This window comes from Antechinus flavipes, chromosome 4 (assembly GCF_016432865.1).
Source record: "Antechinus flavipes isolate AdamAnt ecotype Samford, QLD, Australia chromosome 4, AdamAnt_v2, whole genome shotgun sequence".
NCBI classification, from domain to species: domain Eukaryota; kingdom Metazoa; phylum Chordata; class Mammalia; order Dasyuromorphia; family Dasyuridae; genus Antechinus; species Antechinus flavipes.
In genome coordinates this window covers 4976133-5047174 of record NC_067401.1, presented here as the reverse complement: position 1 = coordinate 5047174, position 71042 = coordinate 4976133, and the positions used below count along the sequence as shown (strand labels likewise).

Here is a 71042-nt window from a genome sequence, read left to right as displayed (position 1 = left end):
CCGAGGACCTGGAAATCCGGTGAAGGTCGTGAGGCAGAAGGTCCCGTTTGCTGCTGGACTCTCGAGGCTCCTTTCAGTAAGTGGACAAAAGGTGAGCTGACGTCCTGATGCTGGTACTAATGGCCGAGAACTGTTACTTTAGCCATCTGTCTGTACCATTGGCTAAAGAAAATGAAATAGAAAAGAACAACAGCAACTTGTGACTTGTCCCAGGACTGCTTTTCTTTTAAAATGAGGAAAAAGTGAGTAGAATAAGATAATATCCACACACTTATATCCATACACACATATCTATCCACACACACATATACAAACTTAATCTACGCGTATACACACATGCACACACACACACACCTACACACATGTATACACACACTTATACACACATGTGTATATACACGTATCTGCACACACACATATGTACATATCCACATATATACACGTGTGTATATATACATACTTATCTACACATATATACACATGCCTATATACACACATGTATATACACACGTATCCACATATAATACACACATGTATACACACGTGCATATATACATACTTATCTGCACACATATACACACATGTATATTTACACATATATATGCAATGTATATATACACACTTATCTGCACACACATATAAATATCCCCACACATGTATTCACACATATATGCACGTATATCTACACACACATCCACACACACAACATGTACACATACATCCATCTTTGCCCAACTTTTCTCTTCCTCCCTTTCAGCATCAGAGAAGGAAGAGGGCTTGGTGACTCTGCTCCAGTCCCTCCCTGAGCATAAGGGAGAGATTTTCACTCTTGCCTTTGTACCCCTTGTGCCCAGTGTTTGGCCCATGGGGGCCTTTCAGACCTACTTACTGAAGTGCTTCCCTATGGCCACGTATGTTTAGCTGTGGCTAATGCAGGAAGTTTCCTGGCTTGACCACGTCTGGGTGTAACAGTGTCTGTTTTTCCATATATTGTATCTAGGATATACTGCAACATATTTAACATATATAGGACTGCTTGCCATCTAGGGGAGGGTGTGGAGAGAGAGGGGGGGAAAATCAGAACAGAAGCGAGTGCAAGGGATAATGTTGTAAAAAAAAAAAATTACCCTGGCATGGATTCTGTCAATAAAAAAGTTATTATTAAATAAATATAATAATAATAATAATAATAATAATAAGTGTCTATTTTTCTTAACATTCTCAGTGTGTGGAAGGAGGAGGGCAGAGGAAGCAGAGGGAAAGAAGGAGAAGGAGGGAGGAGGGGGAAGAAGAGAATTGAGAACTTAAAATAAAATTGACTTAAAAGAAATGAAAAAGGTTTAATTCCTGAGACTTTTTTTTAGTCATTTGGGGTTTAGCAAAACATTCTATGTACTTTCTCCCTTTTTCCCAGAGCACGGCTCTAACAAAAGAGTTTGTATCTTCCTGAAGAGAAGAAATTTCACTTTTCAGTGATATTGTGAACACACCCAAGTGCAGATAAAAATCCTATTACAGAAAACCATCCCGGGGAAGGTTGTGGCTAATGAGCCTAATTCTGTGTCCTGGCGGGAGGCAGAGGTCCAGAGCTTGATATACAAGGTGTGAAAATTGCAGCCTCTGTCCTCACAAATGGCCCCGTCCAACGGGGATGTTGCAACCCCATGGAGGGGAGTTTTCTGTCACTAAGAAAACAGATCTTTGTGAGACAGAATGTCACCACCCCCATTCTCCTTTCCTCCGGTTGTAGCCTCGACTCTCCTGCCTGTCCCTCATCACGGCTGGTCCCAGGGGCTATTTCTTTTATTCCTCCTGTTCTGGAAAATGCTCTGCCATGAATCAACCTGGATTTCAGTAACTTCGGGGTCTTGTCTGGACGACTGTCCCTCTCCATCACTAAAGCTCTGATTGACTTGCTAGCAGGGAAGGGAAGGGGCTTTGCTCTTCACAGCATCATTCTTCTCCCGTAGAGCAGAAAGCCAATGGAAGCAAGTGAGTAAGTGTGTCTGAAGTGCCGGGCACTGGGCTAGGCACAGAGACAAAAAAGGAAAACAGTCGGATTGAACCAGAGAGTCACTGAGGTCCCTTCTTTCCTATAATTCTGAGACAGATGAAGAGAAAAATTGGACAGACAAAACAGAGAATTTAACCTTAAAAAGTCTAACAAATTTCTAGAATACAATCTGTGGCTTCTGGGCAAAACATAACGTGCTCGCATTTTTTAAAAATGTCCTCTGCAGAAGGATAGAAACACATCCTGGGGGGCTCCAGGCAGTGATGTTTGTTCTCAGCTGAGACAGCAAATACTTCCTGAATCCATTCCCCGTAACCAAACAGTGGGAAGTATTTCCCCCAGATTTTTATTATGACTTAAATGTACAAAGTGTGACTAGGATATGAAAAATTAGGAAACAATTGCTGTCAGAAATGTAGACCCCATCCTGTTCTCACTCCTACACAGGGACCCCAAGCCCTCCTGAGGTTTCAGTTGCATCCTGTCCGTGTGAGACCAAACAAGGGCCCAGTGACAAACTGCCTATTTCAGACTCTTGAAGGAAGGGGCCTTCTCTCCTGCCCCATGTGGCCCCATGTGTACCATAGAGCCCAGGAGGCTTTGCCAGGAGTACCAAGGAGAGGGGGAGGAGGGAGCCCATGAGGCTGGTACCCCTCCTTCCTTCCCTCCCTCTCACACCTTGATTTCTCTGTCTGCCCCCCTCAGCCTCTAATGGCTCTTTGTGGTGGTAACTGCTCACCGAGGATCTTTTCAGAATTATTCATTCCCGGCAGCTTTCCCCTTGGGTTTGGCAAGAGTCACGCGCAGCCGGACTTCTAATAACAGCGTTCCAGGATGCTGGCCCCGCCGAAGCCAGGGATGGGGGAAGCGAGCGGCCACTGGCTCGCCGCGGGGACCTCGGGCCTTTATAGCAGTGGATGGATGTCAACGGCTGCCAACTTCCGGCCACTTAAGGAGGAAGGAGCTTGGCGAGAAGAAAAATATTTCCACTGTGACTGACCGCTGGGCTTTTTTTCTTTTTTTAATGCTTCCTGCTAATGGCTGATAGTTCACCTCAGGTCATAAGTAGTGTTTTCTCCTTCTTATTAGTCCCACCTCAGGTATTGGGCTGTAAATGGGATATTCCGGAAATTTAATTTCTTTTAATATGAGAAAAATATTCCATCTGGAGGCCTTCCATCTTCTGGTAAATCGATGCCCTCAGGAGAACGGGCAAGCTGAAGGCATTTACTAAAGGAGGTATGGGAGGTCTGGAAGGCTTTGGGGGGCTGAAGGAGGCAGCAGGATTCTAGAAGGGTGAGGAGACCCCAGGCCGGCTATTCTTGAAGCCCCTGTGCAAGTTTGCCTCCCTTAAATCTGATTCACTTGGAAGTCAGCACCCTGGTGAGGTCCGAGATCCTCCTGGAGAATGAAGCAATGTTTGTCACAACCTGGGAATCATTTACCCTCAGGGGATTAGCGCTCACTTTCCATCATTCTATGGTCTCCTCACATGGATTTCCTCTCTGCTCCTCTTATATGACATTTCATCTTCCCCCTCTGAGCTTTTGCCCATGTTGTTCTCAATGTTCAAATTGCCTTCTTCGATCCCTACCTCCTGCTTCTCTTACAAGGAGGCTCAGTTCAAACCCCATGGCTTACCTAAGACTTCCTGTAGGTCTCTTCAGAAAATCTACCTTGCATCTGATTTGCATATAATTATCTGAGTACATTCCCCTCATTCTATGGTCTCCTCATTGGGCTGTAAATGGGATATTTCCTTTCTGCTCCTCTTATATGACGTTTCATCTCCCCCTCTGAGCTTTTGCTGGTGTTGTTCTCAATGCCCAGAATGCCTTCTTCAGTCCCTACCTCCTGCTTCTCTTACAAGGGGGCTCAGCTCAAAGACCACCTTTTTCCTAAGACTTTCCATGAGGTCTCTTCAGAAAATCTATTCCACCTTGTGTCTGTTTTGCATATAATTATTTGAGTACATGTTTTCCATTCAGCTAGAAGGTAAGTTCCTTGAGGGAAGGGAATGTGTCACTTCTGTGACTTCTGTCACATCCCCAGCACCTAGTACAGGTCTAGAACATAGGAGATGTTTAACAAATGCTTGCTGATTGACTGATTGATTGATTCTTTACTCTAGGCCCAGGATTCTGTTCATTACACCAATTGTTTATTATGTGGACATGTACTCCAGACACTGTATTCTTGGATTCTTGAAATCTCTTTATCCAATTTTATCTTCTGAATTTGTGTGTGTGTGTGTGTGTGTGTGTGTGTGTGTGTGTGTGTGTGAGAGAGAGAGAGAGACACAGAGAGAGACAGAGAGAGAGAGAGCGAGAAAGAGACAGAGAGAGAGAGAGAGCGAGAGAGAGACAGAGAGACAGAGAGAGACAGAGAGACAGATGGAGACAGAGAGAGACAGAGAGACAGATGGAGACAGAGAGAGACAGAGAGAGACAGATGGAGACAGAGAAAGACAGAGAGACAGAGACAGAGAGAGGTTGCACAGAAGCAGAAAATGTCCTTGATAATCCCTGACTCTCTTCAAACTACATGGCACTAGTTGGGAACAAAAATGATGGGGGTGAGGTGAGGGGCAAGGGAGGATTACAGAGACCCTGCTGTCTCCTATTCATGGGATAGAGAGGAAGAACATATGGACCACAGTCCCTAATTACCCTGCCTGCTTCCTCTTGCTGGTGACGCCAAGGGACACGTACCCTGGTTCGTCGGCCAAAAATTCCAGTATCTTGGCGCTCACGATTCACTGGTTTTCTACCTACTTGGCCAGATCCTTTTCCAGGCCCTTGGACCCACATCAGACATCATGTGTGGGGAGTCTGAGAAGCATAAACCATGTCTGATGGGTACATAATACAGGGAGACTGCCTTCATCCTGGTTTTCTTTTTTTAATGCTTCATTTGCCTGTGATGTTATAGCTCCAAAGAGCTAATTGCCCTTCTTGGACCCAACTCTGCTCTTCATGGCTTGTGACGGTCACTGGCCCGAGTGGGGATGGCTGCCCGCTCATCTTCAGCTCACTGACTTTGAGATGCCTGGGACTGACGCCCATGAAACAGTCTGGGTATCACTTCTCGACAGAAACCAAAGGATTGGTTTGGATCTGGAACATCAGAGTGCAGCAGTCACGCTCCCCGCCATCAGCTTATCGTTTTCCCTTTTAACCAGATCGGGGTTCTTAACCTGAGGATCATAAATTTGGTTTTTATACTTTGATAACCATCTTTTGATAGAATTGGTTTCCTTTTGGGTCTTCGTATTTTATTGCATATATTTAGTTATCCTGAGAATGGATCCACAAGCTTCACCAGATTACCCCAGAAATCCACAAAGGACCCTTAAAAGGCTAACAACCCCTGCTTTAGCTGTAACAGCTAGAGGATGGGAAAGCCGTGGGCTCTCCCTGAACCCCAAACTCTGCCCGATGTTAATAAAAATTGGTCCAAGTATATTTCTACCACATTTAACATATATTGGATTACTTGTCATCTAGGGTAGGAGGTAGGGAAAGGGGAGGGGGAAGATTTTGAAAAGGTTAATGTTGAAAAATCATACATACATTCTTTTGGAAAGAAAAAGCTTTCATTTAAATTTAAAAAAAATAAAAATTAGTCTCAAACACAGAATGTCAGAAGTGGATCCCAATCAGCACCTGATCAGTGGTCTGCTCTCTATCTCCCAACAAGTCACCACACAGCCTTTGACTGAAGTTCTTCGAAGAGGGGGAGCTATCACTTCCCACTTTCCTTCCCAATACTTGATTGTTAGGACAATTTTCTCTTACTTAGTTCACCTCAGTTGCTTGTATGTGACTGCCACTCACTACCCTTAGTTCTAGCCTTGGGACTGTTGGCCACTCCTATGAGCAGTCTTCCTTCCCCACTCTGAGCTTTCTCTTTTCCAGACCAAATAGCCCCCGTTCCCTTAGCTTTCATGTGCCTTCAAGGACTCTTCCTGGACCCCTGGCCCAGTTGCCTCCTCTGAATTTGCCTCATTTTATCCAAATTCTTTCCCAAAGGTGACTGAATTGGACACTATCTGTCACAGCCTCAGAGTGCAGGAGGACTCTCACCTCCTTCTTCCTGGATATGAGCTCCCCATGGAGACTGCAATCAGATTAGTCTTCTTGGATGTCATGTCATGTAGCCCACATGGCTTAAAAGAAATGCTCTAGCTCTAGACTGCACGTCTCTTCTGGGTCCCCGAAACAGTTCCCATCAGAACCTTCTCTTTTTTGTGTGAAATGGAAGGAGTCTCTTTCCAGAAAAAGTGGCTCTGACCCTGGAATCACACATATCCCAGATTGATCCGGGGGGGTGATCAGACCCCCCAAAATGGGAGGGGAACCAGGCTTTTCTTCGATCTGTGATTCCATGTGCTCATTTCCCCTGAGCGATGTGAATGATCATTACAACACATCTTGGGTAGTGCTCATGACTTCGTTCCCATTTAAAAGACTCACTACTGTGAAAGACATTCAGTGTGCAAGCTAGTTATCAGATAGGTATAGGACAGCTACTTATTTCCTCTAAAACAAGAGAAATGGTTAAAATAAAAAGACTTAGCCTGTAGCAACCAATACTGAAAATATGAAACACCAATCCACTGGACCTATCGTAGTCTTCTGAGAGCTCAACGCAACCTTGTGGGTTTGCCAAATGGACAATTCACATTTAATCTGGGTCTTTACTGTTTAGGAAACTCACCATGTTTGGACTTTCTGGCCAGTAAGGCAGGACTCCTCAGTCCTTTCAAGGTGATCCTGAAGGTAGCCATATTCTCCTTGGAGAAGTGACTTAATAGTAAGAGGTGGTTCCCATTGGGCGGCTGACCAAAGTAGAAAAGCAGCACGGGATGCTTCTTGGTGCCTAAGAGAAGCAACATGGGCTACTGTTGAAGGATTACTCTTGGATGTAAGAAGATTGAGCCAAATCCCATCTGGGACATATACTGACTGTCACTCAGTCTTTCAGCGCCTTCTGGTAACTCTTTAAACTCAAAGACAAGTTGCAGATTTGACTTAGTGGATGGGATTTCTACACTAGTAGAAATGGGTAAAATCATAGGTCCGGATCAATCCTTCTTCTCTACACTCATCCCCACTCAGTAGTTCCTTAAGTGACTTATCTTTTTCACCTTGGTCTGCATATTCCTTTGCAACAATTAATGCTAATTGGACTCTGCAGATGGACCTTTGTAAGTTCTTAACTTCATTTGCCCCAGACTCCCCCCGCTGAGCTCACCAGCCCACAGCCTGAAATATTCTGTGGGAAAGAGTTTCTGGCCGGAGAGCAGGTCCAAGAGCTTGTACAAGGTCACGTCATTCAAGATCCACGAGTAAGGAAGGCTTCCGGCCTCAGGAATATGGTCCTTGAGAGTAAGGGAGGGAGAATCAATTAGGCTACATTCATCAAACCCTGAGCGCCAGGCTAGCATCAGGCTGACTTTGGTGACGTGGAGACATGTGAGCCAGGAGATCAGGGGACCAAAGTAAACCAGTGAAACACCTGGAATACGTAAGCACCCTCGGCCTGGGAACGCCATGGTCTCCCCGGGGCTCCTTGGCCTTTGTCAGACAGCAGCAGCTGGAGTTCTAGGTTAGCCAAAGGGCATCTGAATCAGAGGGCACCCGAGGCTGCCCTTCCCACATTAGCTTGGTTCTAATTGTCCAAATCTCCCTCTTTGTAATTTCCTAGCCATAGTATGATGGGGGTGAAGGGGATTGGGAAGGGCCCTGATCATCTGAGAATCCGCTGAAGGAACTGGGGCTGGAGAATCCTAGAGAAGGAACTCTTGGAGATTGTGTCATCCCCATGTCAGCTTTCAAGGTGAGGCAATGAACATTTATTAAATGCTGACCAAACACCAAGAACTGCGCAAAGCGCTGAGGATGTATGTACGAGGGACAAGAGGCCTCTGTCCTCCAAGGGCTTACGTTCTGATGAGAGAAGAGAATGCACAAGAGGGAGCCGAGAGGGAGAGGGGAGACTCGTGCAGGGGCAGGAGGCCAGAGTCGGGCGGCCAGCAGACAGAAGGGAAAGGGATGCTGGCCACAAAATGGAGGAGCTCCCCAATGGCTAAGGGGCCCAGCTGAGGTCCTGAGCACCCGGCGGACCAATGTTCCGGGCCTACGGGCTGGACCACGTGCTCCTGGAGGGCAGCTATTGTTGCCTCTGGTCCTTGCGTCCCCAGGATTAGCACAGGGCCTGGCACAGAGTGTTTCCTTAATAAATAAATGTGTGGTGATTGATTCTTGCGATCCCTTTAACAGATGGTGGGCCGTTCAATACACAAACCACTGGACCAGAGGTGTTGGCTGAGGGCTTGGCAACATGGGAGACGACTCTCACAGGACCTCAGGCTGAGCTTTCGATAAACATTTAAGTAATCACGAGAAAAGACAAAAGAAAGTCAGATATCTTAGCCTGGCTTAGTTTTTGACAGGCTAAAAGAGCTTGCCTCTATCCAGACAAAAGATACTAGGAGGGACTGGAAATAATGTTAAAGATAATAATAATAACAATTATTATTATTATTATTATCATTTGTATATACTCTGGCTTAGGGAGAAATTTCCTCACATAGCCTGTGATGTAAGAGACTTTGCAGATAAAATGGAGGCTAAAAGAGCAGGAGTGATAAGGTCACTCAACTAGTATCAGAGCCGGGACTTGAACTCGGCTCTCAGTTCTCCATCCTTGTTGCCTGATCACAAATAACCTCGTGCTGTGAGATTTCTGCCTCCAGCCTCCTTCCTCTCTGCACCGACCTCCAATATTGCTGCCAATAGAAGCTTCTTTAAATCCAAGTCACTAACGAAGACAAAATACAGACTCCTCCAGGCTGGTCCCCGACTGTTCCCGCCTGTTTCACTTCCATTTCTCTCCAAACTAGGTTCCTTATTGCTTACAGAATTGGGAGTTTGATCTCCCACCTCCACTCCTTTGTGTGGCTGAAGGGCGCTCCCCCTCACCTCTGCCTCTTAGAAATCTCTGTCTTCTTGATTGTTCAGGCCTTTCTAGCTTTCCTCGGGTATTAGTTTCCGTCTAAAAATGAGAGTCTATCTATGTGTGCATATAGAGGGAAGTCAGGGGCGGGGAAAAATATCTTATAAAAAGTGGGACTAGGCCATTCCAGGATCCTAGACCTAGAATCTAGTCCAGCTTCCCCATTTTATAGCTGAGTAAACTGAGGCACATAAAACGACTCACCCACCATGTACAGGGAACCATAAATGTATAGCTATCAGGGACCTCGGAGACTAGCCAATCATTTTAGAATTGAAGAAACAGGCTGCAGTGTTTTGGCCCGTGCCCCACGGCTGGCCCGGGCCCCACGGCTGGCCAACGGCAGCAGGATTCAGCCTATGGCATCCTGACTCCGAATTGCTGATTTTTCAACCCCCACCCCTGCCTCCAGTGGCCTCAGTGCTTAGGGAAGTAGATTAAATTGGCTGAACTCTGACTCCTCGGGTCTCCTCCATTGTCCAAGCTGCCGCTGGCCCTCTCAGGCTGATGCTCTGGTATTGATCCACCCCGAAGTTCCCGTCCTTCCTCGAGGAGGAGCTTTGGCCGATTCACGATGCTTATTTTGGGAATGGAGGAAGCAGGAAGGCAGCACAAAGAGACGCCAGCTGATCTCCCTCTCCCCCAGGGCCACCCCTTCACACGGGCCCGGTTCCCCTCCGCCGAGCCTCTGACGGCACTACCATCCCCAGGCCTCTCAGGCGAGCCCGGCCATCTGTTTGACTGTTTTCCTACACGTCCCAATGTGAGGTAAACAGAATAAAGTACCAAATGAATGCACAGAGAAACGGGGGGAGCAGGAGGAAGCAGGGTTTGTTTTGATCTGAGATACTGAAATGGTCGAAACATGAGCCATCACCAATACTTCGATGCCATGGCTGCTTGTTGGCGTGATGTCCTCCTTCCGCGGGTAATTTCCTTAGTGTGTCATATACAGGGCTGAAGAGCCCCAGGAGCTCACATTCCCCCACTGCCTTTGGCTGCACAGCCTTGGAAGAACACTCTGACCTGGCCAGGTGCCCACGGCAGCCCCTGAACCTCTGAAGTTGCAAGAGCCTCAGTTTCCAGAGCTGGAAAATGAGGAGCTTGAATAGGGGCCAGTAGTGGGAAAAGCTTCGGGTTCTGAGATAAAGGACTTGAAATCCTAGCTCTGCCCTTGCACTAGCTGGGTGAGCTAGGGAAGAATCTTTCACTCCAGAGGTATCTGGCCAGGGGAGGGGACTGACTCAGAGAACGATGGCCCAGAGTCCTGGGATTCAAATAAACGTACTCAAGTTCAAAAGCCCATTTTGTCACTAAATAGCTGTGAATCCTTAGACAAAGCTTTGAAACTTGCAGAACCTCAGTTTCCTCATCTGCGAAGGGATGATCCTGATGTTGGACGTTGTCTGAGGCCTGGTCAGTCTCAAGTGAGTTTTTAATCCCTCTGGCTCTTTAGGCAACCAGAAGATCCTTCACGGTCACAGAGACCCTCAGTCACTCATGGCAAAGGACCTGGCACTCCCAATTTTCACGTCTGGGATCAGTGCGGGAAGAAGGACTGGCAAACAATCAGAAACAGGAGACTCACTTTCAGTAACAAATGGTGGCCCTCCTGCCTTTGCTTAAAACCTGCCGGTTAGAGGACCGAAGGAAGCCCCTTCCGATGGCCACCTGGGGGGTTGCTGGAGCTGTGCGAGCACGGATGAGGGATATTGTTCACATGGGGGCTGGGCCAGATGGCTCTAAAGTCCCTTCTCAGGGTCTTCATATTCATTTATTGTGTCCTCATATTGTCTGGCTACACTTGGCTCGTGTTTAGGTCCACAGTCCTTGACATGCTTCCATCCCAGAAGAATAGGAGAAAAACAGATAGGATGAAGGGTGAGCTCCTGCTCGATTCCATTTATTCTCGAGAAGTTACTCTCTGGTTTCTGTTTTTTTAATCCCTTTCTTTATGTCCCTTCTTAAACCTCACCTTGCCTGACTCTTCCCGCGGCTGCTCCTGGCCCTGAAGCTCTTGTCCCTGACTTCTACTATACATCATTCCGGGCCCTCCCGCTCTCTTGCGTTACCGTCTCATGATTCACAGCAAGATGAGATCCGAGGGCTCGTTGCAGATGGGGAGTAAAAATGACTCCGCTCAAGACCCCAAGGTTGCCTCTCTCCCGATTTTAGCTACTCCGGGGCCACCTGACCGGGGCCGTTCCCGGCCGCCCATAGAGCAGGGTGTTTTTCCCACCCGATTTCTCAGTCTGTGGTAAGAGTATACAAACCATGGTTCAATCTGCAACCTTTGGGAAGAGGAGAAGGGACATAACGGCGGGAGGCAGAGATGGAAACAAATGCAACAGGAATATAAAAATACTCTGGTCCCCCTGAAAAAATGTAATTGAGGAGATGGGCGAACGGACCCTTCTGGAGCTCCAAGTCTCGGACCCCCGAGCATCTTTAGCAAGGGGCTGGCAGTGCTGGGATTGGTCCTCCTGGGGCACCTTCCCTGGTGGACCCGAACTAGTGGGCCTGAGCATGGGCCGGGATGCTTCTCCCTGGGCCCCGAGCAGCCGCCTGCGGCAAGGGAGGAAAGGAAGCAGCTTCTCCTGCCGGAGGCCGCTGCTGCAACATCACTGCTCTGCATCCCTGTAAACACCCCGGCCCGGTCCTTCCCCTCCATAGGCAGAGCCGGCCAGCGCCTTCCTGCAGCGACACCAAGCGGCCACCAGGAGGAAGGACAGTGGCAGGATGGGGAGCTAGTCTCCTCTTGGAAGACATGCTGGAGAATGGGTGCAGGTGGCCCTAAAGGGAGAGTGGGAGGGGATCTCGGAGGCCTCCAAGCCCGGCCCCCTCCTTTTAGGGATCGGGAAATTTTGGAGTGGGGTGATAACAGCCAAAGACGCCAAGTGGCCATCACTTGTGATCAAATAAGGTCTTCAAAGCCCTTCATAAACTGCTCCCTCAGCCCGTTCCTTCCCCCACCCACGTACTCTCCAATCCCTTAACACTGACATTTCCTGCCTTTACCCTGGATCCCCCCACTTTCCCCCTCACTCATGCTTAGAACGCTCTCCCTCCTCATCTCCCCTCGCTGCCTGCCCTGACTTTACAAATCCCAGCTAAAATCCCACCTTCTACAGAAAGGTCGAGTTTTCCCCCATTCATCTTACTACTACTGCCTTCCCTTTGGTGATTATTTCCAATTTATTCTGCCTTCCTATTGTTTGTGCATAATTATTTTCGTATTGTTTCTCCTGTTAGACTGTAATCTCCTTGAGGGCAGGAATTATCTTCAATCTTTCTTTGTATCCCGTTGGGACAGCACAATGCCTGGCCCATGGTAGAGCTCAATAATTACTGATAAGTCAGTAGTAAAAGATTCGCTTCCAGATCCTGTGACCCCAAATCCAGCTCCCTTTTCCTTGTACGGCACCGTATTCCAGTCTCAAGTTCCTTGTATCCCCTCCCCATCGTGCGATCCCCTACAATTGTACCATCCCATATATTGTAGGCTCATCATAAATCAGAGGATCCCTAGTTCATCCATCTCCAGCTGAAAAAGGTCTCCAGAACCCATTTAGTTTAAATACGCTCCTCTATGATGAGACTGAGCCCCCTTAAAGTTCAGTGAATTACTGAGGCTCTCAAGGGTAGAGTCATAAATGGGATTTGCTCTTTCCACTGTTTGATTGGTTAATAAATAGCCCTATCTAGTAGCACAAGGCAGAGGCCAGAGGCTGGACAAAATAATGGCTTGCTGGACCTTCCAGCTCCACAAGTTCTGCAATTATTTTTTGGGGGGTGGAATTACAGACCTAAGATTTCTTCATTAGGGAGAAGTGCAGAAGCTTCCTTTCCTGATGCAGATCAACCTGTCTCTGTAACTGGTAGTCTTAGGGATCCACTTGGGGAATCGAGAGGCTGAGCTCTTTGCCTTAGAGCTCCCCATGCAGCTACAGTATGACAGAGCCAGCATTTAAATTTGGCTCTTCCTGCCTCTGAAGCCAGTTCTCTCTCCACTTTTAGCCCATTGCTCTCAGTCTAATGTTCACTAAAGATAAATTTGAAGAGGAGGAGGAAGTCATCACTTTCCTTGAGATCTCAAAGGAGAAAACGATTTTTGGTAGGAGACAGGGAGGGAGGAGGGGGAAAGGGGAAAATAAAGGGAGAGATGGAGGAAGAAGAAAGGAAAATATAAGGGAAAAAGGGAACTGGAGAAAGGAGGAAGGGGAAAGAGCAAAAAGAGAAGGGAAGGAGGAAAAGGGGAAAGTGGAGACCCCCTCGTTGAGAGAAATATACTGAACTCCATTTTCCAGAAGTGTGGATTCTGCAACCTAGCAACATGGCTAGGTATGCTCTCTGATTGGCCAGGTGGGTTTCCTGTTTATGAAATTCAAAAGACTGGGGAATTTCATGAGACAATGCCACGGGGATGGGATGCAGAGAAGAAAAGGAAGAAAACATGGCAGCTGCACCCAGATAACAATAGGGCTAGCACAGCTATCACAGGGCTGAGAGAGCTCAATGCACACAGCCCCTTCATCCCCCAGATTGCAGCTACCACCATGTAGAGAACTTCATAATGCCCTCTCCCTGAGCTGCCAGGAAACATATGATCTCCGGTCACTGACTCTGGCAGTCTTCCCAAGCAGCTTTTCCTGAGTGAGCGCCGAGTCCCTCTGGTCCCTCTTTAAGAGACTAAAGGTGAGAGGCAGGCGGATGGTGCAATGGACAGAGCACCAGCCCTGGAGTCAGGATTCAAATGTGACCTTAGCCACTTCATTCTTCCTAGCTGTGTGACTCTGGGCAAGTCACTTAACCCACCCAAAAGAAAAAGAAAAAAAAGCTAAAAAAGGAAAAAGGAAAAAGAGAGAGACAGGAGGTGAGTTAAGTCCATTCTGAGTGTTGTAGCCAATGGAGAGTAGGTACTGAGTGCTTCAGACCTCATTCAGTTCCATGTTAAAAACCCTTCTTATTCCATTTGCATCCATGTGTTATCTGACTTTGTCTAGAAATAGAAGAAAACTAAATGGGGGCTCAGAGCTATAAATTTGAATTATCCCTTTCCAACGGTCACCTTAGTTTACCAATCTGTAAAATGTGAGGGTTTGAACTAGTCAGTCTCTAAATTCCTTCCCAATGCTTCATCAATAACCCTGGGGTTCTTCCTGCTCTGTAGCCAATTCACATCGTATCAGCTCAGAGAGACAGTAAGTAGCAAAGGTGAACTCGTAATCTCCCTCCTCTGATTCAGTCTAATGTTTTGTTTTGCTTTTCCCAGGGCACCATGTTGCTCCCTCTGTTTTGTGAACTCGAAGCTCACAGAACTCTTTCTACATATCCATGTTTTTGCATTATTATCTGAGTTCCCCAAAATCTAATTTTTTCCTTTCAAAGAACCAGAATTCAAATCTCACCTCAGCCATTCATTGTGATCTTAGCAACTAATTATTTGTCTCATTTTGGGCAGAAAAAAAATGAGGTTTCAGTTTTCTCCTTTGTAAAATGTTGGGATTTGACTGGATGAGCTCGGAAATCTTTCTAGCTCTAGATCAAGGACTCTATACCGAGTCTCTTCATGAATCTCTAAATGACAAGTGTCCCACAGTCAGATTTATACCATGACTAAGGTCTCTAGAGGGCAGGGAGGTCGTGCCATAAGAACACTGGGCCTGAAGTCAAGAAGACTTATCTCCGGGGGTTTAAACCTGGTCTCAGAAACTGTGTCACTCTGGGCAAGTCACTTAATCCTGTTTTCCTCTGTTTCCTCATCTATAAAATGAGCTGGAGAAGAAATGGCCAACTACTCCAGTATTTCTGCCAAGAAAATTCCAGTTGGGATCATAAAGAGCTGGACAAGGCTGAAAAATGATTCTGCAACAAGTCTCTACAACGTAGCCCAGAAGTCCCTTCTTACACTGTGGTGGCTTTGGAGATTTACCTTCTACCCCACAGAAGAGGAATAATTGGGTCAACTCTGGGAAGTCATCGCCAAGACTGAGCAGAAAAGAACAGAGAGTAAGGGTCTTCCACACCTGATGGGTTAATGAATCCTTATCTAGCAGGGAAATAGCCCCTTGTAGCAAGCCCTAATGGTCTTCTGTTAATTGTTAGATCTTCTCCGGGAGAAAGAGCTGCTCACCTACTATTGATGCAATTAATAAAATCCACCATCTTATCAGTTTGGAAATTTCAAAAAGACGAGTTGAATAAATTGATTCCGAGGGATCATAGGATCATAGAAAAGCTGGGAAAATATTAAGGATTTTCTAGTCCAATTTCATTCATTTTAGTCTTGGCCATCTCTTTGTGACCCCATAGGGCTATCTGGAATATTTGTCATTTCCTTCTCCAAGTTATTTCACAAGTGAGGAAACTAAGGTAAACAGTGACTTGCCCAGGCTCACACAGCTTGTAAAGATCTGAGGGAAGAGGAGTCTTCCCGACTCCAGACCCGGTCCAATACCCAATACACCATCAAGCTGCCCCATATATATGAGGAGACAGACTTGAAAGTGGGGGTGGGGGTAATTTTTCCCATGTTCCAGCACTCAGCCTTTAGCTCTCGAGTGCCTTCTCTGTGTACCACATTTGCATTTGCAGTTGCCCCAAAGGATTCTCCATTCTTTTACTAGTGGTTTAAAATAGAGTTTATTTGTGGATTCTCCCATCTTAAAGGCTGGTGATGAGGAAGACACACTTCATTGCATCATTCCATTTAGAGTCTTACAAAGCCTGCTCTTTCTCGTGCTGCAGCATCTCTCTCCTGGTCTTCAGCCTCGTATTTTCCCAGGAGTCCGGGAGGCAATACTCCCTCAGACTGTCCTTGAAATAGCAGACCTGGATCTCTCTCCCCTGGTGTTCCTCAGCTTCTGAGGCAAACAATAGAGAAGAGCATCTGTGAGAATTTAGACACTCTTGGCCGGCGGGAATAGCTCAACAGGGACGGGTGCTTTCCCAGAGTCTCTTTCTGCCGTGCACCCACGGGTGCCCTGGAGAGCTCAAACAGCCGAGAGAGAGCCTGGGAACGAGGTTGGTGGCTCATCAGTATTGAAAGGGGCCCACTTCCTCTGGGGCTGAAAGGACTCAGTTGAGTCACACATCGGAGCAGCCCTTAGGGGCAGCAGAGGAAGAGGTGGAAAAAATTTAGCTTGGATGTCTAAGTGGAAGGATGTTAGAACCCTTCCTCTGAGGTTCTGACCATGATCTCATCAGTTCCCACCGCACTTAAGGGATTTAGGAAATTTAAGAAATATGATCTCAATAAAGGAAGAGAACAGAAAACAGAAGGAGGAGGAGGAGGATGGCCTATCAGTGCTAAGTCCGAGAGAGAGAGAGAGAGAGAGAGAGTGTGTGTGTGTTCGTTTTTGAGCCAGGAAAGGCTAATAGAGCTTCCCACAAGTATTTCCAAGCTCATCCATTTGGAGCAGGAGGTCAGTCAACGATCGACTAACAAAAGCCAAAGCTTTGTTCCACTTCTTAGATTCCCATCTTCAAAAGGGAGGAGGGGTAGAGGGACCTGCGTGGGTTCTGCACCTGGTGTTCCCGGCTGCCTGGGAGGACTCCAGGTCTGGAGTAGTTGCTGGATACAGAGACAAATGATGACATCCCAGGGCACCTCCATTCCAGAAGGCTCCTGCTGCTCTCCAAAGTCTCTGGTCCACCAGTGACAGTAGGCTTGGCTCAGCAGGTGCTCCACCTGGCAATGGAGCAGGGGGTAGCTGGGATGAGATCCGAAGAGGTGATGGACATACTTGAGGATGGAGGAGCACGTGCACTGCCAACCTGCAACACAAGAGGGCTTGGCCAAGAGCAGCTCCGTGGCTGGGGATCGGTCCCCATGAGCTGGGAAGGAAGCCATTGGAGGGACACCCCCCAGGAGAGAGGGTGGAAGCAAAGGATGGAATAGTTCTGGGGCTTCTAAAGAGCATTTTAAGCACCCAAGGGCAGGTTCTACCTCACTTTTGTAACCCTAGGACCTTGCCCAGTGTCTGGCTCACAGAAGGTCCTTAATGGATGCTTCACAATCGGCTGTGTGATGGATTTGTCCAGTTAGCTAGGAGAGTGGATAAGAACACTGGCCTTAGAGTCAGATATTTTTAACTGTGTGATCCTGAACAATTCACCCGCCCACTGTCTGCCTCAGTTTCCCATATGTAGAATGGGGATAACAGTAGCACCTCACTCCCAGAGTCGTTATGGATATAAAATGAGATACTGTCTGTGAAGTGCTTTGCAAGCCTTAAAACACTCTATAAATGCTAACTATCGACACACGGTAGCTCCAAGCTAGAAAGGATGTCGTAGGTCGGCTAATGTGACGTGGCCAAGAAACGCTCTACAACATACTCCATAATAGTGACAGTAGCAATAACAGCTAGTGACGAATAGTAACTTAAGGGGTCAAAGCCTTTTACACCTGTTACCTCATTTCATCTTCACAACGCCACCATGAAATAGGTGCTATTACCATTCCCATTTTAAAGATGAGGAAACTGAAGTTAACAGAGTTTAAATGACTTATTAAAGATCATACAGCCAGGAAGTGTCCAATGCTGGATTTGAACTCATGTTCCCAACCACTGAACCACCTAGAGGGCACCCATAGTACTCCATATTATATTCTTCTGCAAGAACCCATTTTTAATATGCCTCAGAAATGTGATATGGCTCCTAAAACCAAAGAAACGAACCAAGAAAACCTACACAACTGTGGGCTACATTTGGCGAAGGGGAGCCTCCAAAATGAAGGGTGAAGATCGTATCTAAAGTATTGGCTTCCATTCTGAGTAAGCTATTTTAGAAAGGCTGTCATTAAGCTGGAGAGTCCACACGAAGAGCGTGAAGATCTTGCCATTTGGTGATCAGTGGAAAGGACATGGGGTGTTTAGCCCAGAAAAGTGGAGACTGGGGAGATAGGAGAAAAGGAGCTCAATGACAGTTTTCTAGTCATGCATGTCATGTCTAGTCATAGCCTGAAAAGCTGCCATGTGAAGTAAAAATTAATGGGAAAACCAGGAGTAAAGGGGAGAAAAAAGAAGAGGAAAATTTTGTCTTAATGAAGGAAAGAAATCATCCCAACAATAAAGATTGGAAAGGAGTAGAGAAGGGGCAACCTCAGGAGGTGATGATGGTTTCTCCTTCATTGAGTTCTTCAAGCAAAGGCCGAGTGGTCATTTGGCAGGCATGTGGTGGGTGATTGAGAAAAAGTTCTTTTTCAGCCAAAGCTTGGATGAGATGCTTCCTGATGTCTTTTTCCACTCTTAAAAAAAATGCTACAATTTCTTGACTGGGTAATTCTAAAGACTATCAAAGATCCACTGGGGTTTTTGACCACAGCGTCACACCATTGACTCATCTGAATTTCCATTCCCTGAACACCACATATTTTTCCATATAAAATTCTAGCCATACCCAGTCTTCAATCTGCTCTTCAAAAGGAACAACCAGAAACAGATTTTTATCACACCTAGATTTAGGCTTCAGAAGGTCATTCTCAAGAGTCTTAAGTCTATTAGAAATGAATCTTTTCATGGAACTGAACTAGAAAGAAATAAAAAGTGTGGTGATTGAGCAGAAAGTCAATAAATTGGTTCAACTATTGTCGTGCAAATTTAATTATCTTTTCTTGAGCTTAACAAAAAGAAGGAAATTGAAGTTGGAGGGCAAAGGAGACGCTAGTAAATCATCAAATGAATTCCTACTGACTTTCTGAGCTAGAACTTTTTCTGGCTTCCATAAAACTTGGGATAAGGGAGTACTCCACTCCCTGGGCACTGGGATTGGGAATGCTGTAGCATGGAGAGGGAGGTAGCAGGAGATGGAAGGAAGAGCAAGGAACTCTCCCCAGCTGTGAGAGGGACATAGGTTGATGAGAAGAATCCAGCAATGTGGTCAGAGGACCTCTTGGCTCTGCTTCCTGCTCCCTAGGCAAGTTATTTCATCATCCAAGCCTCAGGTTTCCAAACTTAAAATGAAGAGGATAGATTTGAAGGCATCTGAGGTCACTTAAAACTCTAGATCTATGATCCTATGGTAGTTTCCAATTTTAACTAATTATCCTATCTAGTTAGTTGATAGTCTCCTTTCCCCCTTCTAAACGACAAAACAATCTAAATGAACTAAAAATGGAATCAGCAACCTTTAAATTTAGCGCCCTAGGGCTAGTGTCTGGTTTTACCATCCTAGTTATTTCTCTGTGTCTCTTCAGACTCATTGTCACCAGCTTCTGCTATTTTAGACTCACATCAACCTAATATCTCACCAGTGACTAGTAAGAAATGTGGGCAAGCCTACTGAAGAGAAAGAGCAGAAAAAATCACGATCCATCAGCAGACAATCCCTCTCTCCCCAAGTTGGCGGGCTTTAAAAATTTGGTTCTATTTTTAAATATGCTAGAAACACAGGAACTACTTACTGGTCTTCTGAGGCAAGACGACTGGGGGGAGCTGGAGGGACAAAGTGATACTCCTTAGCCACTCCAGATATTCCGGCATGCTCCCCTGGGGTTGGAGGCATTTTTGGTTATTTAAGCGGAAAAACTCGGGAGCCAGCCCCGAGGGGCTACAGAGCTGCTTGGCAGACACGACCCCTGCAAGAAACTCAATCACGCTGTTGTACAGTTCCAAAATTATCTCCGGTTCCTGGGAAGGCAAGCCGGCTAGCTGCCTGTCCTTCTGGTCCCTGGAAAGCCGCTCTCCAAATTCACAGTTGATGCCCTTCTCCATGAAATGAGTGAAGGTTTCACAGCAGAGCTCAGCAGCCGGAGAGGAATAGCAGACCAGCCATCTTACGGCCTCCTGTACCTAGAGGGACAGACACCCAGCAAGGGTGGAAAGAGCTAGTTAGTTTTGAGACAGACACGGAAGCAAACTTAGAAGCCACCTTGTCCAATCTGTATCTGAGCAACAATCATCCAAGTAGCACCAGCCCTGAAGTCAGGATGACCTGAGTTCAAATCTGGCCTCACACACTTTACACTTCCTATTGCCTCTGCAAAAAAAAACCCAAAACACCAAAAAGAATTATCCAACGAGTGGTCAATGAGCTTTTGTCAAGAAGCCCCCACTACCTCTCAAGGCAGCCCATTTTAAGGTGGAATGGCTATCTCTTCAGCAAATTGTCTTCCTGACAGGCAAGCAGCTGGATGGGGCAGTGTACAGAGCATTGGGCTTGGAGTGAGGAAGACGCGAGTTCAAATTCTGTTTTAGATATTAAATAGCTGTGTAAGCCTAATTAATCTTTTTATTTTAGTTTCCCCATCTGTAAAATGGGGATAATAATAGTCCCTGCTTTCCAAGATTATTGTGAAGATTATTATATTATAAAGCTCTTAGTGCAATACCCAGTACAAAGTAAAATTTGTATCAATGTTGCTGATGATGATAATGGTTGATATTAAACCAACATTTGTCTCTCTGCAACCTCCTCCACTGTTCCCGGTTCTAAAGTCTGGGACTATGTGGAATCCAAACTCTCTTCCGCATCACAGCCTTCCAAAAACTGGAAGACTATCACATCTTCCCCCTCACTGCATGTCTTCTCTTGTTCCCTTCGGCTTCTGTAGACTGGGGGCTGTCATACACACATGGCTAGTCCCGAGTCTTTTGGTGAAAGGGATCCCCAGAATTTGGTTTTTTGGATCTCTTAGTTCCTGTTCATAGCAGGATCTCCCACCCCAAGTAGCCATGTATAGACCCAGTTCTACTTTACCTGGTTGGACCCTTCCAAGTCTTGAATGTAGCACGGGATCCTGAGGATGGTGAAGTAGGAAATGAGATGGCTGGTAATCAAGTCTCTCAGCCTCAGACCTTCGAGAGAGAGAGAGAGATGCCGGGAGCATTAGTGCCTGCCCCGTTCCACTCGGATGCCCAGGCAGAGCATCCTCTCAGGTCTACCAAAGTCCATGACGGCCACACCTCTGGGATCCATGGTGGCTTTGGTGGGGGATCGCTTTCCACCCAAGGCTGAAGACCACAACCTATTCTAATTGATCCATAATCTAGAATTCTAGAGAGCAGCCCGAGTCTTGGAAGAGGCTGGTCCCCAGAGCCCACAGTGGGCACCTTTTCCAGGCAAGAACCGAAGCTCCAAGTTCCCTGAGTCCAGGACTCTCCGTCTGTCCCCTAGCTCAGACCCTGCTGCCTCTCCATACACCCTCCTCTCTCTTCTCTTTTTTCTTTCCAGCTGAACCTCAGATACTGATGGGGAAATCAAGGTGTGGCTATCACCTCCACCTGTGCACATGGACAATTCAGCTGTAGCTTAGTGTCTCAGAGGGTCACCTGGAAGCACTGTTAAGCCATTGGCCAAGGGCGTGGAGCAAGAATTGTGAATGATAATCATCCTGTTCCAAATCCAGAGCTGCCCATTCGTTGTACCGCAGCCCCTCTCTACCTGACATTTGTCCCCATTAAACCCAGGGAAGGGAAGGAAGGGCAGAACAGGGGAGGGCAGGGAAAAAGGAAGGGAAGGGCAGGAAAAGAGGAGGGAAGGAAGGGCAGGGAAAGAAGAAGGGAAGGAAGGAAGGGCAGGAAAAGAGGAGGGAAAGGAAGGGCAGGGAAAGAGGAAGGGAAAGGAAAGGAAGGGCAGGAAAAAGGAAGGGAAGGGCAGGAAAAGAAGAAGGGAAGGAAGGGTAGGGAAAGAGGAGGGAAAGGAAGGGCAGGGAAAGAAGAAGGGAAGGAAGGGCAGGGAAAGAAGAAGGAAGGGAAGGAAGGGCAGGGAAAGAGGAGGGAAAGGAAGGGCAAGGAAAGAGGAGGGAAAGGAAGGGCAGGGAAAGAAGAAGGGAAGGAAGGAAGGGAAGGAAGGGCAGGGAAGAAGAAGGGAAGGGCAGGAAAGAAGAAGGGAAGGAAGGGCAGGGAAAGAAGAAGGAAGGGAAGGGAGGGCAGGGAAAGAGGAGGGAAGGAAGGGCAGGGAAAGAGGAAGGGAAGGAAGGGCAGGGAAAGAGGAAGGGAAAGGAAAGGAAGGGCAGAACAGGGGAGGGCAGGGAAAAAGGAAGGGAAGGGCAGGGAAAGAGGAGGGAAAGGAAGGGCAGGGAAAGAAGAAGGGAAGGGAAGGGCAGGGAAAGAAGAAGGGAAAGGAAGGGCAGGGAAAGAGGAAGGGAAAGGAAAGGAAGGGCAGAATGGGGGAGGGCAGGGAAAAAGGAAGGGAAGGGCAGGGAAAGAAGAAGGGAAGGGAAGGGCAGGGAAAGAAGAAGGGAAAGGAAGGGCAGGGAAAGAGGAGGGAAAGGAAGGGCAGGGAAAGAAGAAGGGAAGGGAAGGGCAGGGAAGAAGAAGGGAAGGGAAGGGCAGGGAAAGAGGAGGGAAAGGAAGGGCAAGGAAAGAGGAGGGAAAGGAAAGGCAGGAAAAGAAGAAGGGAAGGGAAGGGCAGGGAAAGAAGACGAGAAGGGAAGGGCAGGGAAAGAAGAAGGGAAGGGAAGGGCAGGGAAAGAAGAAGGGAAGGGAAGGGCAGGGAAAGAGGAGGGAAAGGAAGGGCAGGGAAAGAGGAAGGGAAAGGAAAGGAAGGGCAGAATGGGGGAGGGCAGGGAAAAAGGAAGGGAAGAGCAGGGAAAGAAGAAGGAAGGGAAGGGCAGGGAAAGAAGAAGGGAAAGGAAGGGTAGGGAAAGAGGAGGGAAAGGAAGGGCAGGGAAAGAAGAAGGGAAGGGAAGGACAGGGAAAGAAGAAGGGAAGGGAAGGTCAGGGAAAGAGGAGGGAAAGGAAGGGCAGGGAAAGAGGAGGGAAAGGAAAGGAAGGGCAGAATGGGGGAGGGCAGGGAAAAAGGAAGGGAAGGGCAGGGAAAGAGGAGGGAAAGGAAGGGCAGGGAAAGAAGAAGGGAAGGGAAGGGCAGGGAAAGAAGAAGGGAAGGAAGGGCAGGGAAAGAGGAGGGAAAGGAAGGGCAGGGAAAGAAGAAGGGAAGAGAAGGGCAGGGAAAGAAGAAGGGAAGGGAAGGGCAGGGAAAGAGGAGGGAAAGGAAGGGCAAGGAAAGAGGAGGGAAAGGAAGGGCAGGAAAAGAAGAAGGGAAGGGAAGGGCAGGGAAAGAGGAGGGAAAGGAAGGGCAGGGAAAGAAGAAGGGAAGGGAAGGGCAGGGAAAGAAGAAGGGAAGGGAAGGGCAGGGAAAGAAGAAGGGAAGGGAAGGGCAGGGAAAGAAGAAGGGAAAGGCAAGGAAAGAGGAGGGAAAGGAAGAGCAGGGAAAGAAGAAGGGAAGAGAAGGGCAGGGAAAGAAGAAGGGAAGGGAAGGGCAGGGAAAGAAGAAGGGAAGGGAAGGGCAGGGAAAGAGGAGGGAAAGGAAGGGCAAGGAAAGAGGAAGGGAAGGGCAGGGCAGGCTTCCTTTCATCTCCCTGGCCCCGTGGGCTCATCCAGTACCATCTTGCAGAAATTCACCCAGGGTTACCTAAGCGACCTACCTGCCTTGGCTTCCTCTTCTCCAAGGGTCTCAATGTCAGCAGGGACCAGGATCACCAGGGGCACCAAGGGCTGGGCTGGCTTAGCCTTCAGCAGCTGGGACAATCGCAGGCGGGCCAAATGCCAGTAACTGTCTTGGCAAACCCCTCTCCTCCTCGTTGGCAAGAGGAAGATCAGGCCGTTGAGGGCAAAGAGGCTGCCCTGGGTCTGAGCCTTCTGAAGCTGTTCCTTGGTACAGACTCCATGCAAAGCCTGGGCAAAAGCGAGGTGGAGGAAGGGAAGCTCAGCCTGTTGTAAGGGCCGGGAGACTGTCTCAGTACATCAGCAAGCCACGGTGGGGATGCTGTGGGCCCTCATCTGGTCAGTGGAGAACAGGATCCCTCACCCACCTCACTGATTAATCCAACACTTATAGGTGCTCACATGAGTTGTGGGTTTCAAACTGAGCTGGGCTGGTTCTCAGAAGAGACCCTCACGGGTCATCATCGAGTTCCCACCCAAAGCTCGGAGCCACAGAACGCTCAGGATCGCTGCCCACCATGGCCGTGGCCAGTGGTCAGACAAGGCTTCTTACCGGCCTTGTCCACAACCCTAAGCTTAAAGGCTGTGAGTAATACAGCAAGCTATTCCTCCAGGAGGACGCCTGTTCCATGCTGGGAAGGGAGGACCAGATGAGAAGGGGGCACATGTATGCACGTATATAACACACATAGGTATACATGTGGCTGAGCACATATACATGAACAGATATAGAGAAAAACTATTTACCTAAAGGAACAGCAATGTAAATACACATATATACTTAAATTGGCTTTATAATTTTAAATTCCACTTACAATTTTTAAAAAATAATACTTATTAGGGACTTGGAAGAACTCAGTCTCTGTCTCTGTATTTCTGTCTCTGTGTATCTCTGTGTCTGTGGCTCTCTTCTCTCCATCTGCCTGTCTTTGTCTGTCTCTGTCTCTGTCTCTACCTAAGTTTGGAAACAATCCCTCCTCAGGCTGACCATGGAACAGTGACTTTTTTTGACCAACCACAACGCCCGATAATTCATCTAAGCTGTAGCATGATTTACGTGGAAGAATACAAAAATCAAAGCTAATTTTTGTCTGCTGATTCGTTCTTTAATATTCCTTCTCTTGAGCTAAAGCTAGCAGAGGAGAAGATGCAGCTGGAAGAACCGAAGCACTAACTCGAGGACTGATGAGAATGGCCAAGTCAAAAAATAGGGGGGAGGGGGAGAGTCGCTGGCTGATCCACGTGAGGGTCTCAGGCACACAGAATATCAAGACTGGAAGGATGTTGGAGGCGAAAGGTCCAAAGCACTTCCTTTCCAATTAGGTAGACTGAGGAACAAACAGCTCCCCAATTTAGAATCGGAAGGTTCTTTAAGGAATCATCTCGAACAGTGCCCCCATTTTATATATGAGGAAAGTCAGGCTGGTTTTCGCAGTGATTCAGAAGCAGATGGCAGTGCTGGGCTTTGAACCCGGGGCCTGAGACGTTAGACACAGCTTTCCCTCTTAGAGGCAATGCGGAAAAGGGAAGGAGTTTTGGACCCAGAGCCAGAGGCTCTAGATTAAATTATTCCCAGTTACTCCGGGACTCCATTTTCTCTCAAATGAAAGGACTGGGCTAGGGACCCCTCGAGGTCCTCCCCAGGTCCAAGTGGAAGAGCTGCCCGTAAAATCCAGGCCTTCGGGTCCCAAGCTCGGTGTCCCTCCCGGCACGGGGCACCGAGTACTGGATTCCTGTTCCCTTTGGCCCCAGAAAGGGGTTAACTTACCTACCTTGATGCAGATGTTAATATCCACAGTCAGATTCCACTTTTGCCTTTGGGATTTCAGGGTGCACAAGGTCTCCACTCTGTCATTAGACCAGTTCGCTCCATTCCGTGGTGGGACTTTGGCTCCCATGAATTTGGTTCTTAACCAATCCATTAACACTCTACGGCGGAGGCGGGTAGGGGAGAAATAGCAGGAGGTGTTAGTTTATTGGCAAAGGTCTCTGTTCCACTTTTAGAATTCTGCCCTTAGAACCACAAAGGGAAATTACTGGAAATATTGGGCTGGAAACATTAGATAGAGAAAGTTGAAGAGCAGATGTCAAGACTTGCCAACTTTCTTTCACACTGTTGCAGTGAACTATAAGATAAAAAGCAATGAATTTGGAATTAGAAGATTTGAATTCAAATCTTTGCTCTGAGATTTACTGCTGGTATGACCATAAGTAGGTCACTTCACTTCCCTCAGTTTACTCATCCATAGAAAGAGGGGGTTGGATCCTTTCCGAGACCGCTCTTGATCTCAGTTTACCAATCTGTAAAATGGATTGATCCCTTTTCCCTTCCGGCCCTTACAGTTCTGTGAGTCTGGAAAAGGCTTAGGGTCCCGTGCAAACCGGAAGCGGAAGCAGAGTGTTGTGTTAATAAGCACTGAACACCCATGTAAAATGAAGAACCTCCTTCCAAAGTGATTGAGCATCTGCTGAGCCCCTTCCCTACAGTCGCCGTGAGAAGACCCAAGCCAAACGCCGCCATGCTCGCTCTACGGACGAGGGCTGCTCTGGAACCGCGTCCAAGGTCACACAACTAGCAAATGTCAGAGGCAGGACTGGAGCCCAATTCTCTCAGTCGACAAGCATAGGGTGAGGGCACTGTGGCAGGCACTGAGCGCCCAGACCCATCAAACAGGGCTCGCCCTCCAGGGGTCTCCACTCTATCACTTGGGATGCCACGTCTGGCCCGGTTCTACCGCATCCCACCGCCTGTACAAGCGTCTGAAGGGGGCTTGTCCCCGGGGCTCCCACTGTGGGTTCTCTGAGCGGAGAACGGCTAACGGCGTCAGAGCCATCGGAAGGCCCCAGACTTACACTCCAGGGCTCGGACACGTCCCCGAAAGGCCAGGTCGGGTCCACTCACCTCGTCGGGCTGTAGGCAAAGCAGGTGTCGTAGCCCGGCAGGATCAGGAGCACCTTCCAGAAGAGCTCTTGTCTGGGCACGAGGTGGCAATCGGCCACCAAGGAGGGCAGATCCAAGGGGGCCCAAGCGGCCATGCTGGCAAAGGACACAACGGGAGATGTAAGAGGGAGGGTGCCACGCTGGGAATCCCCGCTCTTGAACTATCCCAGCTTTTCAAACTTGCAAACAAACAGAAGACTATGCCCCAGGGTTGATAGGAAGTTAATGCTGAATTTACTATTTTTTTTTTAACGCAAGCTGGACATAATAGAGATGTGCCGTGTCATGTACAATCTCCCTTTGCTGCCATATTAAATGTACGCAAATGACCATTTGGTATAGTTTGTAAGTTAAGGTTTCTAAAAAAAAAAAAAAAGTTTTTTTAAAAAAGAAAAATATTCATAGAATCATAGATTTATGGCTGAGAGGGACCTCACAGGGTATTGATTCCAACTCCCTCATTTTAGAAATGAAGAAACTGAGGTAAGGGACTTACCCAGGATCACTCACCCAGCAAATGTCAGGGACGGAGTTGAACCTGCCTCTGAGTTCAGCCCCCTCCCCAATGCCACCTCCTGTATTGTGGTACACACTTCTATTTACCATACTGAGTCCTGGAGTTCCCAAGGCAGATTGTCTTTCCTCGACCTTGATAATCTAAAACACAGACGCAACACTGAATTACAGCTGTGCAAGCCTCCCCCTCCTCCCATGATGTTTTAATCCTCCTCCTGCCTCCAGATTTTTGTTTAAAAAAAAAAAACAAAACAAAAAACAAAGCTCCAGTACTTAGTATCATAGGATTAGATTTAGGGCTGGAAGGAAGCTTTAAGTCAGACCCGCAGAGGTCAGGCCACTTTTCAAGGTCACATGAATTGCAAGCAGAAGACTCAGGGTTGAATCCCAAGTTTTTGGAATCCATTCCCACCGGGCTTCTTTTTAGTCGGATCCTACAAGCAATAGAATCACAGACATTGATTCATCGATTACCGGGTGATTCACACAGATTGGATTCATGGATTATCTAGTGACTCATGGATTACCTGGTGACTCCCATAGACAAGGGATTCATCAATTATCTGGTGACTCAGAGACATTGATTATCTGGTGACTCAAGATAGGAATTCATGGCTCACCTCATCCATTGCTGGCTTGCTTCCCCCTGGGCACCTTCATTGTTCAGACCATTCTCTGGGCCTGCCACAACTGCAGAGAGTGGCTCCTCTATGGCATTGGCCAACTGACTGTAAGAAATTAAGGGGGGACCAGTCACCGAATAAATAACCCTTAGCATGATACTGTCATGGCATCAAGAATACACATCTCTCAAAGTATAGTATTTTCACTTTTTTTGTTGTTTGCTTTTTCCTTCTCCTATTTTTTCCTTTTCTAATTTTTTCATAACATGACAACTATGTTGGCTGTATTATACAACAATTGTACCTGTATGACCTGAAAATAAAATAAAATATGGCTTGTGAGCTCAAAAAAAAAAAAAAAAGAATATGCATCTCTTGCATTGTTGGTGGAGTTGTGAACGGATCCAACCATATTGGAGAGCAGTTTGGAACTAAGCTCAAAAAATTGTCAAACTGTGCATACCCTCTGACCCAGCAGTGTTTCTACTGGGCTTATATCCCAAAGAGATGTTAAAGGAGGGAAAGAGACCTGTATGTGCAAGAATGTTTATGGCAGCCCTCTTCATAATGGCCAGAAACTGGAAACTGAATGGCTGCCTATCAGTTGGAGAATGGCTGAATAAATTGTGATATATGAATATTATGGAATATTATGTTTGGTAAGAAATGACCAGCAGGAGGGTTTCAGAAAGGCCGGAGAGACTGACAGGAACTGATGCTGAGGGAAATGAGCAGAACCAGGAGATCATTATACACGGCAACAAGAAGATTATACGATGGATCAGCTCTGATGAATGTGGCTCTCTTCAACAATGAAATGATTCAAACCAGTTCCATTTGTTCAGTAAAGAAGAAAACCAGCTACACCCAGAGAGAGAACACTGGGAAATGAGTGTGGACCACAACATAGCATTTCCACTCTTTCTGTTATTGTCCACTTGCATTTTTGTTTTTCTTCCCAGGTTATTTTTACCTTCTTTCTAAATCTGATTTTTCTTGTGCAACAAGATAACTGTATAAATATGTATACATACATTGGATTTAACATAACATGTATGGGACTGCCTGCCATCTAGGGGAAGGAGAGGAGGGAAGGAGGGGGAAAGTTGGAACAGAAGTTTTTGCAAGGGGCAATGTTGAAAAATGACCCATGCATATGTTTTGTCAATAAAAAATTTTTGAAAGAATACACATCTCTACAAGTGACTTTTTCACAACTCAGGAAAATAAAAAGATGCAAGTAAAATGCCTCTTGAATTGGTTCAATACCACTTCCCTTCCCCAATCCCACTCCATAAATGCTAGATGACATAGTAGACAGAGCTCTGGACTTGGAGTTAAGAAAATTGAATTTAAATCCTTCTTGAGATATGCTGCAATATGTGAGCCTGAACAAATCATTTCATCTCAGTCAGCCTTAGTTTTTTCATCCATAAAATGAGTTATCAACTCTAAAACTCTAAATCTTTCTCAAGGATTTCCCCTTTTGTTCTGATTCTTCTTTCACAACATTATTAAAGTGGAAATATATTTAACTTATATCAGATTGCTTGCCATCTAGGGGAGAGGGGAGGGAGGGAGAAAATGGAAATACATATCTACATACATTTATATAGTGGTATCTATACATAGATAGCTATTATATATCATAAGAGAAAAGGCAGAAGTAAAAAGAAATGAAAGGTGTGAGATTGAGTGAGTTCCCACTACTCTCTGTTGCAGGTGGTTTGACTGAATATGCATAAGAGCAATTTAAGAATGCTCAGTGACAAAGACCAGAATCTTCTTTTTTTCTGTCTTTTTAACAACTTTAAAAACTAGCGACATTTACCTGCTGGCAACTGGTCATTGTGGTGTTTACGATTGATTTGGGACACCCCATTACCGACCTCTCTCAGCTAAAACAGCAAAAATATCCTCATAATCTGTACTTCTCAGAGGAAAATCTAGACATTAAATAACTTTAATTGTCATCAATAGCAACTATTGTCATCAGGGATTTTTTTGTCAGTTTTTACCATGAATGTGAAGCTGAAAGAGATTCCTCCTTGTTCTCACTTCCCCAGACAACAAACTCCTCTTCACTCAGGCTGACATCTTCTTGCCGATCTTTTCCACTTCTGATTAATAGTTCCTGACGCTGTATGGTGAGTTTTTCCTGCCTGTATTCTTCTTCCCAGGCTTCCTCATTGAGTACTTTCTCTTCTGCTCCCTGTGTTTCTCCAGCCTCTTGCGGTTTTCCTTTTTGTCTTTCCCCAGTGTCTTCTGGCCATTTCTCCAATCTATCTCCGGAGCCTTCTTGCCAGCAGTCTCCTTCCCACTCCTGTGCTTCCACTCTTTCACTGTTGTCTTGTTCTAGTCTTTGGGCAGTTTCATCTTCTCTTTCCTGATATTTCTGTTCTTCCTCAGAAGTTTCCAGACTTTTCTGTCTTTCCAGTTGCCTTTGGACTTCATTTCCCCAGATAATTTTTTCTGGACTTGCACTGATTTCCATTTTCTCCCCATCATCATTCTTTTGATAATCTTCTTCCACTTCTTTATATGTTTCTTTCCCTCTCTTACCTATTTTTTCTTCTTTCCTATATTTTGTATTCAATAAACTTTCCCCTTTTTTCTCTATAGTGCCTTTCTGTTCTAAATCACCTTCTTTTTCTTTCATTTCTTCTTGGTCTCCCCCTAAATATTTTAGGCTTTCTTCATACTCGCTTAACCAGATTTCTCCTTCTAGTTCCCTGTATAATTTTTCCCAACTTTTCCCTACTGATTCTTTTTTGGCACATGTCCTTTCATTTCCTTTTCCCCATTCTCTTTCCCAATGAGATCCTTCTGCATCTCTTGTGTCATTCATTGCCTTATCCACACTTAGAGCTTCTCTATCTTCTTTTTCCAATCTAATATTTCCTTCTAAGCTGCCTTCATTTTCTCTTTCCTTGCACCTTCCAAATATTATTTCTTGACCCTCTTTTTTGGGTCTTTCTTCCTGTCTTCCTTCACAATGCTTAATCCCAATTTCTCTTTTAACTTTTCCATATTCTGCTTCCCATTTTTGTCTATTCTGTTTTCTCTTTCCTTTTCCTTGATATCTTAAGTCCTGCTCCTCACTATGCAACTCTTGATCATTTCCATATATCTCTTCTGAAGTTGCTTTCCATTGACCTTTTAAGATTCCACTGATTCCTCTTCCATGCTCTTTTTCTTTTAGCTCCCAAGTAGTTTGTATTTCTTGAGCTTGATTTTCCTCTTCTCTTGAATCTTTTCTAGAGTCCCTTCCCCATCCTTCATCTTTATTTCTTTCAGCTTCATGTTCATTCTCACAGTTTTCCTCACTTGGTTCATACCCATGATCCCTTTTCTGATGTTTTTCGCATCTTATTCCTTCTTTGTCCAATCCTTCTTGATCTTCAGTTTCCCACATCTTTTCATATTTTATTTTCCCTACTTCTCTGTATCTTCCTTTGTCTTTCTTTTGTTTTTGTTTTTGCTTATTTCCTCCCTGATCCACTGTAGTATTTCCCTTGCACTCTATTCTCTGAAATGTTCCCCTGTTTACCTCCTGGAGGCTTTTCTCACATTCTTTCTCCATAGCTAATGTTTTGACTTCATCATATTTCTCTTCCTCATGGTCCTCTCTTCTAGCCTCCATCTTTATCCTTTGTCCTTCCCCTCTTCCTCTGCCTGTATCTTCCAGCTCTTCTTGATTTGTTATGTTCCAATTATCTAGATATTTTAATGGGATTCTTTTCAGTTTCAGGGGTTCTTTATTCCATTTTTGTTCCTCTATCTTTTCTCTGTTACTTTTGTCATTGTGTTCTACTTTTTTTTCTTTTCTGTATTTTCTTTCCCATTCATCTGGTATTACTTTTCCCTCTCTGCTTGAATATTTCTTTTTGACCTTTTCTTCATCTGGATCTTTATGTCTGTATGCTTTTTCATTTAATTCTTGTCCATTTTTTCTTTCCTGTTCATTATAATCTCTTTCGCTGGGTAACTCACCCCATTTTCTCCTTATTTTATTGTCCTGGTCTTTCTGATATCCTCTTTGCCATAATTTTTCACTGGGATCACTACTCCATCTTTCACTATATCTTATTTCCAAGCTGTCATCCACCAGTTCTCCATCTTCAATTCCCCATTCTTTTCCATAGTTGCTTCCCCATACTTCTCTTTTCCAACTTTTTGTTTCTTTTTTCTCTTGTTCATGGATCCTTTCATACCTTATTTTCCTGTTTTTCCTTTCTAATCGCCATTTGTCTTCATCCAACCTTTTTGAGTGTTCCTTTCCTACAATTACTTCTTTTGATCGTTGAACTCCGTCTTGTCCTCTCTGATCATATTGCTCTTGACCTTCTGTTGGGAGACATTCTCTTTCCCATTTTATTATTTCTTCATTCAAATATCTTCTCTTTTCTTTCCCTGCAATGTTTATGTGCTTATAATTTTCTCTTTTCAGTTTTCTATTTTTTTTGTGTTCACATTCATTTTCCCCTTTTTCTCCTCTATCTTTTTTATTCCAATGCTGGTCCTGATCATTTTCTCTGTCTTCTTCTCTAACATGTCTTTCCTCCTTTTTATCTTTAAAATTTAGTTTCCCAGCTTTTCTTTCTCTATTTTCTCCCCCTTTTTCTACTCCACATTGTCCCTCTCCTCTCCCATCTTTTCTTTCTTGTTTTTCTTTCTCCTCTTCTATATCCTTTTGCTTTCTTTTTCCTTTTCCAAATTCTCTATAATTCCACCACCATTCTTCTACCTCCTCTGTAACTGCCTCTTTTCTTTCCCAAACATTGTCTCCAGATCCTCCTTGTATTCCTCTATATGGTCTTCCTTGTTCTCTTTGAGATCGTCTCTCACAACTGTTTTCTTTTTCCTCTTCTAGATTTAGTTGCCCATGTTCTAAGAAGTTTTCTCTTCTTTCCTGATGTCTTCCAGTTTTCCTTCCCTGGTTTTGTGCTATAATTTTCTCTTGTTCATGGATCCTTTCATACCTTATTTTCCTGTTTTTCCTTTCTAATCTCCATTTGTCTTCATCCAACCTTTTTGAGTGTTCCTTTCCTACAATTACTTCTTTTGATCGTTGAACTCCATCTTGTCCTCTCTGATCATATTGCTCTTGACCTTCTGTTGGGAGACATTCTCTTTCCCATTTTATTATTTCTTCATTCAAATATCTTCTCTTTTCTTTCCCTGCAATGTTTATGTGCTTATAATTTTCTCTTTTCAGTTTTCTATTTTTTTTGTGTTCACATTCATTTTCCCCTTTTTCTCCTCTATCTTTTTTATTCCAATGCTGGTCCTGATCATTTTCTCTGTCTTCTTCTCTAACATGTCTTTCCTCCTTTTTATCTTTAAAATTTAGTTTCCCAGCTTTTCTTTCTCTATTTTCTCCCCCTTTTTCTACTCCACATTGTCCCTCTCCTCTCCCATCTTTTCTTTCTTGTTTTTCTTTCTCCTCTTCTATATCCTTTTGCTTTCTTTTTCCTTTTCCAAATTCTCTATAATTCCACCACCATTCTTCTACCTCCTCTGTAACTGCCTCTTTTCTTTCCCTGCAATGTTTATGTGCTTATAATTTTCTCTTTTCAGTTTTCTATTTTTTTTGTGTTCACATTCATTTTCCCCTTTTTCTCCTCTATCTTTTTTATTCCAATGCTGGTCCTGATCATTTTCTCTGTCTTCTTCTCTAACATGTCTTTCCTCCTTTTTATCTTTAAAATTTAGTTTCCCAGCTTTTCTTTCTCTATTTTCTCCCCCTTTTTCTACTCCACATTGTCCCTCTCCTCTCCCATCTTTTCTTTCTTGTTTTTCTCTATATTCTTTTTTCCAGTTTTCACTTTTCTTCTTTTCTCCATGTTTCTTTGTTATATATTGAGTATTTTGGCCTCCTTTTTTGTGGCTATGTCGTTTTTCATTTCCTTCTTTTCTTGTTTTTTTGCCTTCCTGTTCTTTTTCCCAATTTACTTCTTTTTCTCCATACTTTTCTTCGTAATATTTGTGCTCCCTATCCCTACTGCTTTTTCTTTTTTGGTCATGTCTTTCTTGTTTTTCTTTCTCCTCTTCTATATCCTTTTGCTTTCTTTTTCCTTTTCCAAATTCTCTATAATTCCACCACCATTCTTCTACCTCCTCTGTAACTGCCTCTTTTCTTTCCCAAACATTGTCTCCAGATCCTCCTTGTATTCCTCTATATGGTCTTCCTTGTTCTCTTTGAGATCGTCTCTCACAACTGTTTTCTTTTTCCTCTTCTAGATTTAGTTGCCCATGTTCTAAGAAGTTTTCTCTTCTTTCCTGATGTCTTCCAGTTTTCCTTCCCTGGTTTTGTGCTATAATTTTTCTCTTGTTAGCTATTTCTAATTCTTCTTCATAGTCTTGTCCCCTCTTTCTTCCTCCTTTCATCTCCCTAATGTGTCTTTTTAGATATATTCTGCCTTCTGTTGCCTCATCTGGCATTTCCCATATTTTCTCATATTTATGTTCTGTATTCCAAGTTCTTCCATCTTTTTCCTTTCCCTGTTCTCGTTTCCTGTTTTCTTGGACAAAGCTACTTCCGTATTTTATTCTTCCACCTTGTTTATCGCATTCACCTCTGTCTTCCTTTCCTTGATCTTTCCATATTTCTCCATTTTGTCCCTTCAGTCTCTCACTATATTCTCCTTCCCATTCTTGCATTTCAAGCCATGTTCCATCATCAAATTCCTTCCTACTTTCATTTTCTCCTTTCCAACCAAATTCCTTTTGTCTTCTGTTTCCTCTTTTCCATTCTTCATAATGTAGAATGTTTTCCTTTATCTTTTCATTTTGACCCTGTGATCAATATTTAAGAGAAATGAAAGAGAATAACATTAGTTTAAGAAACATGTCCGTCATTAAAAAGGCTTCATTTCAGTTCAATCCCATATCATGGTTTTAGGAATGAAAAATTATGAGATAGAGAGTTGTTTCATTGTGTAGTTTATCCCTATTTGGCTTTACAAGCCTCTTCTAACCTGGTCCTATCCTATCTTATCACCCTTAATAAACACTTCTGCCTTTATCATATGGTTTAGCCCAACTGGCCTTGACTCTTTTTTTTTTTTTCATACGTCTTCTGTCTTCATGCTTTTGCACTGGCTGTTCCCCATACCTGGGACAAAATTCCTCTTTATTTCTGTTTCCAAAAAATCTCCTTTACTTCAAAATGTGGCTCAAGCCTCACCTTTTATAGAAAACCATTTCTAGTTCTCTTTAATTATCAGTGTCTTTCATAACTATCATGAATTTTGTTTTTACTTTGTGTATATTTGTTCTGTATATATACACGTGAATGATGTTTTCTCTGATCAAATATAAGCTCCATAAGAACTTATTTTTCACTCTTTATATTTTTATTCTAGTCCCTATCACACTGCCTGGCATGTAATAGTCACTTAATAAATGTTTGTTGAAGTCTTGATCGGAGATTTCAGGCTATAAGGGACATAAATGTCAGAAATTAAAATTCTTGCTCATAACTTCCCAACTGTTTAATTTCTACAGCCATTTAGCTTTCTTAAGTCTCATCTAGCAAGTAAAGGGAACATAATTAGAACACTTACCACATAGAGTTGCTTTTTAAACCTTATCATCCTACGGAAATATGTGTCCCTCTCTACTTTCTATAAAAGAGCCTGAGAAGCAGTTTTTTTTTTCCAAAATGAATGAGCAGCCTTTTAAAAAATACTTTTTTAATTTCAATTTTCAATTTTCTCCCTATCTTCCTCACTTCCTCCTTTCCAAGACAGTAGGCAATTATTTAAAGGTTATACATGTTCAATCATGCAAAATATATTGTCACAATTATCATGTTGTAAAAGAATTTATAGATCCAAAGGGGCAAAAAAAAAACATGGAAAAAAAGTGAAAAATAGTATTCTTTGATCTGCATTCAGACTTTATCATTTCTTTCTCTCGAGGTGGATAGCATCTTTTATCATGGGTCTTTTGGAGTTATCTTGGATCATTCTCTTGATCAGAGTAGTTCAATTATATAAAAAAGTATTCTGTCACAATCATATACCACAACTTGTTCACCATCCCCTAATTTATAGGCATCCCCTCAATTTTTAATGTTGTATCATTACAAAAAGAGTTGCTATAAATATTTTTTGTGCAAAATGATCCTCCCTGACCCATTTTGTTATCTCTTTGGGATAAGATGGATATAATTGGTTTCCAAATACATCAAGTATGGAAATTCAGGCTTTGAGTATGTTTTAACAATAAGTTCGCAAAAATTGAATGAAGGGTATTACATATAAAATTATATTGATAAGTTTAAAGAAAATTATTTTCCATTTGAAAGTACATGATTATTTTAAAAGATAGAAAAGTTCAATTTACAGTTAGACTGTCATGATTTAAAAAAAAGATTCTTATATCAGGTATAAGGTTTAGGAAAGATAAAAATAGCAAGTTGGATATAAAATCTGATTAGCTGTCAACTGAAGTTCTCTGAAATTTCAAGTTTGGGAAACCAAATTCAAAAGATTGTACTTAATTGTATTAGGTTTTGTTACTGGCAGATTTTAGCAGAATTCTTTGGGAACCTTAAAAAGTGATTTGCAACTTGAGAAGAAGATCTTCCCCTCCCTCCCCCCTTCATAGATGTCCTGAGATTAAAGCTTATTCCAGAATGTCCAAGAGAAAATATCCAGGAACGAAAATGATTACATGGGATATCTGGGATCTGAGATAAAATATGATGATTAAATGAACACTGGGAGTGGGTTACTAGATACAAGGAAACTTGATGCTAGTTCACATTGAAAAAACATTATTGTATTACTTTGATCTTTTGTTTCATGGTGTTTTAAGTTTTTTATTGTTACCTTGGTGACATGTAAACCTCCTTCTCAAAAATTAGTCCATTGTGATCTCTCTAAGTACTTTGATCTGTAATCTGATTTATGCAATTTTGATTATGAATATATGAAAAGCCACACGGACTCCATCTTGTGATGTAATTCTGGAGCTAGCTCAATTCTCATTCTATTCAATTATGAATCTAATTCAATATCTGCCTTGCGAGAAAACTTCATTTGGTTATGGAATTTGGAAGAAAACCTTGTATTACTTGAACCTAGCCTTGTGAGCTGAGAATCTGGACACGCTCTGCCTATTGCTTAGAGATCTGAAGTTCTAGGTTATGCCGACCAGAAATCTAGTCAAAGCCAAAGATTGATGCCAGGAGTTTTCTTACACTTATACATCTTAAGCAACCCACCTATCTTCTACAAAAATAGCACCATAATGAATGATCAGTTATTGTTTCCATGGTCCTTTGATCATTTAGAGATACTTAAAGGGAGTGAGATATCTCTTTTCTTAAATTCAAAGAACAGTATTTGTTTGTTTCCCTTTCCCGACTTGAACACTCCTAATTTTTTCCTTTGATAAGAAATCAGATTATGCAATGTTGTCAGGTTTCTTTTTAATTAATTGATATTATTTGATTGTTTTTAATGTATAAAAATCTGTTTCCCCCTGTATTTGGGGAGCTGAGGAAGGGGGTTAGGTAATTAGCATACATTGCTTAGTAAATCAATATGTTCAGAAAATCAAACCTTTGTTTCTTCAGTCATTTTATCTTTCACCCACCACACTAATACAATGGAAAAGTGACCATGAGAGTTCATAAGTATGAATTGAGTTGGGAATTGAAGGGAAGAATGGAAAATTATTCCTCCCTTCCTCTTTCTGTATGTCTCTGTCTGTCTTTCCTTCTCTCCCTCCTCTTTCTCTGTTTCTTTGTCTATGTTGCTCTCTGTGTCTCTCTGTCTCTGTCTTCCTCCTTCCCTCCCCTCTCTTTTTTTCCCCTTCACCTCCCCACCTTCCTGCCATGCAGACAATGCGGGATCCTTCTTATAGAACATAATGGGATTGCATATGGCTTCATAACGGGGTGTGGTGAGAAAAGAGAGGTCGGAAAAATCAAAAGAAGGGCAGGGAAGTCAAACATCAGGCACCTATGGAGAGTATTTTCCATTTTTGTCTGTTTTGTGTGTGTTGTCTTTTATATGCATTAATGCAGCACAACTTCTACTCCCATCTTCCATCATGTAGTACCCAGATAACACATTTACAGATCGAAGGAAATCTAGAGCCCCCGGAGCTAAGTGCCTCATTTTACAAAAAAATCAATCTGAGGCACAGATAGATAGTGGAAAGAATAATGGATTTAATCAGAAGACCCAAATTCAAATTCTAGTTCTACTAATTACTCCCTGTGTGACTATGATGAAATGACTTTATCCTTCTCTCCATTTCTTCTTTTCTAGAATGAGAAGACGATTAAAAAAAAACTGGATTATTAGATGACCTCCAAGCTCCTTTTTAGCTCTGAATTTGAATCTCTAAAGGAAACGCTTTATCCAAGGTCAGATGAGCAATAAAAGCAATAGGGCTCAGTGTGAGCTTGGCTCTCTGGTGACAGATCCAACATGGATGCCTCCCTAAATTACAACTATTAGGCTGAGAGCAGGGAATATTAAAAATAGAGTCAAAGGAAACTCTCCTTAACAGTGTTTGAAGATCATGAAAACCTGAGTCTTTTCAAATGGGCTATAAATTTGCTTGAACATCAAAAAATGGTCTTTGAGAGATTTCCTGAATATTAAAGGGGAAAATGTACCTCCCTTTCTTCTTTGCAAAGATGGGGAATTGTGGGTGTTGGGCATTGCAGATACTGTTGTGTTTGGCAGATGAGCTGGCTATCTTTGTTTAAAAACTTCCCTTTTCTCCTTGTCCTTTTTAATTCTTTGTTCCAGAGGATGTCCCTCAGAAGGAGGAGGAGAGATTAAATTTGGAAATGAAAATTATCTAAAACCAAAGTTCTTATTCAAGTTTTGTTTTAATGAGAGGGACAGAGAGGAAGAGAAAGGAGGGAGGGAAGGAGAGAAGAAGAAGGAGAAAACAAAAGAAGAAAGAAGAGATAAGAGGAGGAAGAAAGGATAGAGAAAGAGAAAGGAAAAGGAAACCGAAAAATTCCATCACCTTGAGATTTTTTTGAGAAGTATTTAAAAGATGAGATCAGGAATCTTAGGGGAATATCATTAATGAGGCACAGAAATCTGGAAACATTACAAGTTGAGAGTTTAGATCAAGGAAAATCATTTACTTCTGTTCCCTCTGATTTAAAAGAAAGAGAAGCAGACAGAGGCTTTGAAATAAGCAGAAGTCATTTGTCTATCCAGATGCTGCAAAATGAAAAGTTAGCCTGCTGATCCTTGGAGATGCTGGATGAGAAAGTGAGAGGGAAAAAGGCCAAGAAATAAATAAGCAAATTTCATCTTCCTTTTCAACTCATTTCAGGTGGCTGATGCTCTTAGATGACCCATTTTTCTATTCTGAAAATTATCTTTGCACTTAATGGCCATGTTAAATGGAGTGTGGCAGATTTTTAAAAAGTGAATTGTCCAAATAAACATGTCAGGTTTTATTGTCATACCTGCTGAACAAACTTCCAGTCACTGAAGGTCTTTAAATAAAAGCTAGATAACCCTTTTAAGGAATATTATGGAGGGGATTCTGTTTCTAATATTGGCTATGCCTATTGGAACAACACTGAAGTTAGCTAAGCTATATAGTTCCAGCCAGTTTGGCCAGCTTACTATTCTATTTCTCCCTCCTCTGTGTTTTTTGCATTGGTGCCCCCACACCATTCTTGGAATGCTTTCCCTCCTCATCCACATCTTTCAGAAAGTCATTTAGGAGATACCCGCCCCCTGATCCCTGCCCCCAAACTGCGAGTGTTCTTCTCACCCCCACCATCACTCTGTCCTTTTTCGTATATACCCAGATATTTGTACGTTGTCTCCCCCAACTCAACTACAAGCTCTTTGTGGTCAGGTTCTGGTTCGTGTTTGCCCATGGATCCCCAGGGTCTTTCCCCAAGAACAAATTACTTGCATTTTCCAAATGCATTTTAAAACTATTTTATATACACTCATACACACATATACACCCAGTCATATATGGAGATTTCCAATAGGCTACAGTTAATACAAACCTCTCTCTTTTAAATTTTTTTTGTAGGACAGTTAGTCTAGTTCAGAGCTTGGCAATCTCCTTGTCACTGGACATCAGCAGAAAAATTAGAAGTCAGTGAGTGACCGATAGGAAGGAAAGGGGGAAATAAGAGAAGAAGGTTGAAGAAGATCAAGAGATAGAGACAGAGACAGAGAGAGAGACAGAGAGAGAGAGAGAGAGACAAAGAGAGAAGAGACAGAGAGAGAGAGAGACAAAGAGAAAGAGAACAGAGAGAGAGAGAGAGAGAGAGAGAGAGAGAGAGAGAGAGAGAGAGAGGAATAGAAGACAAAAAAGGAGGCAAACAGAAGGAAAACTCACCATGTCATGAATTGCAACATATCACTAATGCTAAGTGTCCCCCCTGCTCTGGCCTACATTGGTTCTGCCAACCTTACTTCTGGAAGCAACAAGGATAGAAAAAGCCTTTGCCCATTTCTAGCCATCCCTCTTAGTACAAATCTTTCCATACCAGTCTTGGGAAAACATGCCGTCGTTTCATGATGAAAAGTTCCAGGTCCATGAAGGGGAGGAAGGAAGAGGAGGCTGCTGACTCAGACTCCTGGGGACCCAAGAACCTCTTTTCTGTTCTTCGCCCAGATGGTGAAACTAAAAATAGAAGAAAAATTAATGTCAGATGGGTTCACCCTTGTGGGAAGGGTAGGAAAAAAATTGTAGGACAGGCTGGAAAAAGACTGGAAGCATATCCCTGAGACTCAGATTGATAGAATCATGGTTTTAGAGCTGGGAGGGATCATTCAGGTAAATTTCCTGATTTTTTCAGAGGGGAATAAAGCCTATGAGGAGGAAGAGAGTTGGTCAGAGTCACTAAGAGAGTGGTAAGGGCAGGATGTGTATCGGTAAACTCCAGAGTCAGTCTTTTTTTCACTACAGAGGTCATCTGAATTGACCCATCCTTGAAAACTACTCCAGACTGCTGTATCCTGACAAGTATTCATTTGATTAAATAAACGTGAATGTGTTTCCACTTCAGTACTCTGAGAAGGCAGAGCCAAGATGGCAGAGTCAAAGCAGGGACTTTCCTCCAAACCCCAATGACTTTAAATAAATTCTAGAGTATCAGAACTCACAAAAAGATGGCGTGAAACAATTTCCAGCTCAAAACAATTAGAAGGTCAGCAGGAAAGGTCTGTTGGACCAGGCTGAGAATAGGATCCAAGCCACAGCAGCACAGTCCGGGCCCCAGCAAAATCAGGAGCAGGCCCTGGGAGAGCAGCCGTTTCCCACCGATGGCAAAGGGATGAATAACTGGTCACAAGAGGGTACAATGCCATTTGCTAGCATTGAGGCAACATTCTATTGCTTTGCCTAGATTTAGATTTGGGTCTGAATTTGGGTCTTAAGTCTGAATTTGGGTCACAGTCTTCTCAAGGTTAGCAGCACTAGCACACCCCAGCTTGCAACCACGGTGGAGCGAGAACCCCTCTCACAGTTCCAAGGTTACTCATAGACAAGAACACAGTAACAAACACTTCTCCTTAATCATACCTCCTTGCAAGAACTGAAAACTCACAGGTCGCTAGAAGTATCTCTGAAAACAGATGCACACAACCCCTGAAACTTAGTGCTCCTCCCACTCTGAGAGCAGAGCCCTACCTTGACATAAAGGTAAAGATCGAGTAATAGACTGGGGAATTGAGCAAACTGACCATTAGAAAGTTATTATTGAGACAAGGAAGACCAAAACACACACTCGAATGAAGTTTAAAAAAGCAAACCTCCATTCAAAGCCTCCAAGAAAATTAGGAATTAGATTTAGGCCATGAGAAAGCTCAAAAATGATTTTGAAAATCAAGAGAGGCAGAAGAAAGATACAAAAGCTCCTTACAAATTAGAAACGAGGAAATGAAAGCTACTATCTTTATGAGAAATCAAGAAACAATAAAACAATCCCCCCCCCCCCAAATGAAAACATGGAAGACCTTGTGAAATCCCTCATTGGAAAAGCAATTGACTTGGAAAATAGATCCAAGAGAAATAGTTTAAAAATTATTGGACTACCTGAAAGCCATGATCAAAAAGGAGTTTAGACATTATCTTTCAAGAAATGATCACGGACAACTATCCTGATATTCTAAAACCACAGAATAAGATAAAAATTGAAAAAAAAATCCATCCATCATCTCCTGAAATAGATTCCAAAATGAAAACTCCCAAGAATATTAGAGCCAAATTCTAGAGCAGGTCAAGAAGAAAATATTGAAAGCAATGAGAAAGAAGCAATTCAAATATTGGTGAGCCACAGTCAGGATGACAAAAAATTTAGCAGCTTCTACATTAAAGGATCAGATATCCGGAATATAAGTATTGCAGAGGGAAAAGGAGCTATTTGGAGCTACGTCCAAAGGGCTATAGGAAAACATTTATACTTTTTGACTGAGCAATACCACTAGTAAGTCTGTATCCCAGAAGATATAATACAAAAAGGAAAAAGACCTATATGTACAAAATATTTGTAGCATGTATTTTCTGAGGGCAAGTAATTAGAAATTCAGTGGATGCCCATCCTTTGGAGAGTGGCTGAAAAATTGTGGCATGTGATTATGATGGGATACTATTGTAAATGAGCAGGATGCTCTCAAAAAACCTGGAAAAACTTCCATGAGCCAATGAAAAGTAAAATGTGCTGTGTGCAAAGTAACAGCAATATTATAAGACAACCATCCACTTATGATTTAGCTTTTCTCAGCAATACAATGAGCCAAGGACTTATGATGAAAAATACTCTACATACCCAGAAAAAGAACTGACAGTGTATGAATACAAATTGAAGGATAATTTTAAATTTTTCTTTTCTTTTCTCAAGTTTTTTATTTATCTATGTTGTTTTTCATTTGGCTATTATTGACATGTTTAGCTTGATTTCACATGTATAACCTATATCAATTTGCTTGCCTTTTCAATCAGAGTGAGTGCAAAGGAAAGAAGAGAGAGTGTGAATGCTAAAATTCTTTTTATATGTAATTGAGGGAAATAAAGTATTAACCAAAATGGCATAAAAAACTAAAAAAAAATACTCTGAGAATGAGAAAGGGCCTCAGAGATGGCCGAATCCACTTTGGGAGGACTGTCTCAATTAGACTTGTTCCACTTGGCTCTAGAGGACAGAACCAAGAGGAGTGAAGGAAAGTTTCAGGGAGGCAGATTTTATCCCTAACAGGATAACCTGCCTAAGAACTGTGTCCAAGTGGATGAAATTGTATCTTATGGAATGAGAGGATCCCCTTGGTGGAGATCTTCATCCAGATGATCTTTTGTTTGGTAGGAGGAGTCTAGTTCAGCTCAAGAGTGATATGATAACAAAAAAGAACATAAATAAAAATAAAATGTGTAAGGTGACTAAAATTGAGAAGACTCTGGATACCATAAGCAAGAGTCAGCTGCTCAAGCTATTGATTCATGTTATTACCTGTCACATCCACATGGGTGCTTTTCCAAGAGCTGGCAATGATCATCTCAGCTCTTTCTCCAATATACTCGCCTCGAGGGCTGAAGCTGGTCTCAGGGATGTGCTGAGGCACAGCAGGCAGGGGCTCCCCATTCACCACCTCTCCCACGGACATGGTCAGCTTCTCCAAAATGAAGGTGGATCTCTTGGGCCTGAAGGGCTGCTTGGGTTCCCTGAGCGCCTGCCGATTTAGTTCAACATAGCTAAAAACGATGCAGGGAAAATGGTTGTAACTGGAATTCAAAGTTGGGATGCCACCTTAAGTTATTCTGGAGAATTAAATACAATTATCCCATCAAGTAAAATCTAAGTTCCCTGGGGACAAAGGTATATCTTGTTTCAAATTAGTTTGTCTTGGATCTTTCTTATCTCCCTTTAATTATGTGGTCCTGAGAGTGGAATCAGAAGGACTCCTTCTTTTGAGTTCAAATCTGGCCCCAAACACTGACGATATAATCCTAAGCAAGTCACTTAACCCCAACTGGAGAAGGAAACCACTCCAGTGTCTTTGTTGAGAAAACTCTAAATGGGGTCATAAAGAGTCTGACATGACTGAAAAATGATTAAACAAGAAAAGCATCTTAATAAATACTTGTTGAATTAAATTAGCATTTACCGATCACTTTATTTTCTTTATCATTGTCAAGTAACAGAAATTTAGTTTCATCCAAATCACAGAATCCACCAGTCAAAATATCCAAAGTGTAAAAACCAAGTGGATTAAAAAAAATATTGTTTAAACTGTGCTTTGGCTTAGGGGTAGAGCAAAGGGACAGTTTATTCAGGTGATCCACCAGGGCATCTTATTTATCCTTTCTTTTCAAAGAAAACCAGTGACATTACCACAGAATGACTGTAAGCTAGATTCAGAAGGGAAGGAAATCAACTGGAAACATAAGAAATTTCACAGTATTTGTAATGATCCGAAAAGTCTCGGTGCTGCAAAGCTCTTTCCTCCTGCTTTACCACAACAATACCCTCCAGGGAAGCTTCTGTGACTCATGGACCATGATGACTACAGAAGAATGAGGAACCCAAAGGCCAGTAAAAGGACACTCGGTGGGTGAGAGGAGCTGTAACATATTCCCAGCAGGGACTACCTGGGTGATCTCAGGCCTGTCCCCACTTCCCTGGGCTTCACTTTTCTCCTCTGTTAAGTAGATGTTTCTCGGTTTTTCTTCTTGATCTATGATCCTAGATCTATGTTCTTAAGCTGCTTCACCATCCCAGGCTGCAATTTCCTCCTCTACCAAATGAGGGAAGCCAGACTAAATAGACTCAAAGGAGTCAGAAGAGCTGGGTTCAAGTTCCCATGTTATCTCCTTGCAACTATCTCTGGGGTCTATAAATGAAGGGGCCAGACTCGATGCTGTCTAAAATCCCTCCCTTCGATGAGTATGTTTAGTGTTATATTATATGTCGTGTTGATTGAACTTGTCCCAAGGTCCAAGAAGGGTTTCCAGTTCTGACTGATGAACTGTGTGACCAGGGGAGAATTACGTATCCTAGATGAGCCCCAATTTTCTCATTTTCTCATTTATTAAATACATAAGAATCAAATGAGATAATTTAGGTAAATCCAGTTTTGATAATTAGTAATTAAATACCAAGCAGTTATGGGGCACCACAATGGACAGAGCACCAGATGGAGTGAAGAAGACATTTCTTCCTGAATTCAAATCCGGAATCAGACAATTACCAATTGTGTGACCCTGGGTAAGTCACATCATTCTATTTGCCTCAGTTTCTTCAACTACAAAATAAGCTGGACAAGGAACTAGCAAACTACTCCGATATCTTTGCCAAGAAAACTCCAAAATGGTGATATCTCCCTCCCATCCAAGTCACAGGGCCCTAGGTCTAGATCTGTAATTGTCCTTAAAGGTTGTAGAGTCTAAACAAGGGTTTACTCTACAGAAAAGAAAGTTAAAATCCCAGAGGTTTAATAATTTTTCTAAAGTCATACAGATAGAAAGTGAGAGAGCAGGGACTTGGGCTCAGACCTCATGCCCTCATGAGGAAGGACCTCAGTTCCTTCCAATGTTCCAGGCTGCCTCCCTCTGGGAACCACAATCAGACCTGCATTTCCTACCTCAAAAGGAAACTCAACAAGATAATGTGTGAGAATCTTAAAGAACGGCAGAAATGTCAGCTACTGCACACTGGGGACTAGACGCGGGACTTCACTGACAGAAGCAACTCCCCAAGGAGGGAATGTCCTTTACCAGTTTAATATCTCCTCAGAAACCTAGAGTCTTAAAGAGCTGTTTGGAACCTGGAGAGGTTGAGACCCGAAGCCCTGAGGGGGCAGAAGCAATCTTGGTAAGAAATCTTTTCTTCTTCAGTTAAGCTATTAATGGGTTACGTGCCTCTCATGACACGCTTAATAAATGCAGGTGAAAGTAATTAAGTTGAGACTCCTGGATTTGGAGTTAGAGACCCAGGTATAAATCCTGGGTTTGATGCTTATTCGCTGCGTGATCCTGGGAAAGTAATTCCTTCCTCTGGGACTCAGTTGACAATTCTGTAAAACGAAGGGAGTTGGGCTAGAGAACCTTTAAGGCTCCCATCATCTCCAAGTGGATGGTCCTCTTGGTTATGTCATTATCACTATGAGTTTCCTAGATAATAAAATCCATAGATAAGGCTATGCTTGAGAACATTGAGGCGACCCCCACCCATCTGGGACAGGAACAAAAGTCAGCTCCAGGAATGATTGACTTGTCTCAGGTCACACAGGTTGTAAGTGGCCAAACACACATGGACCTTTGGGTTCCAAAGCTACACTGCCATCTTCTAGTGTGGGAAGCCCTTGGCTTAAAGGGATAGAGAGACATACACACATATGTATTATGAATATATATAGAAAGAGACAGAGAAAGAGACAGAGAGACATAGAGACAGAGACAGAGATAGAGACGGAGAAAAAGAGAGGCAGGGAAAGAGACATTTTGTTTAGACAGAGAGAACTCTAACTATATATGAGTTTCTTAGGGAGCTAGATAGCACAATGGATAGAGCACCAGGCTGAAGTCAGGAGGACCTGAGTTCAAATCCAGTTTCCAACCCTGAACACTTACTATACCTGTGCGACACCAGGCAAGTTACTTAACCCCAGTTACTCACTCACACACACAAAGAATTTCTTGGGGCACGAAGAGACTGACTTGCCGAGGGTCCCTCTATCCTAATGTGTCAGAGGCAGGATTTGAATTTGAGTCTGTCTGCCCACAGTGTCACTCTTAAAGTGACTCTTCTTACTTCCTTTGCTTGCATTATCTACAAAATGAGGCTATCAGTTCTGACATTGCCTTACTCAGAGTCTTCTGGGAAAAACACACACAACGCTTTGCAAACCCGAGAGTTAGCATGGGCGATGGGTCATTACTTCAAAGCTGCAATACATCAGCGTGGGGGGCCTGTCCCCCAAAGCAGATCTCAGTCCCCCAGAAGTCTGTCAGTGTCCTTCCAATCAAAGACCCCACCCTGTGAAGCTATCGAGTGGGGCTGAGCGCTCAGAATCTGATCAGTCTTGTCCGTGGACAACTGACTTTGATCGACTTTGTATTTTTAAAAATTTGCTTTTCTGTGTCCAGATCACTTCTCAAAGAGAATAGAATCTCCTTGGGGATAGATAGTAACCTCTGTGTTTTTTCTATCTGTATCTTCTTCACTTAACGTAGTCCTTGGGGAATAATATGTGTTTAATAAATAATTGACAAATGAATAAATATTAGTATTCATGATAATCATAATAGAAAAGCAGGTTTGGCCCAACAAGATTGTTTGCTCCTTCAGATAATCAGCTCCAAGCTTCTCCTCTGACCCTCATCCATCCCCAGCTCATGGATTAATCGGGTCAGTCCCGTTTAGTCCAAGTCCCCAGTGCAGGGCTCCCCGCCACTGGGGAGCGGAAGGAGGCCAGGAAGGTCCCTGACAGGGACCGGGTCGCACGTACCCCTCAGAGACATGCAGCCCATAATGGTGCATGAAGCTCACAGCCTCCCTGGAGTCATTGAAGAGCAGCCACGCCATCACCCGGTCCAGAGGAAAGCCCGTGGTCTTCTGGGCGCTCACTGTGTGAGTGGCTGTCACGGCCCTCAGGGCCTTCGCCCGAGCCTGGAGTGGGAGAGAAAAGGAAGACCAAGCTCCGGAAACTGCCCTGGAGTGGAAAGGGGAGGGGGCTTCTCGTCTGAGAAGCGGGCTTTGACGCTGTCTCCCATGACAAACGTCCATCGGAGGCAGCGCGGGAATGAGGGCAAAGAGCTGGACTTGGCGTCCTGAGAGCCCAAGTTCAAAACTGCCTCAGACCCTCGCCAGCTGCTGGAGCCCAGACAGGTCCCTTCCCTCAAGTGTCAAAGAGAGGGTCGGGATGGAAAACCTCAAAGCTCTCGGACTGTGATCCATTGCTGTGTCTGGAAATTTCTGGTGAAGAAACTCAACTGCCAGTGAGGAGGTTAAGGGACTTGCCAAGAAAGGAGGTACGACCCGAATCAGAGATTTGTGAATTGGAAGGAAACTCAATGGCCAACCCACCCCCAAGAGGAGTCTACCCATTGGGGGGAGGGTGTGCCTCGAGGGGGAAGGGCAGTGGCTTGTGGGACTAGACAAGATGACCAATAGCACCACAGGAAGCTTTGAGCTAAAGAGATTGAGGACCACTAGACCCCATAAAATATCTCCCTTTTCTTTTCTGGAGAATCCCCTAGAATTCGATAATTCCTGGGGAGTTTCATAATGAAATTTGAGTAGAGCAAATACTAATACAGTTACCTATATAGAACATAAGCTCATTGAGGGTGGGGACTATTCTGTTTTTATGTCTTTGGTGTATTGCACACAGTAGGTTCCTATTGATTCAGTCTACACATGATACCATTTCGATCATCTCCAGGATCCTTCTATTAACCGTCCCATCCTCTCCCCTCCTGCACTGGGAGCACCTCATCTCTCCTCACCTAGACTGTTAAAGTGGTTTCCTGACTGGCCTTCCTCCAGTTCCACCAGATGGAATATAGTCACCTCACCACTGTCAAATTAATTTTCCTCATCCTTCCTCTCAATCTTTCAGTCACACTTCTCAAAATTCTTTTTTTTTTCCAGAGCAGTACAGATTTACATGAACTGATACAAAGTGAAGGAGAGCCAAAAAAATAAAATATACAGAATTATAAAAATTCAAATGTGGTAAAGAACTCCCACAAATACATAAATGTTGAAAAATGATGAATAACCAGAATGGCCTTGAAACACCTTCCCCCACACCTTTACATAAGTATCTATTTTGTATCTATTGTCAATTTTTTTCAAAATATTGAGTTTTTTCTGATTTTACATAAGTATCTATTTTGTATCTATTGTCAATTTTTTTTTCAAAATATTGAGTTTTTTCTGATTTTTTTTCTTTTAAATCTTCTCTATATCAGATGGCTCTAGGTAGAGGAGCTCCAGAGGCAAATTTAGGCAATATAAAAATCCAAAGATATTAATAAAAAATATTTTTAAAAAACAGATAAGCAATTCAGACTCATTTCCATTGTAATTGTGATTTTCCTCTAAGTGTGACAATTTGGCCAATTAAATAACATTATTTTATTTCTAAAGTCTTACCTTCTGTCAGCACCTCTATTCTCTATCAAATATTTTGTCATAATGATTAACTCAAAATAGTCTTTACAAGTGATTTTGGAAAATAAGCTTATTAAAGGACATCTTTTACGATACTTTCTGAAAAGTTCTACTTTTTGTTAGAAAACCTTTAGATTTTGACAAATTTTTGTTAATGGTGAAAATATCCTAATTTTCTAAGAGAATTTTCAGTTAAAAATATCTGAAAGCAGAATGATAGCACTAGCAATGAAAGGCATGGCAAATGGCCTCCATAACCACTGCATGAGCCCACTGCATTTCCAAAGTAATTTTAAAGCTACTGAAATGATTATTCACAACCTGATTTTAGTTACAAGATCAAGAAAAGGGATCAACTTTTTTAAAAGCAGTATAGGTTCACCTTTAAATAAATCTTTAAAAATTTAAGAGATTGTAATGAAAAGAACTACTAGGTATCTGTCTGTACCCAAAGACTACAGCACAGCCTGGTGGTATGAAATGATGGTCTTAGACATGTACAGAATGCAAACAATAAAATGCTTGTTGGCTGACATGCATCCTCGTGTAATACTGCAGTGAGTTAACCTTTAAGTTCTAATATTAAAAAAAACTTGGAATCATTATTAAACTTCAAAAATATTCCAGTTACTAAATTATTTACAGAAAGGAAAATGAGACGATCATTGCATGTAGTCTCATGAAACAATATCAATTTTTCAAATTACTATGCTTTTTCCTGAACAGAAAATGTCTCCTCTTGCTTAGAAAATCATTCATCCTTTCTGTTGTTGAGTGACTTCTATATCTACTACAAAATCATAAGAGTGAATGTTCCAAGTACCAGAGGTGTGTCGACAGAGACAAGGGAAATATAAGGAACTTTAGTTTTCAAGCTTCACATATAAGAAAACAGATGGATTTTATTTTAGCCCCATACCGTAAGTGATATAGGATTTGCTGCATGATACAAAGAGGCAGCATCTCATTGTGGTTATTGTACTTGAAATCAGGAAGATCTGCCTTCAATTTCTTCCATGATGTTTTCTACAATTCTTTCCTTCACTCTTTCCTCTCACTTCTCAATTCTTTGCAAATTGCAAATTGGATTCCAACTTTATCCCTCAAAATGACTCTCCAAAATTAGCAAGGACCTCTCATTGCCAAATCAACTGGTCTTTTCTCAGGCCTTATCCTTGACTTCTACAACATCGGGCATAGTTGACCATCTGTTTGGTTCATTCCCCGTATACTCTGGGAAGCTGGTCATTCTCTTACCTTGTTAGCTGGCTCCTCTACATTGTATTCCCCAAGGTTGTCTTGGGACCTCCTTTTCCATATCTCTACACTAGCTCACTTACCTTTAATTATTCTCTCTAATCAGAGGACTCCCTAGATCTATCTATCCCTCCTATTTATTCTCCTGATTTCTAGTCCCAATATCAACAACACAGGGTCTCAAATTCAACATGTTCCCAAAAAAACCCTCCTTGTCTTTTCCCAAAACCAAATCTTCTCTATAACTGCAACATCATCATCTAAGTCACCTAGTTTTGTGACTGTCTTCCTGGATTGCTCAATCTCATAGATCTCAATTGTCAAATCTTGCCATTTCTGCCTCCACATCTCATAACCATCCTTTTCATTCAGTCCCTCCATAATCTGGCTCTTCATCATCTTCCATTCAGAAACTGGTCTCTCTGTGTCAAGGTTCACTCTACTCCAATACATTTATCCTCAAGCACAGGGATGACAATGTTGGTTCTTTTATCCAACTCCAGTAGCTCCCTATTACTTCTAAAGGCAAAATGAACTCATATTTGGGCCCTAAAGCTTTTCACAACTTGTCAAACCAGAATTTCAGTCTTATTACACATTTCTTGATGCTCAAGCTCCTCCTAAGCTACATTCTATTTCTCATCTTCAAGCCTTTAGAATGGCAATTTCTCACACATGAATTTCACTCTCTTCTCACTTCTATCTTTCAGACATCTCTCAAGTCTCAGTTCGCCTGAAATTTTCTATGTTAAGTATTTTCTAATTTCCCCAGCCACTAATACTAACAACAACAGAACAATATACATATGAACATGTAAATCAGTATCTATAAATCTCTTATTATGTTCCAGGCACTGTGCCAGCCATTCTTTCTCAATAGAATGTAGATTATTTCTTTCAACTTTGTATTCAGAGAATCTTGTAATGACTGACACATGGTAGGAATCTAAAAATTCTTGCTGACTATTACATTTGTGTGTTTATCAATTCCCTCTCCCATTCCAGGGCTTTCATTTTCTGACCTTCAAAATAGAGATAATACATACTTACTGCATAAGGTTCTCATGTAGTTCAAATCAAACAGTTCACATATATTACTTTGCAGATCAAAAAGCACTACATGACTGTCAGCTATTGTTAGTATCACTAGTAACTAACAGAGTACATCTTCCCACTGATAATCCTTAGAAAGACATAAACAATTTAAATTTTAAATACTGACAATGACATTTTGAAACAGAAAAAGGACCAGAATATTATATATTCTTATCTTTTCTTTTTTAAATGCTTTGACCCTATTTCTTTGAAATCATCATCAAAAATATTTGCCTTGGTGATAGACAAATGGATCAATGACAGAAGTTGTTAAGAGTATTTTGATCATATGAAAAATATGAGCCTTAGAGCTTTTATTTCTTCCTAGAATAGCTGGCTCCAGACCTACTTTAGGTATAATTCTAATTACATGATTTTTTTTAACACTGTCACAGAAATAATACACACAGCCCTAACTTTACCACCTAAACCCTACATTACCCCTTAGGATGCTCACTTACTCCAAAGTCAACGTTCAAAGAGTTAATACTCTCAAGCTTCAGCCTTTACTTACACATATTAACTTCTTTATAACATCTTTACAAAAATATCTGTAATTTTTTCAGCATTTTAGATTCTACAGTTTAAGGTCTCCAGCATGTCAGGTTTGGCTTTTCAGCCCCTTAAGAGTAAAAGCATCCTAACAATAGACATCTCCTGAAGGAAGACTTAGCAATTCTTCCTTTTCTTGCAGAATTCTCTGTAAGTTTCTAAATATTCTGTAGCATACCTAGAGGAAATAAAAATCTTTACACGTCACAATAGAAATTGATTCTGGTTGAAGAAACTTTTCTATTTAAGAGTAGAAAACATTTGAAAATTATTTCAAGTTCATTTCAAGTATAAATTTTCATTCAATAAACTTGTATACCCAGCACTAAAACCAAGTCCCTAGCACATAATAAGCACATAACACTTGAATGATTTTTTAAAAAGAGAATACCCAACTAAAAGAAAAACATATTTTCAGAACATATATAAGTATGTAAATTAGATAGAATGCATTAGAAAATTTATTCTCTGTTATAGAAATACCAGTGTGCAAAGGGTTGACCTAATCTTTTTTACTTTACAAAAAAAAAAATGGATGGATGGAAATGTTTATAAATTCTTCAGTAGTTTTTTATTAAGTCATAAATGAAACCATCCATTGCATGTGTGTCTATTCATCATCTCTGACTATCATCTGATCTAGTATTACCTAAGAATTAGAACTTTCCTAGATATTGAAATGTACCCAGGTCAGCTCCTCATTCTCTAAAAATACAGAATAGTGATGGCTTAGAACACAGCGGCTTTTTAAATTTCAGATAATTTGAGAAAAGCAAATGCTTGTTTCCTCATTAAAAAACAAAAATACTGGATAATGATCCAGCATCAAAAATAGTTCACAGTTTGATTTCCCTTTATCTAAGGATAAAATTAATCCCTCCTACACCTAGATGAACTTTTCTTTTTGGTGTTCAGTAACTCCAAAAGCAAATTCTAATTAAATTTAGACTTGAATCTATACCATCAACGTATCCATAATTAGGTGCTAATACAAAATGTGTCAACATACTGGCTGACATGCATCTGTTAAAAAAAGATTCATATGAAATATAAACAAATATATTTTAATAAATTTACAATAAATATTTATAATCTATGTTATCTACATTATTTATTTATAATATATAATGTAAATAAAATATAAAATATGAAATGTTCACCATCATTCTTAGAAATTTTGCCCCAATCTTGCATAGTGAGACACGTGATTAGTTCTTGAATATTTATCATGTTCACTATGAGGATGCAACCATCAATAGATGTCTTCAAGGTATTTTCCCATCTTGGCTGCTAGCTTCCTAAAACATAAAGATTTTCCCATCCAATTTTAGGCATTTTTTTCTTCCCACAATTTAATTTCATTTGTATAATGAATTTTATCATCTTTGGCAAGATGAAACCCGATTCTGAGATGATGACAGATTTTTCCATTCTTTATTTAAAATCTTTATCATTTCCTGTGATGAAATCCCCTTTCCTTCCTTTAAGTGGTTAGAAATAAAATTATTATCATCCGAGGGAGGTCTTTTTAGGCTTTCCAAAGATGATTAACTTTTTTTTTCTTTATTATTTCTTTTCTAGCTCTTCTTCAATGCTTCTCTTTTGCTCTTTTTTTACTCAATAGGATTAAGCTCTGTTTTATATTAAGAGGTCTCTTCTTTGTATTCTTTAAATTCTGCCTTGGTAGCTTCTTCATATGTTTTTTTCTGTGGCTGTGGAAGCTCCCTCCAAGCTTCAGGAAGCTTCTTCATTATCTCTGTGCTTTTCAGATTTGGATTTTGTTCTTTCAATGTGGGTTGTTGCTCCACTATAAGAGAAATATATGCAGAAAACAGCTTCTTTGGAGCATTAAATAAAGTGCAGTCTTTCCTAAACCATTCCAATCTACCTCTCCTGTTGGTCGATATTCCGAGTTCCATGGACATGTTTTGGCTCTTGTTGGCAGACCAGAGGACGAGGAAAAGAAAGAGATTCTGGATCTCTGGTTTCAGCCCTGCGGGAATTCCTATGTGGATGTTCCCTCCAGTGCTGCAGATGGACAATACAGTCCCAAACCACAGTGTTCAGAGCTGCCTGGGATACCGAGGTTAAGTGATTTGCACAGGGACACACAGTCCAAGCCACAATCTGAACCCTGGTCATCTACTGTTCCATGTTGGGTTTCTCCTACCCAGTTGATGAACAAGCATTTATTTAGCACCTACTGTGCACTGGAGATTGTGTTAGAGTGCTGGAAAAACAGGCAAAAATGAAACATCCCTTGTCTTACAGACAAGGAAACTGAGACTCAGGTCTGCCTCCCGTCTACTTTCCACATTGAGTCCCAACAAATCAGTTATGTATTATGCGCTTCTAATGGGCCAGGAACATGCTGGGTGCTGGGGAAACAAAGGGAGGAATGAATTCCCATCTAGGAACAAACAGATTCAGGTTTTCCTGATGTTACAGCTGCTTTTCTGCCTAGCGCACAGTAGGTCCTACAGGGCCATAGAGGAAGAGCATTAGGTGGGGGATAAGTCTTGAAGTGTTTCCAAAGGGGTGGGGGGAAGGAGGGGAAAAGTTGGAACAAAAAGTTTTGCAATTGTCAATGCTGAAAAATTACCCATACATGTATCTTGTACATAAAAAGCTATAATTAAAAAAAAAAAAAAAGGTTTCTGAGTCTCAGTTTCCTTGTCTGTAAGATGAGGATCAAAAAGTACTTGCAAAGAGGGTTATCAGGAAGATCAGAAGTGAAGGGATCTCTGGAGCTCCATACTGGGAGCCACGGCGAGTGTGTGTGCCGGCGTGTTAACCTCCCCAGCTCCGGGACCCCCTTGTCTTGGCTCTCACCTGGCTGAAGTAGCCATGGAGCAGGCAGGCATTCAGGTAGGAAGCCGCCTGGACCAGTTTGAAGAACCTCACGTAGTTGTTGCTGTTTAAGGCCGTGAAGGCTTGGATGGCGAACTTGACCTCTGGGGAGTTGCAGACGTGGGGCTGGAGCTGCTGCACTTGTCTGCCAAGATGAAGGAGAGAGGGGTCACCCTCCGCTGACCACCACTGTTGAGCAGTGACACAACTTGCTGGTAAGAGCCCTGACTTGGGGTCAAGGCAACCTGCTCACATCCTGCCTCTGTGCTTACTAGTCAGAGACCCCAGGTGCGACCCTCGCCCTCCCTGAGCCTCAGTTTCCCCCTTTGTAAAACAAAAGGTTGGACTTGATAAGTCCCAGGGTCCCTCTCAGCTCAGGCTCTAGGTATATGATGGTCAGCCTTTCTAAAATCACAGGTTCTCTGTCAATAAAAAGTTATTATAAAATAAATTTTAAAAGAATAAAAATAATAAAAAAATAGAATCACAGGTTTCTAGTTCTAGAGCTGGACAGAACCTCAGAGATCATTTAATCCCCTCATGTTACAGAGCAGGAAACGAGCCCTGGCTGGGTAAGGGAATGTCCTACCCAAGGTTACCCAGATAGTGAATGGTAGAGTTGGGAGTCAAATTCACATCCTCGGATGTCAGAGTCTGTACCACATTAACTTAAGAGGTCATCATTAATCCTTTGGTTGGAGAAGCTGCTAGAATGACTTAACATTTATCATCTTGTGAGGGAGAGAGCCTAAGTATTGTTAGCCCCATTTTACTGATGAAAAAACAGAGGCTGGAGTGACCCGGAAGGCAGAACCAGGGCTTATTCCCATGAGCCTCTATTTGAGGGCTCAAGGTTTGGGCCCAATTCTGCTACTTATATCATGTGTGACGTCTTCCAGCTCCTCTCCCCCTCTCCCTCTGCAAAGTGAGGGCACCGCCTCCCCAAAGGGAAGTGAGCGCAGAGAATAATTCGGTGGTCCTAGAATCAGTCAGAGCTGGCAGGAGGCTGGCTTATAATCAAGCTCTGATACCTCCTGGTCCCACATCCCTGCTCCCTCACCTAACGGCCACAGCACTGTCCCAAAGTCTCTGATCTGCCCTAAAGGAAGGGACCTTCCACGCTGAGAGCTCCCCAGCCACGAGCTCACAAACCTAGCCTGAAAACTCAACGGGGACAGAAGGGGACAGGACGATTCCGTCCCTCCTGGAAGCAGACAGGGAGCAGATCCCACTGAGTCCCGGCTTCCTTATCTGTGAAAGGTAAACAGTAACCCTGGCACTCACTGTCTCTAAGGCTGATTAGGGGACAAGTGCTTTCACATGCCTTAAAAGTCACTGAAATGGGAATTATCAGTCCCTGTGGAGGAAATACAAAGAAAGGCATCTCCGACCAAACTGGGGGTCCAACTCATGACCCGAATTCTTAGAAAGTAAATGGTGAGAGAAACTGCCGTGATTCCCACAGAGAAGAGACCACGGAAGGATGGACAAAGCCCACTGGCTGCCCCGTTTCTGTTTGCAGTAACTGAATGTTTTGTGACATTGCGGCTTTACCTGAGAACATCCCCTTGGTTGAGGGCAAGCAAGATGGCGTAGGCTTGGAACTCAGCTTCCCTCCTGCAGGCTGTGCCCTCGCTGGCTAGATCCAAATACATCTCCTTCAGAGTGAAAAGGCATTTGGTTATCTGGTCCTTGTTGATGGGAGCATCGAAGGTGGCGATGGACTCCTCACACAGGTGGTGGGCACAGTGGATATGGAAACGAGCACATTTCTCCATCAGGGACACCGTCTGAGGGTCATGGAGGTGTTGGTGGATAATGTCCTACAAAGACAGAAAAGCAATCGGGAAATTTGTGCAAGATCCCCTGGGCACTGAAACCCACGTGTAGGATACAGAAATTCAGGAGAAGAGGCATGCGGTCATGGGGTTTGGCAGGTTGGGGACCCATGTACCAGAAAGCAGAGGCGAGCCTTCGGTCCACCTTCGCTCTCAGCTCAGCCACACTAATATGGAGAACACACCTTCCTTATCCCATGGGTCCTGTTCCACACAAAGCTGTACCAGTCCTGGTAGTTCCTCTCTCCTTGGTCCATGATGTGGGTGACGATATAATCCATGGTCATACTCAGCACAGCCAAGGGCCGGAGCTCGTGGGGCAGAAGTTTCTCCAGGCTACCAGAGGACCTGCTGTATTCCTTAATGGCTGCTGTGTGGTCTACCTGAGGAAAAGAACACCGGTGTGAGCTCAGGTTCTGGAGGTGGGACAGGGGGCGGGTCGTGTATGGCCGATGGATCATGGACGACCAAAGAGTAGTCACAGAATCATGCAATGTGAGAGCTTGGAGCTCTCCAACGGAGTCTAATAACACCCCCAAAGTGATTAACAAATGACCATGTATTAAGCACTTCCTATGCTTCAGGCACTGGGCTAAGTATTGGGGACAGGTTTAAAAAAAAAATCCCTGATCACAAGGAATTTATATTTTAATGCAATTCCCCCTCAAATGAGTTCTCCAAAATGGCCATCCAGCCTCTGCTAAGCAAGATCATGGCACTACTTTGACGAGTGTCTCGTCTTCTCCCTCTTGATTTTTGCTTCAAAGTTATACCCAACCACACCAGCCTCTGGGTGACTCTTGTTTAAGTCTTCGGGACTTGTGTCTATGTGTATTGATGTTGATATACATATATATTCATATTCACACGTGTTTGCATATATACACATTGCATGCATACATGGCTGAGTCTCTTTGAATCCAGGATCACACCCATCGGGGAAAACCTTCAGAGAGCAGAATTTTAAGGTGACCAACATGTCCTCTGAATGACTAACTAGGGAATAAGTCTTGGGGAAACAAAACTTGTCACCCATTCACATAAACGTGTTCAGAAGCCCGAGAATTGCCAATTATACACTTTGCCCATCAGTGTCATGGACATTAGACTCTCTTCCATCATCCTCATCCTCGGTCATCTCCTCCATTAGACAACACCATTAGTATTTGTAAGAGTTGAAAGAAAAAGATAGATAGATACATTCACCTCCAGGAGCAATGGTACCTTGTCAGTGCCCGGGAGCATCTCAAAGGGGCTGAGCTGGCTCTGAATCTCCCTCAGGTAGCGCTCCTTCTCAGGACACATGTCTGGACACGTACCAGTAAGAGCTTCAGCTTTGTCCAGGGCCACTATCCTTTTTCGATCTAAGAAGGAGAGGGATGGGTTACTGAGAACAAGGAGGGGAAAAATCAGTGGGCTGGAATGAGAGGATCTACGTTCCCATCTTGGCTTGTCACCTTGAAAAAACCTTCCAGTGTTTTTGAGCCTCATTTTCCTCTTCTGTGAACAAATGAAAAGATGAAGGGCAGGTTTGTCCCATCTAGGGAATTTTGGGCTTCTGACTCCAGAAAGCTTCACAACAAAAGAAAGGACACAGTCTCCCCTCACCTAATCTTGGTAAATCCATATCGGTGCCTAGGGATCGCTTCTTCTCCTTCTTAGAGCTGAAGAACCAACCCCTATTGATAATGGATTGACTAGAGGAGTTGGCGTGAAACTCGCTGTGGCTTTCGCCCACTGCTTGGAACTCTGCTTTCACGGACCAAGCTGCACAAAGCTAGGCTCTCTCCCATGTAAGAGATGCTCAGGTGCTAGAAGACAGTTCTCATCCCCTTCCTACCCTGTTCTTTCCTCTGCTCAGTATTCCCTAGTGCACTTAAGTGATTGACGCACGGCATGATTTTATGCCCATTCACCGCCTGGGCTGCGCCCCCCTGGAGACGGGGCTCGAATTTGACAATGTCTTCTCTAAAATATGCTGCCCGTAACTTTACCCAGAAGTTTAGTCCAGACGCGGTCCCTGCATCCTATGTCACAAATCTTGTCCATGGTTTTCTCCCCAGATGAGTGGGAATTCTGTCCAGTTCCAAAATAGGATCCAGGAACAGGGGATCCTGGTCTTGATTTGGTCAAAAGCCAATGGTGTGATCAGGACACAAGTGACTCAGAGCCAGACTCGGCGACCTGCTATTTGTGTGACCCTGAATACATCATTTCGCTGCTCTGAACCACAGTTCCTCATCTACAAAGTCTGGGAATTGGGAGGTGGGGAGAAATGCTTCCTTCTTCTGTGATATCATTATTTTTTCTAATAAATGTAGGCTGAGGGTGAGAAGTTATCATCAGGAAGAACCAAAGTATCCCCAGAATCAATCAGAAACACACCAGCCCATGTCTGCTTTTGCCCAGTCACAGCAAAGGATAAATTGCTTTCATTGAACTTGAGTTGGAAGGAACCTGACAGATTGTCTTTTATTCATGAAAAAAAACCAGACCTAGAGCAGTTAATGACCTCCCCAAAGTTACATAGATTATTGGCAGGGCTGACAACAAACCTGTCAGGGCTTCCAGGCCAGAGCTCCTATTGTACCAATTACTTAGAATTGACAAGAGAAGCTGGGAATTGGCCAATCAGTCAACAATCACGTTTTCCTAACACTGTGCTAGGCACTGGGGGTCCCAAGAAGGTCTTAAAGCCCTTCTTAAAGGTCTGCTCTTAAAGAGACAAATACAAACGAATACATGCCAAGATGAAATATATAGCACAAACTGGAGATCAGTGAGCAAGGGAGGGCATTATTGATGAGAACTCAGAAAGTCTACAGTGGGGTTTTAGTAGGATTCAAAGGAGCCAGGAGACAGAGATGAGGAAGGGGAGCATTCTGGGCAGAGAACACAGCCTGAGAAAATGCCCAGAGTCTGGAGAGAGAGAGTATGTGTATCATGAGAAACAGTAGGGAGGTCGGGGACATTGGCTTAAAGGGTACATCGGGGCAAGATGTAAAGAGCTAAAAAAGCAGAGAAATGATCATGAAGGACCTTGAACATCAAACATAAGATTTCATGTTTGACCCTAAAGGTGATAGTGGAGTTTATAAAATAGAGGAGTGACATAGTCAGACTTGCACTTTAGGAAGATCAGTTTGACAACTGACGAGGAGACAGACTGGGAGAGTGGGAGGGACTTGAAGCAGACAGACCCACCAGCAGTAGGTGTGAGGTGATGAGGGCCTGGACCAGAACAATGGAAGTGTCTGAAGGGGGAGGGGGAAATGCCTGAATGATATTAAGAAGATCAAATAACTGAGCTTGGCAGTAGATCTGATACCGGTAAGTGAGAAGGAGAGAGAATCAAGGGTGATCCTAAGCTGTAAGCCTGAGGGATGGGGAGGAAGGGAGCACCCTCAAGAAACAAGGAAATCCGAAGGGGGTATTTGAGGGGATGGATAATAAGTTCATTTTAAGACTTGTCGAGTTTAAGATGTCTACGGGAGATTCAAGTCAAGATATCTAATGGGCGGTTGGAGATGACATAAGGTAAGGGTTGGATAATTCAATCTGAGAATCATCCACAAAAAAATGATAATTAAATCCATTAGAACTGATGAGATTCCCAAGGGAAGTGCTATAGAGGGAGAAGAAGAAAGTCCAGGACAGAGCCTGGGGGCAGATGCACCATTAGCAACCAGCCGTGACCAAGATCAAAATCAGCTGAGATTATGTAGAATGGACTCAATTAACAGTTGCCTGGTTTTCACCAATTTTATTCAGCAGCACATGAGGAGAAGTAACGATAATGAATAGTGTGAGCAATCCAAGGTTGAGGCAGGGCATGAACAGCAATAGGAAAAGGGAGTGCGGGATTCAAGAGGACTGTGTAGAGTTGGATTAGGTGACCAAGGAAATAAGAGGGGGAAGTGATGGGGGTGGTGGGAGGAGGCAGGGAGATGGCTGGGAAAGAACCGAAGAGTCAAGGAACTGGAGGTCATGGGAAAGATAAAGACGGGAGTTGGGATTACAAGTCGGAGGGAAAGATGGAATGGTATTAGATTGTTATCAAACAAGGCAATTTCATAGTTTATGAATATAAAAGTGGTGCATTTATGGGAGACACCGGTATAACCACTGAGTCGTGTGTGTGTGTGTGTGTGTGTGTGTGTGTGTGGTTGAGTTAGGGTGGAAAATTGGGTTATGGGAACTGAGATGTATCGTGGATCAAATGAGAAAACCCAAGGAAAGTGCTTTGCAGCCTCGGAGTTCTACATAAATGCTCACTCTTATTAGGAAGTTCTCTCTACCTTCTCCTACCAGTCCTAGTCAGTTTTCTGATAGGATAGAAAAGTCCTTGTTTTCTAATTAAAACTGATAGATTTAGAACCTGAATAAAAATAGGTTCAAGTCTTGGCTGGAATATTGACTAGTTGGGTGATCTTGGGCAAGACATTTAACTTCCCTAAACCTCTCTTTCCTCCTCAATAAAATGGGATTATTGTACTTTTACTCCCCTTCCGCCAGGTGGTTATCTCTTCTTCTACTTATTCTTCCTTCAATGACACTAACCTTAATTTTTTTCACACAAATCACTGATTCTTCTCGTGGCCAAAATTCTCTCCCATTTCATCTCCATCTCCTGGCCTCCCAGGCTTCAACCCCACCTTCTACAAAAAGACTTTCCTGATCCCCCTTAATGCTAATGTTTCCCCTCTGAATTCCCCCAGTTTATCCTCCACATCTCATTTATATATAACTGATTGTACATTGTCTCTCCATTGGACTGTGAGGTTCTTGAGAGCACATTTTGTATGTGTCCCATCACAGCTTCTGACACACACAAAGATAATCATAACTTCGATCATGTCATTACCTATAAATGGAATACATTCACTCCTGTGTTCACAAACTCTGGACTTGCCTTCTCTCACGGATACTTAATCAATGCTAGTTGATGTGATGCTCAAATAGGATAATGTGCATAAAGTGCTTTGTAAGTTTTAAAAGGCTCTAGTACCAGATATTATTATTTTTATTTTTCTTGTTGAGCACTTCAAGCAGATTACAGATCCAAAATTCTACCTCGGAGAGGAAGGAAGTCTCGCTGGGGTTACTCAGCCCTGCTCACAAAGTCCATCACTTTCCCGGGGCTGGGAAGGAGCAGAGGATTCAGGGGCCACCAAGGAGCCAGCAGCCCCAGGGAGCCAGGGACCACCAGGGGCACCAGGGAGGTAAGAGGCCCCCAGGGAGTGAGGGACCACCAGGGGCCACCAAGGAGCCAGCAGCCCCAGGGAGCCAGGGGCCACCAGGGGCACCAGGGAGGTAAGAGGCCCCCAGGGAGCGAGGGACCACCAGGGGCCACCAAGGAGCCAGCAGCCCCCAGGGAGCCAGGGACCACCGGGGCACCAGGGAGTTAAGAGGCCCCCAGGGACCCAGGGCACCAGGAAGCCAGGGGCCTCCAAGGAGTCAGGGGCCTGCGAGCTCCTGGCTGCTTCCCTCTGCTTCGGGGAAAGGCCAGGCGCATAGCTTACCTTCTCGAAGAAGTCTGTCCCTCTGCTCAAGGATGGTGTATTTTTCTTCTGAGCTGCTGAAGGAAGAGCTGCAGAGAAATGAGAGCGTGAGGTTCATCTCTGCTTCTGCCCTGCACGGCCTGACGCCCGGCCAGCTTCTGAGCCTTCACCTGTAACTCCTCCCAAGGGGCTCCCCTTAGCCCGGAGAAGCTCTTACCCAAAGAGGGGCCCATCTTCATTACAAAACCTTCCTTAACAGTTTAATGGCGGTGAAACCCACATACGCGCTCATATTTGATCCTTACAAACTCCCTTTTTGCTTCAAAGAGCAGACGTCCCTTTTGCGGACCACGCCTCCCTCCCCCATTTGATTGTAAGCTCCTCCAGGGCAGGGACTTCTGGTTTCAGTTTTCATATAATCAGAGTCCCTGGGACTCCCTGGGATCCAATAGCATTTTATTCACTTGAAAACCCAATTCCCAGAACTATGGTGGGGGTGGGGTTAAAAAAAGCAGTGGGTCACACAGGGACCAGAAGGTGGCCCGGGACTACCCCAAATTCTCAATCTGATGACCAGAGGCGGACAGAGCAGGACAGCAGAAGTGCTCTGGATCTGGCATCCGGAAGAGCTGGACTCAAATCTAGCTCTTTCATTAGCTGGGTAAGTCTCAGTTTCCCTATAGGTAAAATGGGAAAGCGATCTCTCAGTTATCTCTCAGGACTGTTGTGAGGATCCAATTAAATAAAATGTGCAGTTTTTCAAAGATCAAAGGACTGCGGAAATGTGAATTATCTTTTTCTCATCTTTTCAATGAGCATTGAAATAATAATTATATTATATATATTATATTGTATTATACACATATATAACAATATCATTTGAAAATAATCATAGGGAACCACTTGCTTCCACAGAGTACCAGCTCCGACTGGAACAGAATTTCCCATAGACCCCCCCCTCCGCCACTAGCCTGCTACAGCTCCTACTAACTGACTTAATTAAACCATACATATTATTATTATTTCCAGAGAAGTCACAGAACAGTTTAATCACAAACCAGTGCTATCCTCGGCTCCTTGATCAGTGAATCAGGTTATGCTGATCCTTGCTGAGATACGGCCCTCAGGAAGAACGGGAAGAAGGGATGGGAAGAGAAAAGTGAAAAAGAAAAGGGTGGAGAGGGTCCGAGAAAGGAAGAAGATGGAGACGAGTCACAGAAGAGGAGGGGGTGATTTAGGGGGGCCAGAGAGAGGCGGCCGTCATGATTCCTCTCAGAAGACCTGAGTTCAAATTCTAGCTCTGGCCTTTCTTACCGGGGTGACCTTTGGCAAGGGACTAATGTCTCTGGATTTCTGCTTTTCCTTCTGGCTCTCATTTCGGATTCTAACTAAATTAACTGTAGAGAGAGGATGAGGTCTGAGAAGGGTCTGACCCAGAGCTGGGACCATGAGCCGTTCCTCGGAGGAAACTCTGGGCGCCCATCCCGCCGAGGTGAGGGGCGCCATTGATCCAAGCCTCCCCACGTCCTGTAGGCTCTCCCTGAGAAGGGGCTCTGCGGCCCGACCCGCCCCAGAACACTGCAGGAGCCCAGCAGAAGCAGGAGGAAGGATGGCGGTGGGTCTTTCCCGCCAGAAGTAGACGCCCCACTTCTCCTGGGATGTCTACAAGCTCTCTCTTGCCTTCCTCCCACCACCACGAAGAAAAGAAGATGCTCCCAGGTCCTGCCCTTCCCCCTGGGGCTCATAGGATGTTCCGAAGCCCGCCCCTCGTGGGGAGACCGCCGCCCCTTCCCTTCCGGGTCCTCTTACCTCCTCCGCGGTCCTTGGGCAGCAGAAGAAAGCAGCTGGCCCACGGGGATGAAGGCTGTCAAGGCGGTCCTCCGGGGGCTACTGGCCATGCCGGGACTGAGCAGGCCCTGCCTTCCCAGCATGGGGAAGGAAGCCCCAGACTGACGCTGTCTCGACGAAAGTTACAATGAACACGACAAGTGATGGAAATCACATAGGGTGAAGTCCCCAGGATCCCCGATCCCCGAGATTGCCTTTGGGGCAGCGGTAACGACTCTCAGATAACCGGAGGAAAGTGGCCACTGGCCAGTGACATCTTCACTGGCCTGCGGATGTGCCCTTTTCCCACTGAAAGGCGCCCCTTCGCTGCCACCAGGTCCCAGGGAAGCCAAGGCCTTGTGGTCCCGAAAGTCTGGGGATCCTCAAACCAAGGGTATTCGGCTAAAGGGGGACGGCCGCTAGATGAGTGTAGCGGGGAACCTGCAGAGCAGAGACCAAGACCCCAGGCATTTCCTGGTCCTCCTGCTCCAGAACCTTGGCATTCAAAGGAAAACACAGGAACTCTGGGCCCCTGGAACATTCCAACCGAGCTGAACCAAGAGGGAGGGGAGGAAAGCCCGGGAGGAGGACGCTGGGACGGACTCGGGGCTGGGGGTCGGGGAGAAAGAGCCTGGGCAGCGGGGGGATTCTCTCTGAATTTTCAGCGAAGAAACGTTAGCAGCTTCTGGCTCTACGCCGCTCTGAGAAGTGGACGGACGTCGGACACAGACTGGGCCAAGTCACCCACTTCCCGATGGACTGCCGACCCCCGGGTGCCAACTGTGCCTTGGGAGCGAGTGTGCTCCGAGAGGGCCGAGGACCCCGTGGCTTTTAAGGGGCCGAGGACCCCGTGGCTTTTAAGGGGCCGAGGACCCTGTGGCTTTTAAGGGGGCGGACATTGGGAGCGGTCGCCCGGCCTGTCTGCGGGAGCCAGCAGAAGCAGGAGGAAGGATGGCGGTGGGTCTTTCCCGCCGGAAGTAGACAGGCCGGCTCTCTTGGCCTTTTCAGTCAGATTAGCAGCGACAGTGTAATGATGGAAACGGGGCTTCTCCTCTTCACTACGGGCCCCTCCTCTCTGTGCCCAGGCAGCGACAGGCTGGATTCAGGCCATCCCATCCCCAAGCCTGAAAGTCCCAGCCTGGGCTCGTGAGTCAGGCCAGTCGGCCTTGGGAAAAGCACTCGCTCATTAAGCATCTCCTTGTGCTCATCGCGAAGGACGCAGAGAAGGCCCCGGCCCAGCCCCTGGGCTCTGTGGGCATTCTACCAACAACTGCCCACATACAAGCGCTAATGGGGGGAAGGGGCAAGTCCCTGGGAAAGACCTCAGGGAGCAGCAAGGCCAGTGTTTGTCCCTCCCTGCCACTGAACAATGAGAAATAACACAGACACTTAGTGCGGCAAAAATCCGCACTCGGCCAGATCCAAAACACCTGACGCGCTCTGGGTTTGCCTCTCGGGTGGAAAACGGGTATTGTGATTATCTCCAGACTCGGCGGTTCATTCACTGTGGATCCGGGTAGGTCCCTGAAAGTAGTTTGGTGCACGCTTTATGGGATGGTCCCACAGGGCCTTTCTCTCACATGCTCCAAGCAGCTCCATCCCTGCTATGAAGTTAAAATAATTGTAGCCTAGAGACAGCGCTGCTGGTCCTGTGGTTTCAGCCATATAGAAAAATCTTGGGGGCAGCTAGATGGCCCAGTGGGTAGAGCATTAGCCCTGAAGTCAGGAGGATCTGAGTTCAAACCTGGTCTCAGACACTTAACACTTCCTGGCTGTGTGACCCTGAGCAAGTCACTTAACCCCAATTGCTTCAGAAAAAAGAAAAAAGAAAAAATTCAGAGGAGGAAACTTCTTCCAATGCAACTTTTAAGCTTTGAAAGCTGCCTAGTGCAGTGGATAGAGCATCAGCCCTGAAGTCAGGAGGAGCTGAATTCAAATCTGGTCTCAGACATTTTCTAGCTGTGTGGCCCTGGGCTCAGCAAAATAATAATAATAATAATAATAATAATAATAATAATAATAATAATAATAATAATAATATATAATAAAGTTGCCTAAATCACTTGCTGGTTCCAGTCCTAGCTTTCTCTCTGCCATTGATATCATGCTGTTTCTCAACAATGTTGATAATAGTAATAATAATAACATAGCATCTTATGTGAGCATTATTTTTATCTCAACACTGCTGAAAATATAAGAATTAAATGATGGTGATAAAAGAGTGAGATAACAATAAGAGATTTCACCCATTATTCAATCTCCGAACTACATGAAATGCGCAGCTTTCCGAATACTAAGGTCTATGAGTGGAGGTTATGTGGGACAGGGGCTACGCTCAGAGTCTGGCCTCTCATGGAAGAGCTCCCACAGAGACTTTGAAGAGCCAGTTGAGGATTAGCAAAGTCTCATGCTCTTATTCGCCTGCTAACGGCAATGGATTTACGCAGTGGTTGGCGCTGGTCCCTTTGCAAACATTAGGTCCCTGCCAACACCACGAGGTAGATAGTCGCGGTATCATCGGTCCCATTTGACCAATGCAAAAAGACTTGGACACTTGATGTAACTTGCCCAGGTCACCCAGCTGATCAAGGTCAGGTGTATGTTTTGAACACAGCTCTTTCTGACTCCCAATCCTATGCTCTATCCATTACATCACTGCTTCTTAGGATTGGAAGTCATCCTACATTTCAAAAATCCATGGGAAACAGGGCGATAAAGGGACATAGGACTTGACTGGGAATCAGAAGACTTAATTATTTGAATGATCTTGAGTTTCCTGGACTCAGTTTACCCCTCTGTAGAATAAGAGGGTTGGACTAGGTGACTTTTGAGATTTCTTCCAGCTTGAGATCAATGTTTAGTGATGCTATGATCTCCCAGTGTAGACCACTAACACTGACGGCTGGATACAGCAGGTGATCTGCCATTGTCGCTTTTGTCCAAAAATCCAAATAATCCCTGCTCCAACCCTATGCCTTTGATGTAGGAGATGGATCCCTTTAACTGTGGCTGGGCTAATCCTCAAATAACAGAAGCAAGTCAAGCCCTTGACGGGGCCTGACCTTAAGTTCTTCAAGCTCATTAGGATTAGCCTAAGCTTGTACCATAGGGACAGACTCCTTAGGAAGCCAAGGTCAAGTCCAGTCTCTGAGGAGACACCAGATGCAGGTTTCCGTGAGTGTAATCATCAGCTCGAACAGCTCTCTGTAACGACACGTGACTACATGGGCACATCCAAGGGATGTAAAGAAAGAGGTTTTCTGAGATGGTTAATGCTTTCTCACTTTCCCTTTATGCCTGTGTCCAACAAAGGTGTTATTGCAAAGAGGTCAAGTCCGACTCTGAGAGACAAACATCTGGACCCAGTCAGACAACAAGCATTTATTAGACACTTACTATGTACTGTATTAAATGTTTTCCATGCAAATAAAGAGTTTTTGCTCCCAAAATGCTCACAACCTAATGGAAGAAAATCATATGAATAATTCCATACCTATAACATAAAGAGCAGATAAAAGCAGTTTCAGAGAAGAAAGCACCAGTCGTTGAGTGGAGTGGGAAAGAGCTCCTGTAGAAAGGGGGATTTGAGCTGTCAGAGAAGAAATGAGAAGGGAGAGCATTACAGTCGGGGGTATAGACTGGGAAAATGTGCAATGTTAAGAAATGGTTGGTGGTTTGAAATCAGAGAAGTTAGTGTGACTGGATTGTAGAATATGTAAATAGGATTAAAGAGTAAGAAAATAGTGAAGGTGGGAAGGGATTGGGTTGTGAAAGGCATTAAATGCCAAGCAAGATGTTATATTTGATCCTGGAGGTAATAGGGAGCCATTGAATATAAAGTGATATCACCTTGGCAGGCAAGTGAAGAAAGAACTGCATCAGGGGAAACCTGAGTCAGGTCCCTAATTAGAAAGCAAATGCAAAGGTTCAAGTGTGAGTTGATGAAAACCTCCAGGAGGGCAGAAACTGTGTAAGTGAAGAAAAAGACACAGACAGGGGAGGTCTTGAAGGGGAATGTGACAAGATTTGGCATTGGAAACACTAAGTCATGGGAAGGAAAAAGGAGTGCTTAGCTACAAGTTGTGGTGACGTGGAAGATGGGGAAAGCCTTAACCTATTAAGGCTGGGTTTGTTATGAAGGGGGCAGTTTGGGGAGAAAGAGACCAAGTTCGGTTTTGAACATGCTGAGTTTGACGTGAACAGAGGCCATCCAGTTCTGGACGTCAAGGGGGCAGTGGGTGACACAGAAAAAGAGGACGCGGTCAGGAATCAACTCTATGGCATCGGTGACCTGCAGTATCAGGAAGGCTGGAGACTGAACAATCACTTTGGATCTGGTTTCAGGCAAAGTCAAGGGAGGCTTGCGAATCATAGATTCGGAGCTGGAAGAAGCCTATAGAGGAGGAAACAGGCTAAGAGAGAAGAAATGACCTACTATGGCAACGACAGTGTAGGAAGGGACCAATCTCCGGAACCATCTCATCCAGCCTCCTGAGCAAAACCTAAAGCCAAGATCACACAGGTAATAAGCAACAGAGGCAAGATTTGAACCCTCATTCCCTGACCCCAGAGCCAGCACTCTTTCTCCTGCCTTACAATGGATGAGAGATGCTTCAGGTTATTAAGTGCCTGCACATAATAAATAATGGAAACAAGGACTTCAGAGAAACACATAAAGATTTGGATTAACCGGTACACTGTGAAATTAATACAACCAAGGGAATATTATACTCAATAAAGATGAAAATGAGGATGAAAAAGGTTACTGAAATAAGGCTGAATGAGGAATAATCAGAAAAAAAATCAGTAATAGTTATGGGAGACAGAGAACGACAGAGGCTTACTTCTCCTGCTAAGGTGGAGATCGATCAAGCGATCAACAAGCATTTATTAAGCTCTTACTACATGCCAGGCACCGAGTATCCAAAGACAAAAACAAGTTCCTGTCCTCATGAAACTTTCATTCAAGAAGAGAGACGTGAGAATATGTCCATTTAGATATTATTTACAAAATGAGCATCGGGTAGCTTTGTGAGTATGGGTTCCTCAGTAGCAGCAGGGGGACAGGAAAGCCTGGTGTTTGATCTGAAACAGGAGTTCCAAGATACAGAGTGAGGAGGAAAAGCATTTCAAGCTTGAGGGACCATAGAAGTTAGAGAATATTAGCTAGATAATTAGCCAAAAGTAGATATATAGATATGCATTGGTGCTTAATGTATATAATATTATAGTAATATATATAATAAATATAATGCTTTATAGATTATATAAAATTATTGTGTTACATGTGTCCTATATAATTGTTACATTCTATATGATGTATTGTAATATGTATATATTATATGTACATATGTGTGTGCACACATATATATATATATTCATGCATAAATACATGGTTAGATTGTTGCTGCATCTGATGCTTTTATTAACTATTTTTCTTTGGCACAATTATGAAGTGGGGGAAAGAAAGGTTTTATTTCCATCAGTGACTATAATATAAAAACCAAAAAGTATTTGTCAAAGTTTTTAAATGACCTGCACCACAGATAAGATAGAGACTGATTCTTTCTCCTTCCCTCACAGAATATATATAGAATAAAGCCCTTTTACTTAAAAATGCTTTGAAGTGCTGGGAGAGACCCCAGAGATCATCAAATCTAACCCTCTTTTTTTTTTTTTTAAATTAAAGGAGGAACTACCCTTCTATTTGTGTCCCCAGGATATGACCCATTGTCTTTTTCCATTCCATTTCCGTTTCATTGCCCCTATTCTACCGGGAAAACAAAAGCAGGGAACAAAGGATGCACAAAATACACAAAAAGCACCTGAAAGGCACCAAGGAGTGGAGGGAGCTATTTCAGCACCACAGCCCTGCAGAACAGCACCGGGAGCTTAGAACTGCCCCCTGCTGGCCCAATTGACACCTGTCGGGAGAATCATGGCTTTTGGCTGATGTCTCTGGGAACCATGCTTATGAATCCTAAAGCCATCCAGAGCCAGAGCTCTTCCTTTTTCTGTGCAGATGACAAGTTGATGTTCTGATTTCCACCAGGGGGCAGGGCAGGATAAGGGAAAACGGCGGTATCCAGGAACCAGCCTGGAACCCACACTAGGGAGAGTGAAACCGCCCTTCAGAGCTTGGGCTGGGGGTTTTACTATGAGAAAAAGAAATAAGAATGAAATGTAAAAATAATTTTAAAAATTGCAAAAGTAAAAATGAAAAAAGAAGAAAGCTAAGTTTCCAGAGGAGAAGGTCAGAGTCATCTAAGAGCCAAAGTTAATAATGCCAGGAAAGCCAAGAGGGGGTGAAATAGGTGTGGAGCCCAAGGACCTTGTGAAGAGCTCTGAGTGACAGAATTTGTACTAAATGTTAGAGTGATAGGAAATCCCAGAAGCCTCTTGAGATGGGGAATGACATGGTCAGAACTGCACTTTAAAATATCAGTTTGATAGCTGGTTAGTCCAGGTGACAGATGCTGAAGCAAGGCTTTTCTTAGAGTGATTGAAGAGAAAAAACAACACAGGGCAATAGATAATGCATAAAAGGAGCTTCATAAACTTAAATATGTATCACGTTACTGTCAGCCATTGCTCCTGAGAAGCAGGATTGTCCAATGATACTATTAGGTTTGGATTCAGAATGATAGCTGGGCTTAAAATCCACTTCTGATCCCTACTTGTTTTGTCATCAGGACATTTAGGATTAGAGTTAAATCCAATCACTTCACCTCTTTGCCTCGGTTTCCCCATATTTAAAGTGAAGGGAATAGTCTATAGTAAAAGGTGGTTACTAACCACCTTTCAGGATTTTTGTGAGTCTCAAATAAGATAATGTAAACAAAGCATCTTGAGGACTTTAAAGCTCCATATAAATGCCAATTATTATTCCATGTCAAAGTATCACAAGACCACAGCCTGCCTGGGGATGACTTAGACCTGTAGGGCAGGGAAATAAAATCAGGATGATTCAAAGATAAATGCGAACAGAAGCCTTCAAAAACTGTCCTCTAACCATCTTCAAGACCCTCTTGCCTCCTCCCACTCCTACTGCTTTAGCTAAAACTCCCCAAAGACGTTCTCAGCCAACACTGCGAGAGTAAAAAGTCCCGCTTTGTTGGTTAAAATAAAGGTTGACTTGGCTTCCTGTCTGAATTAATGAAATTCTCCAGTCTAAGGACACTTCCAAGAAGGAAGGTGGCTCTTATTGCTCCTCAGAAGGAGGATTCTATATATTATTCTCTACTCCAGATAAATTGGTCCGTTTGTTGTTCTCAGTGTGTGGCTTACCATGTCCTGCCTCCAGACCTTGGTGTACGCTGTCCCTTATGGCTGAAATGCACAACCTCCTCACCCCCCGGCTTCCTCCTCGACCTCCATCTGTGGTTGCCCTATTCTGCTCCCACTTCTCTTGCTACTACAACTGGCTGCCTTTGCCACCCATCTGATAGCCATGGAAGATGACCCGAAGCCCAACCAACAAAAGAA

The 71042-nt window shown here is 43.7% G+C and overlaps 2 protein-coding genes across 3 annotated transcripts; both read right to left on the bottom strand.

The window, feature by feature from the left end:
* Positions 1-15648: 15648 nt before the first annotated feature.
* LOC127562894 (germinal-center associated nuclear protein-like) lies at positions 15649-32455 on the bottom strand. 2 transcript variants are annotated; one of them, XM_051998938.1, is made up of 10 exons: positions 29523-32455; positions 27502-27609; positions 26969-27022; positions 26327-26461; positions 25197-25353; positions 23406-23655; positions 20738-20835; positions 19443-19830; positions 16562-16810; positions 15649-15897 (listed from the first exon to the last, which is right to left on the bottom strand). In XM_051998938.1, the coding sequence occupies exons 1-10, from the start codon at positions 31145-31147 to the stop codon at positions 15752-15754; spliced, it is 3210 nt and encodes a 1069-aa protein (XP_051854898.1). In that variant the 5' UTR covers positions 31148-32455; the 3' UTR covers positions 15649-15751. The 2 variants fall into 2 exon arrangements, with proteins under 2 accessions (XP_051854898.1, XP_051854899.1); XM_051998939.1 differs by having other exon boundaries at positions 15649-15894.
* A 480-nt stretch (positions 32456-32935) lies between these two features.
* Positions 32936-64025, bottom strand: LOC127562895 (uncharacterized). Its single transcript, XM_051998940.1, has 10 exons — positions 63540-64025; positions 61752-61819; positions 57454-57593; positions 56415-56612; positions 55946-56214; positions 54374-54536; positions 46968-47128; positions 42971-43212; positions 40013-40149; positions 32936-34302 (listed from the first exon to the last, which is right to left on the bottom strand). The coding sequence occupies exons 1-10, from the start codon at positions 63659-63661 to the stop codon at positions 33016-33018; spliced, it is 2787 nt and encodes a 928-aa protein (XP_051854900.1). The 5' UTR covers positions 63662-64025; the 3' UTR covers positions 32936-33015.
* Between the last annotated feature and the right edge of the window lie 7017 nt (positions 64026-71042).

Excerpts from the sequence above, each read along its gene's own strand:
- LOC127562894 (XM_051998938.1), bottom strand. The coding sequence starts at position 31,147 with ATGGAGGCTAGAAGAGAGGACCATGAGGAAGAGAAATATGATGAAGTC. Across the intron at positions 26,462-26,968 it reads GAACTCCAGGACTCAGTATG|CATGGCCGCTTGGGCCCCCT; the intron begins GTAAATAGAAGT and ends GTCCTTTGCCAG. Across the intron at positions 25,354-26,326 it reads TTTGCCTACAGCCCGACGAG|AGTGTTAATGGATTGGTTAA; the intron begins GTGAGTGGACCC and ends CCTCCGCCGTAG.
- LOC127562895 (XM_051998940.1), bottom strand. The coding sequence starts at position 63,661 with ATGCTGGGAAGGCAGGGCCTGCTCAGTCCCGGCATGGCCAGTAGCCCC. Across the intron at positions 57,594-61,751 it reads GGACAGACTTCTTCGAGAAG|ATCGAAAAAGGATAGTGGCC; the intron begins GTAAGCTATGCG and ends TCTCCTTCTTAG. Across the intron at positions 47,129-54,373 it reads TCCATGGCTACTTCAGCCAG|GCTCGGGCGAAGGCCCTGAG; the intron begins GTGAGAGCCAAG and ends CTCCCACTCCAG.